The sequence below is a fragment of the Pipistrellus hanaki genome (assembly GCF_964339955.1).
Source record: "Pipistrellus hanaki genome assembly, chromosome: X".
Classification (NCBI taxonomy): Eukaryota; Metazoa; Chordata; class Mammalia; order Chiroptera; family Vespertilionidae; genus Pipistrellus; species Pipistrellus hanaki.
Window position 1 is genome coordinate 89434713 of NC_140524.1, and position 72089 is coordinate 89506801.

Here is a 72089-nt window from a genome sequence, read left to right on the forward strand (position 1 = left end):
TGTGTTCAGAGATAATAAAATCTGACCACTTAGTCTATATTCCTTTTCTTCTACTTGTTTAATATAGTGCTGTTTATCTTTGGCATATAATTTATTTCAAACTTCATTACCTAGAGTGATGGCAAGTTAGGTTAAAACCTTCAACATGAAAAATATGAAACATATATATCATGTTGGTTCATATTTACTTTCAGAATGAAATATGTCATATTGAGTTTATGGGCTGGGCAAAAAATAGTTTTCATAAAGTTAACAGGATGCAAGAATAAATTATATCTATGTTAATTGCCTTAATGGTGTAGAATCAGGAGATATTTAAAAAATAAGTTAATGCTGTTAGAAAGCAAACTACCTATCTGTGTGAGTTTAGGTAAGAAGAGCACATTTTTTTGATAGTAGAATATATATTAAGCAACTTTAGATTGCTTTTAATCAAACGGCCAGTATTTATTTATCATCTCTTATGCACTGGGGGCAAGAATAGAAAAAAGTAAGACAGAATTCACAGTCTAAAAAAGATTTTCACATCCTAAAAACTCTCCACCCATCAGAGATATTGTATGTTCATTCCAACTTATGATCAAGCACTTTCTTAGTGTCTACTAATGTCCATAGCACTATGAAAATCTCTTGAGGAAAAGACACAAGTCAAATTAATCTAAGGATAATTAAATATAGATATATATTAGAAGAGACAGCTTATGCTGGTCACTGCAAACAACTCAGAAGTGAAGTCTAACAAATCAGATTTTGATTTATACCACTGGAGTCTAACAGATCAGATTTAGGCAACAATCAAGTGCTGAGTTAATGGTAGATAAACACTGAGATTTATTTATCCACCTACTCGTTAAACAAATATTTATTGGCATCTCTATGTCAGGCAGTCTCTATGTAGAGATATAACAGCAGCCATAAAACATACATGAGCCCTGACTTTATGGAGTTAATAATGCTAAATGGGTCTGCCTAGAAAGGATTTTTGTTGGTCAACTGTTTTTTGTGATAACATGATTTTTTTAAAGATTGATATCTATAAATATCTCAAGCTTTGTACAGTTTTGGGGAAAATTCTGAGTGCTCTTTACATTTTCACAATTTAGTGGAATGTGATTGCCACATTTTTAAACAAGTGGAAAAAATAAAGTGAACTTGGTAAACAGGAGTGAAAGTTGTCTGCAAACGTTGAGCTTTAAAATTAGCTCTGGGAAAGATGTGCAATGATTAGTGATTCCCTTGGACCTGCTTGCCTTAGGTGGCTGAAATAAGGGCTTGTGAGATACTGTACCCCGTACTGAAAATTTGTAAAGCCCCTTATTAAGGTCAAAACTGGCCACAGCTATCAGCCTGACACTTCAAATGTAACAGACCGAGTTGGTTTATAACATCATGTTGATAAGTGTTCAAGCTTAACATACAAATTGGAAGTAACAGAATAGTCACAGAGATGTAGATTACAACATGGAGAATATAGTCAATAGTGTCATAATCACTATGTGTGAGGCCAGGTGGGAGCCTAGGGCAATGGGGAGACCACTGTGTAAGGTGAATGATTTTCTGACCACTCTGCTGTACATCTGAAACTGGTGCCGAATAATATAAAATGCAAACTGTGATTAAAAAAAAATAAACACAGTCATGCTGTTTTGGTGTGTCTAAATATGTTTCTGAGTTTGGATGCTAATATCATGGATAGAGAAAGAAAGCATCCCCTCTGGAAGAAGGGCATAGTGGGCATAAGTATAGACATTTGATTATCAAAAAGGAATGATAAGATCTTGGTTATCCCTCTAACTGTACATAGGTGTTTATTGGTAGAATGAAAGATGGTTTCAACACTTGTCATAATTGTCCTGACTTATGTGCTAAGTTTATCCTGTCCCAATGGCCAGCATATCCCTATTTTGGACATGCGTACATATGATACATTATATTGGGTCTGATAGTTTCTCTTTAGTGGAGTATCATTTTATATCTTCATTTTAAAAAAGGAAACCTTAAAGCTCAATAATTGCATAAATAAAAGTGAAATAATCAAGAAGAGTTTGGTGAACTTTGCATTCACAATAGAAATATCAGTCTGCTGAAATATGTAAATTCTTAATCATTTTCACAGTTTACCAATACAACTATTATGGCTATGGTTAATCCTTTATTTTGAACTTTTTGAACAATTATTTTATTATTTATATGCACTATTGTAGGTATATACTCATATCACTTTTTGTTTAATATTGTTTTTGTTAATTTTGTTTTATTGTTTTTATTTTCCTAATGTTTAATTTGCTAAATGAGTCTTGGCCCTGAATATAATAGAGTGTACTAGTTTCTTTAAAACCAGGAAGTGCTAAATTCAATACTATATTTCTAGTTTAGAAAGCGATACCCCTATTAGAATAGTCTTTAAATAAATTTCCCAGTGATCCTGACCAATATCTTTTTTTACTTTTCCATTTAATTTTCTGCCTGGTTTCGCATGAAGGTCTTTTTCAATGCTTGCCTAACCCCAGTTTATTTCTCCCACCAATAAGCATAAAGCCAATAATTTTCTCTAAGGTATTATTTTGCATTTGTCTGAGTCACATATCTGGTACAAGTCTAAATTCTGTTTTATTGGCACCATTACCCTGCATTTGACTGAAAACATATAAATGTTCCTAGTTTGTGTTTGCTTCTTTTTCCTAATCACTGGTGATACTAAATGAGTTGTTCATGGACAATTCTTCTAAATTAGAGACTGCTTATTGTTTGTTACATCTTGGTTTCTTTTTCTTCAGAATAAATTTTTAGTCATGGTATCAAAGCTTTCTCAAAATATTTTTTAAAATATATTTTTATTATTTATTTTATAGAGGAAGAGAGAGGGAGAGAAAGATAAATAGATCAATGATGAGAGAGAATCATTGATTAGCTGGCTCCCACATGTCCCACAATGGGGAATGAGCCCATAACTTGGCATGTACACTGGTTGGGAATCCAATCATGACCTCCTGGGTGGATGTTCAACCACTGAGCTACACCAGCCAGGGAAAAGTTTATTTTAATGAGGAAACTGTTCTTCCAAAATCCTAATCATCCCAGATTTATAAAGACAGATAGATATTACCATGTTACAGTGTACTAGAAGCCCGATGCATGAAATTCGTGCATGGGGGGTCTCCCTCATCCCAACCTGCACCCTCTCCAACCTGGGACCCCTTGAGGGATGTCCGACTGCCCATTTAAATGAATAGTCAGACACCCCTCTCACATCCAGGACTGCTGGCTGACAACCGCTCGCCTGTCTGCCTGCCTGATTGATCCTAACTGCTTCTGCCTGCCAGTCTGATCACCCCCTAATTACTCCCCTGCCAGCCTGATGGATGCTTAACTGCTCCCCTGCCAGCCCAGTTGCCCCTAACTGCCCTCTCCTGCTGACCTGGTCACTCCCAACTGCCCTCTCCTGCTAGCCTGGTCATTCCCAACAGCCCTCCCCTGCTAGCCTGGCCACTCCCAACAGCCTTCCCCTGCAGGCCTAGTTACCACTACCTGTCCTCCCCTGCAGGTCTGGTTGCCCCCAACTGACCTCCCCGGCTGGCCCACTCCTAACTGCCCTCCCTTGCCAGCTTAGTTGCCTCCAACTGTCCTCCCTTGCAAGCCTGGTTGCCCCCAACTGCCCTCCTCTACCAGCCCCATCACTCATAACTGCCCTCCCCTGCTGGCCTGGTTCTCCCCAGCTGCCCTAATCTGCAGGCCTGGGTCCCCCCCCAACTACCCTCCCCTGCAGGCCTGGGTCCCCCCGAACTGCCCTCCCCTACAGGCATGGTCACCCCTAACTGCCCTCCCCTGTTGGCCTGGTCCCCCCAACTGCCCTCCCCTACAGGCCTGGGTCCCCCCAAACTGCTCTCCCCTATAGGCCTGATCACCCACAGCTGCATCATGTGTCCACCTGGGGCAGCCATCTTTTATCACTTGGGGGCAGCCATCTTATGTTGGAGTGAAGGTCAATTTGCATATTACTCTTTTATTAGGTAGGATTTTTATACTTAATTGTTACTAATTTGTAAATTCCCAATGGCCAACAATATGTTTTTACATTTCCCAAGAAATTCTATATAGTAACTGTAATTTTATGCTTATCTTTTTTCTTCCCATCTCTCCACACTCACCAAATAAATATTCCACTTAATTTCAAGTGGGCCTATTGAAGAAATATGGTTAGACAATGTCTTAGTCACATGCTTTCTTCTATTGGGAGCACCCCTTTTGTTTTCTGGATGTCAAAAGATAGCATAGCCTTCATAATACTATTTGGTGAGTAGTACTTAATTAAAATGTTTCACTAAAATTAGAATAAATTTATCTCATTAACTTTTAGATATATATATTTTTTTCTGCAAATACAACCTCCAAATTAACCCCTTCCCTATCTATGACCAATGTTGAGCCAAGAGCCACGAAGAGGTTCTCACTCATATTTGTTGTAAGAACAGTATCAATCAGAAAAACTGCCCATATCAAGCCTCTCTTGTTATGCTCTGAGAGATTCAATGTGTCCAGGAAAATATCCTATGACTAAATGTGAGTCTTAAGATCTGCCTCCACTTATGAAAGCCAATGAGATAAGATATTGCATATTCCAGTTCTGTCAGTTAATGTGCTTTCACCCACAAATGGCAGAATCTCTACCTTAAATTGGATTTAAAAAAATAAATAAATGTATTATCTGAGTGGCCAGATTATTATGATTTCAAACGCATAATAATCTGGCCACACAGTGCATATCCTATATAATAAAAGGCTAGTATGCAAATTGTCCCCTTGACCAGGAGTTTGACCAGCAGGCAGGCTGGCCAACCATCCATATCCCCTCCCCCTGGTCAGGCTTGCTGGACCCCACCCATGCACGAATTCATGCACCGGGCCTCTAATACACACACACACACACACACTATACACACACATACATATGTATATATGTATGTGTGTGCATATATATGTATGTATACACACACTATACACACATACATATGCATGTATATGCGTGTATATATGTATGTGTACACACACACACACACCACACTGAGTGGCCAGATTATTATGCATTCAGAGATCATAATAATCTGGCCACTCAGTGTATGTCACAAAGCTCAGAGATACTGGAGGGCTTCAGGATTAGGCATTTAAAGAGCTCAGTCATATCATTAGGGACATAGTTTCTTTCCAACTTTTTATCTTCATTCAACAAAGTTGGCTACCTTTTGAGATTGGTAGCTGCAAAAAATAGCCAGCGTATCTAATTAGCATGCCCAGAAGAAGATGGGATGGTTTCTGTGCCCTGTTAGGAGTAAGGAAACATTTCCATGGGCTCATCAGCAACATCCCTCTATGTCTTACTGGATATATTAAGACGTGAGTATTCTTGAACCAATCAGACTCAGTTTTCCATGAGTCACGTGGCTGTGGTAGATGGGAATATCTAAACAAAACTCTGGTTCCTTTTTGAAAGATTATGACTTTAATGAGCTCTAGGTAAACAGATTGTTCGCTATACTCTGCCCTCTGCCAGCTATGACATAGTCACTACTTGGAGACCTAAATTCATTTATCACCAACACTAAATAAATTTGAGGTTCCAATAATTCATGAATTCAAATATTTCAGATGATGTGAACACTGATATTTTCAACATACATGGTTCATTTACCCACACAATATTTGTGCTCCCTTCCCAAGATAGCCAGCAATATAATTCCCTTTATAAAGACTTTAACAACTATATTTTCAAAGATTATAATCACTGTAAGTTTTGAAAAATGCTTTGGTGGATGTTTTATTTAATTTTGATTACGTGTTAGATATTCCTAAATTGAAAGGACTCTATTTTCATAGAGATGAGAGATTTCTTGGTCAATGAGAAAAGAGCCCAAATAGTAAGTAAAGTGGCATACTTATATAAGTAACACTATTAGTAGTGTTATTTCAAAATATCAGGAATACAGTGTTCCTTGACAGTAGTTAATTCGTCATAGAATCCTTAGAGCCAAAAGAGATGAATAGCCCACTGAAGTCCTATTTTATTTGTTTAAATATAAAACCACAGCTTTGGTGAATGGACTTTAATCAGTTACCTATCAGAATTCTTTGCAGTTCTAATGACCCTTTAATTGAGAGAATATTGAGTATCTCCTGTAGACTTTGAAGTGCTCCCATTGGATGCCACTGGAACTCAATTTCTGTTTCTGTGTGGATTCCCTCCAACATCGTGTGCCTTTACTTCTGTTTCTTCTTTGGAAAGCTGCCTTGGGGACTGCTATGTTCACATGAGCAAGGAGCTAGAAGTGCCTGAGTGTTTATGTCTCCTCAAATAACCTTTAGACAATGACTAATGTTTGAGAGAGAATATGAAACCCCAGCCCCATTGTCCATTGTCAGAACATTTTGAGATATAATTTATAACCCAAAGATTTCCTTTTGGAATAAGCTAAAGCTACCTAAAATTTGCCCATTTGTTTGATTTCTTCCTCTTTCCTGTCCTGCTTTCTCCAGTTATTTAATAGTTTCTCCTGGGAATACTTACTTAATAAATCATTTGTAAAGTACTCCTTGTCACTGGATCTGCTTCTGAGGAACCCAACTCTTAAAGAAGCACCTATAATAACATAACAAGTACTTTGCCAATTTCCCTGAGTCTTCCACTAATAGAACCTATAGTCTCTTTGTTTGTTTGTTAATAAACTGAAATATTGTATTCAACCTGAATATTTTCTACAAATGTGTCTTGCATTCAACAATGAAAATTCTTTTTACTATAGTCCTTAACATTAGTGAAGTCTTTAATATACCAAAATATTTAACAATTATTTCTATTGAATTTTCTTGATTTGTTAATATAAAATTTATGAAGTTTCTGTATTAGCTTCTTTTTAAACCTTTTGACTCCCTTCATCCATTTTTACCAACCCCCCCCACCTCTGGCAACCACCAATCTGTTCTCTGTATCTATGAGCTTGCTTTGTTTGTTTGTGGGGGGTTTAGAGCACCATTTCTTTATATATATTATTGATTTTTTAGAGAGAGGAAGGGAGATGGATAGAGAGAAAGAAACATCGATCAGCTGCCTCCTGCACACTCCCTACTGGGTATGTGCCCACAACCAAGATACATGCCCCAGACCTGAATCAAACCTGGGCCCCCTCAATCCAAGGCTCCATCCACTGAGCCAAACCGTTTAGGGCAGGCACCATTTCTTATGGGACTTTTTTGAACTGACTCTGAGTAAATTCCAATTCACTCTGTTAGTGAGGTTGCCGGTTTAGAAGGGTCTGGTTACAGCATGAATTGTTTTCTATGTTTGTGTCATGGTAGGACTGCGGTGATCTCAAAATACATCCTGTATTCCATCCACCAGCAGCTAATTGCATGGTTTACAGTAGTCTCCACAAATGACAGGGTCCCACATTGGCTCACTGAGATATGAAATATTGGCTTTTCTGTTGTATAGAAGCATGTGGATATCTCTGAAATAATTTCCACAAACTATAGAAATATATAAAAGGGAATCCAACATCCTTAGAAGAATCACAAAGATTAATTTGAATATTAGAAAAATGCAAAAATTGAGATGCCTATCATATCTGCATTCAAGATCACAGAATGACTAATGAAGAAGTGGATGTGTCTCAGAGTGACAGTGAATAATCATAAAAGCACTTAAGTCACTGTTTCTTATAGAATTTCTTTTCTGGCATTAACCTATGTAAGTCCTGACATCTTGTCACAGCTATCAATCTGTAAACAAAAAACAAACCAGCAGGAAAAACTCGGCAGTGAGCTGAAAAGACAAAAAAAAAAAAAAAAAAAAAAAAAAGGAAAAAAAAAAGGAAGAGAAGTAGATGTTATTTGCCCTCACCTGAAATTTAAACTCAAATTTAATCTTGCATATTTCATTTTCACAGTTCAGCTACATTATGCCATCACACTGATAGGACCCAAGGAGTCGGATGAATCTGTACACATCCTTGTAGGATGCATGCTAGCCAGAGTGAGAGAAAGAGAGTGGTGAACCCCAATGAATAAATACCCTAACATTTCTAAGAGTCTGGTATTCTGGACCATGTTAAAATCGTTTCTCCAAAGTAGAGGAAAGATCATACCTGTTACTAACAAGATGGAAACACAATACTTTGGAATCTTCCTTTCATTTTTAATTCAACAACATGTGGAGGTAGTACTCAATCTGTACTGAGTTAATACAAACGGTACTTTGAGTTAAATCCAGAAAATGCTCTCCAACTGGTTCAGGATGCATTGCAAGCAGATCTTTAATTTGGGCATTATGTCCAAGCAGATTCAATATTATCTAAAATATCCATGTTAGATACATAGAAGCTATGTCAAGGCTTCATAAACAAACCAGAGGAAAAAAAATCACTATTGTTTTCTAGAAGGCCCATCCCTATTCATGACATAAACATAAATAGATATATAACATACAAACATACATATACATACATACATACATGCATGCATATGTGTGTGTAAGTGTTGTCATAAACAGGCCTTTTTATATATAAAATCTTGGTGGAGTCTATGCTCTTGACCATGGGACAATAGGTGGACATGCAAATTGATCTGCCAAATATAAACTGAATATCTGCCCAATATAAATGTTTATTTCACATTCACCAAAATAAGTTATGGGACCAGGAGTGCTCCAACATTTAGTAATACGACAGGCTGATTAAAATTCTGGGAATGTCTACTGTGACTTCATTGCCACCTCTTCTAAGCCTATACTTATGATTTCATGGGGAGTTTTTCTACAATGAACTGAGGAAAATACTTGAGCCTAGATTATTGATGCTTCTGCATGATATGCCCATGCCAGAAATTGATGATCATGTTATATTTGATAGAGGTGGCCCAAGAGGAAGAATCCTCCCAGGGGCCACATTTTTAAATGTAATAATTCACCTTGCTTGAAAGTAAAGATGGCCTGATCTAAATCTAAACAGCAATTCACTTTCAGACGCTACATTTAGTTCCTCTATCTGTGGTTTTGCTTTCCATGATTTCAGTTATTTAAGGTCAACGGCAGTCCAGAAATATTAAATGGAAAATTCCAAAATAAACAATCTGTAAGTGAAAAATGACATGCTGTGCTGAGTAACATAATGAAATGTTACTCCATCCATCTCTGTTCCACCCAGCACCCAGGTTGTGAATCATCCCTTTGTCCAGCATTCCCTTCTGTATACGTTCCTCTCCTGTTAGTCACTTAGTAGCTGTCTTGGTTATCAGATCTATTATCAGAGAGGGGGGTGGGGAGAGAGAGAGAGAGAGAGAGAGAGAGAGAGAGAGAGAGAGAGAGAGAGAGAGAGACTGAGAGACTGCATTCACATAGTTTTTATTACAATATATTTTTATAACTTTTCTATTTTATTATTAGTTATTGATGTTAATGTCTTACTGTACCTAAAATGCATGCTTCCAATGTGAAATATAATATTTCTTTTAAATTTTAAATGACTGACACCTGGCAATTTCAGCCTTTTAATGCCATTTGGGTAAACAGGAAACACACACACACACACACACACACACAACCAAAGATGGGCAAGCAGGCATTGGTTTGAGTGACTCATCTTAATTATTAAGGGGAAATAAGGTTACTGATACACAACTGAGGGAAAGAGCAGAATTTGTGAAGCTCAAATGACCCCCTGGAGTCATACTTTATATTACATTGTCTGGAAGTAAGTGATAATGGAACACTGCAACTTTATGAAAGAAAGCCACTGTAGGCTCAGACCACTCTGAAGTAAACAATAAGCCTCATGAGCTATGGGCCTGGGAACATGGAATGGCTAGAAGCAATGTCAAAACCTACAACCTGGAGAAAAACTACAAAAATAGAGAATGCACTCTCCTACCCAGATGTCCTAACCTACTTGCTGTGTCATGTATAGGTAAACATGTTTAGTACTTGGCTTTTCTTCTCTACTATAAGTGGGATGCATAGTGGTGGTACACTTCAGAAGACTGATAGAAAATCTTGACTGAATACTGAGGCATCACCTAGAGATTGTGACTTTGTTACTGTTCACCAAAACAGCATGGCCCATTGGTTTTGGAAATTTAAAGAAAGAAGGATGGATTTGGATGTTGGAAAGTCTGTGGTGGGCACTTGTTATTTATTTATTTATTTTGCAACCTGACATTTGAACAATTATTTTTGTTAGAGGAGAGGGATGACTGTTCCTACTTGTATTGATCCTTCTGGGAGGGGGGCCCTGTTTTCCACTACAGAAGCCATCATGGCCCATATTCCCTCTTTCCCTCGAGTAGCCATGACAAAAGTGCATGAAAAGCAACTTGGCAATTAGGGCGTCCTGACCTGAGATTCTTAAATTGGAAGGTGTAGCAACAAGAAGGCCAGAGGAAATTGAGAAACTATTCAGTGTGGATGCAGCAGTTAAGTATCAGGGTTTCAGGAACATTTATCCTGTAACAGAGGTGCTCGCAGGGACATCCTGAGCAGACTTTTCATGTTCCTGAACTTGACTGAATACCTACCTGCCTGTCTGACTACATGTCTGTTATTTTACAAGGCTGATTCTGCAGGCTTCACAGCACTGTGAGCCTCCTGCTATATTTCAAAACATGATTTTTCTCTTTTTGATTCTTAGCTTGCCTAGGTTTCTTACAGCATCAATCCTCACTGGTACAGCAGTTAACTTATCTTCTGCAGGCTGCTTTTTGTTTCTAAAATGAAGAGCAGAAAGCAGGCATTTCAAGATCCCTCCAATTAATAAGTTCTTTTGTAACAAATTACTTAATGGGTAAAACTATGTCATTTGGAACTTTCTTTAATAAATGAATTCAAACTGTCATTAATTTATCTCCATAGAGAATGACTTGACAAATTTTAAAAGTTAATGTCATAGTTAAAAAGAATACTGTACTTTATTCTAATTATACAATTTTAAAATTATTCAGTTAATCATGAAATAAAAATAATTCCCATATGCCTCTGTACAAGCCAACATTTGCATACCTATGTATTAACTTATCAAATTCATTTTATCATCATTAATATTTCAATTGAGAAATATTATCTATAAAAATGTTATAAGGAAAGTTGTCTTTAACACTCTCTTCCAAAACAAGGTCACATGTAAGTATTTCTCTTTTTTGTTTTGTTCTGTTAATCCTCACCTGAGGTTAATTTTCCATTGATTTTTAGGGAGACTGGAGGAAAGAGGGAAAGACAGAGAGAAACATCAATGTGAGAGAAACACATCTATTGGTTGCCTCCTGCACAAGCCCTGACCAGGGCCCGGGCCAGGGAGGAGCCTGCAACTAAGGTTCATGCTTTTGAACAGAATCAAACCCTGGAGTCCATAGGCCAGTGACAATCTATCCACTGAGCAAAACCAGCTATAGCTCACATGTAAATATTTCTATTCTTAATAGTTTATTTTGTTAGCTTGTAAATACATTACCAAGATTTGCAGATGTCCTCTCAGAAGATGGTAGCAAGTGATTTGTGTTTTTTGAGAAATAATGAAAATATCCAGAAACCTCTATGCTACAAAGTATTTGGTAAGCACATTCCTGTTTTAATCAGGGTAAGCAAGCTAAACAACAACAAAAAGGAGTCACTTGCATTATCCTAATGTAGAAATTTCTCCTCTTTGAAGTTCAAGTTATAAATGCAAAACAAACATAAAAACAAATGTTCTGCATGAATGGCAACACTAATTGCTTCTGATCTTATTTTTTTCTGTGAATTGCCTTGGGTATCTTTTAAATTGCCACTTAATTTTTAATGAATGAATAAAATGATCTATAACAGTAGTTAAATAGCAGGTATTTTTCAAATTTGATTTTATAAGTGTTGAATGCTGTAAGATCTTTTTTCTTTTTATAAGCATGATTAAGCATGATGATAATAAGTTGACTGAATAAAGATATCAGTAAGTAGAACATTTTTGTTAAATCCGAACAGATTTATTTAGACGTATCAATGAGAAAAGATTTCACTTTATGTATTTTGAAAATGCAAAGTAAAACTATTCAACAAATATAAAAACAAAACAAAGAAAACAGAAACAACAAAATGTCTCCATTAGATAATTTTCTGTTAAAGAAATGTAACATGTATATATTTATATTTTTTAAGCTAACAAAAATATGTTTTTTAAAGCTCAATATACTGGTAAGTTTGAATGTAAAACACACAAACAAAAGGGGAAAGTCTTATTAATGTGTTAGCCATACAAACTAGACTTTAAAGATGGATTAAGCCATTTTTTTGAATAAAATTTGCCTTGAATATATTTATATGATGTGCATATATATATATATATATATAAAAGAGTAAGTAAATAGCTAGTTTTAAAAATCAGTTACACAGCCAGAAATTCATAGATTTTTGACATATTATTTTGAGAAATGAAAATACCATTATACTTTAAGATAAAGATTTTATTTAATCAACTTTTTTTTATTGATGTGAGATTAAAAAAATAGCTTTGAACTGTTATCCATTTTAAAGATGTAATTATTTCTTCTTTCACAGAAGACATCTGTGTATTCTCACAATGATTTGGGGGTCAATCTGTTATTAAATAAATATTGTTCATAGGAGCAAACCGAAAATGAAAACTTTTAACTAAAGAGTACAAATTTTTATTGATTTCAAATAATTCAATTTTCCCTCAAATTTTATAGATTTCATATTAACTTATATGGAAACAGAGCCAATATTTTCCAAGGTAATAGCATTAAAGATATATGTGTATAAAGATGTAATATTTTATAAATATATGCAAATAATGCTGTACTTTATTTTAACTGTACATTTTTAAAATTATTCACTTAATTATGAAATAAAAATACATTTATAAAATTAATTTTCTTCTCCAATTTTTTAATTCACAAGAAAGTTCCTACAAGCACTGTCTTTTTAAAAATATATTTTTATTGACTTCAGAGAGGAAAGGAAGAGAGAGATGGAACATCAATGATGAGAATCCAAGACCTCTTGGTTCCTAGGTAAATGCTCAGCCACTGAGCAACACTGGATGGGCATATTCTTGCCATTTCTTATTCCACATTATGTGTACTGGTACATGTAACAACATGGATAAACCTCCTAAACACAACATTGATTGAGCAAAGGAAGCTAAACAGCCCTAGCCAGTTTTGCTCAGTGATTGAGTGTTGGCCCTTGTACTGAAGGGTCTCAGGTTTGATTCTGGTCAAGGGCACATACCTGGGTTGCAGGTTTGATCCTGGGGCTCTTGTAGGAGGTAAGCAATCAGTGTGTCTCTCTCACACTGGTGCTTCTCCCTCTGTTTCTCCCATAGCATCTACTCTTTCTAAAAAAAAATCAATGAGAAGAAAAAAATTCCTCAGGTGAGGATTAACAAAACAAAACAAAACAAAACAAAAAAACAAAAAGAAGAAGGAGAAGGAGAAGCAGCAGCAGCTAAGCACAAATGCTGTGATTCCATTTATAAAAGTTAAAAAAAGAAGCAAAACCAAGCCATGGTGATAGAATTGAGAGTCCTGGCTACCTTTGGGGGCATAGTGGTATCATAGGCACCTGAGGTATTATTATTTTGGCATGACTATTATTAGGGTGTTTTTATTTTTAAAAATTCATCAAGTTGTATAAATGGTGATTTATGCACTTTTATGTATAGATAATACTTTAAATGTTTACATTTAAAAATCAGATCATTCTGTTCTTTAAAAACTCCTATGGCTTCCCATTGGACTTCTAAACAAATTCCAGATCTCTGCTCCCCAATCTGTAGCCACACTGGCCTTTTTTCTCTTCCTTGAACAAAGAATGAATCAAGTTCATTCCTATCCCTTTTCCTTGCAGTTTCCTCTACCTGGAACACTGTTTTTCAAAATTTTTTTTTATTGAAATTCAGGTATCTGCCTTTCCTGAAATCTAAAAGTAGTTCCTCTGTCACTTTGTATAGAACCCTACATTTTTTTCCAGCGTAATTTTTATATCTGATATTATCTATTTCAGACAGTTTATTTTTCTCCTCATTAGAATACAATACCCATAGTCTCAGGAACTTTGGATGTCTGGCTGTCTGCTGTGTCCTCAGTGACTAGAATTCTCCCAGATAGGTAAATAGATGTTCAGTAAATTTATTAGAACATGAACAAATTTATAGATAAATGAGTGAATAAATTTATAGATAAATGAGTGAAAAATTCCTAACCTCTTCTGCCTGCCAGCCTGATCATCCTCTCCCCTGACAGCCTGATTGATGCCTAACTGCTCCCCTACCAGGCCTGGTCACCTCTAACTGCCCTCCCTTGCAGGTCTGGATCCTCCCAACTGCCCTCCCCTCCTGGCCATCTTGTGGTGGTCATCTTTTGTCCACATGGGGGCAGCCATCTTTGAACACATAGGGCAGCCATCTTGTGTGTCGGAAACACTACAAGTGGCAAAGTTTGCATATTTGCATATTACTCTTTTATTAGATAGGATATAGGGCTGGTGCACAGGTGGGGGCTGACTAGTTTGCCCTGAAGGGTGCCCTGGATTAGGTTGGAGATTTCCTTGGGGTGTGGGGCAGCCTGGGCAAGGGGCCTGTGTTGATTTGCAGGCAGGCCACACCCCCCGTGACCCAAGTGGAGGCCCTGGTATCTGGGATTTATTTATTTTCTATAATTGAAACTTTGTAGCCTTGAGCAGAAGCGAGGGCAGGCTAGGGTGGGCAGGGAGCTTGGCTTCCTTCATTTCCAGGGGAAACCTAAGCCTCCACCTGGCTCCAGCTCCATGGCTGCCACCATTTCTCTTAGAATTTATTTGTCTTCTATAATTGAGACTTTATAGCCTTGAGCAGACCCCAGGGCTGGCCAGGGTGTGGCGGGAAACTTGGCTTCCTCCATCGCAGGGGGAAACCCAAGCCTCCTGTTCTCTACAGCTTTGTTGCTGCCTCCATTTTTGTTATGTTAATTTGCATACTCACTCCTGATTGCTTGGTGGGTGTATTGGAGGTACTGCCAATTTGCAACTTTCTCTTTTATTATATAGGATAACCCATGGAAAGGGTCTTGAGAAAGATGATTTCAACAGCCTGCACAGAACTCTTTCTATTTCAAATAATATAACATTAAATTATTGTTTCTGATAAATGTATTTCCAATAAATTATTGGTTTTGATAATGATGATAATGATCAAGTTTCTGTTATCTCTCACTTTTATTGCTGAAGCTTCAAAGGTGAATAATTTTGCATAATGATTATATGCTACATTAAAAACTGGAAAAGTATCAACATGTATTTTTTCCAACATACTAAATATAGATTCTAAACAAGTTATTCATAAAACATATGAGAATATAATATTTCTATACTGAAAGTAGCTTATTATCTAATTTGTATTGTTCACTTTCTAAAGAATTTCAGGTCCAGGTGGGCACTTAAGTGCTTTTTGATGGTGATGATAATTTACTGAAATTTCTTATACATAACATTTTCCTTGCAATGTTTTAGCATCTATAGCCTGTTTTATTCTTGCTAAACTTTGCCACTTGTAGTGTTTCATTTTCCCAGCTTGAGCTGTTCTATGGTTTATAATTTATAACAATTTTTCATCTTTTAGCCTTTCAATGAAGTGGTCTAATACTTATGTTCCCTCAATACCTTGTATTGTAGTCAATAAATGGTGAATAACAGAAAATGTACATAGAATTTAGCAAATGTTCATGAAAAGTCATATTATGAAGGCTAAATGAATAAAAGTAATTTTATTATGATTAAAATTAGGTATCTTTGCAAACCATACTCAAAATAACTTATTATATTGCTAGTTAAGGCAAAAGTTCAATCATAGAAACCAAGGTACTTAGGAAGATATATTTAGAGTATAATTAATGTGGAAAAAAAGTATAATTGTCTTAAACTATTGTAATCTATGAGTTTGATATAATTGCTTCTAAGATTGATGTTCTTCATACCATCAACAAATCAGTAGTTACTAAGAATTTACAGTGTTTATCTAACAATGTCTAAGTGGAAAGAAAACCTTTAAATATTAAGTATTTGTGCATACACATAGTTTCACTTGATTCTTACCACAATACTAGGTAGTAAATGTTTAGCTTACTAGTTATGGTTATTTAAAAGGTTTTGTCTGCCAGCTCAAATATCATTTCTGAGGTTGATTTTGTTAGCACTTTTTCTTTATTGATTAAGGTATTACATATGTGCCCTTATTCCCCCATTGCCCTCCCACTCCCCCACTCATGCCCCCATCCCCCTGTTGTCTGTCTCCATTAGTTAGGCTTATATGCATGCATACAAGTTCTTTGGTTGATCTCTTCCCTTTACCCTCACCCTCCCCTATCTTCCCCCTGAGGTTTTGTCAGTCTGATCGATGCTTCTGTGTCTGTGGATCTGTTTTTGTTCATCATATTCCACAAATGAATGAGATCATATGATATTTATCTTTCTCTGACTGGCTTATTTTGCTTAGCATAATGCTCTCCAGATCCATCCATGTTGTTGCAAATGGTAAGAATTCCTTCTTTGTTACTTTAACTTAGTATTCCATTGCGTAGAAGTACCATAGTTTTCTAATCAACTCATCTGCTGATGGACACCTAGGCTGTTTCCAGATTCTAGCTATTGTATATTGTGCTGCTATGAACATAGGGGTGCATGTATCCTTTCTGATTGGTGTTTCTAATTTCTTGGGATATATTACTGGAAGTGGAATCACTGGGTCAAATGGGAGTTGCATTTTTAGTTTTTTGAGGAAACTCCATACTGTTTTCCACAGTGGATGTACCAGTCTGCATTCCCACCAGCAGTTCAGAAGGATTCCTTTTTCTCCGAATCCTCGCCAGCACTTGTCATTTATTGATTTGTTGATGATAGCCATTCTGGCAGGTGTGAGATGGTACCAGATTGTTGTTTTGATTTACATCTCAATGTTATGGTTAGTGACTGAGCATGTTTTCATATGTATCTTGGCCTTCCTTATGTCCTCTTTTAAAAAGTATCCATTTAGGTCTGTTGCCCATTTTTTGATTGGGCTATTTACCTTCCTTTTGTTAAGTTGTATGAGTTCTGCATAAATTTTGGAGATTAAACCCTTATCTGAAATCGCATTGGCAAATATCTTCTCCCATGCAGTAGGCTTTTTTGTTTTGTTGATGGTTTCTTTTGCTGAGAAGAAGCTTTTTATTTTTATGTAGTCCCATTTGTTTATTTTCTCTTTAGTTTCCATTGCCCTAGTACCATGGTTGGCAAACTGCAGCTCTCGAGCCACATGTAGCTCTTTGGCCTCTTGAGTGTGGCTCTTCCACAAAATACCATGTGCAGGTGTGCACATACAGTGCGATTGAAACTTCGTGGCCCATGTGCCGAAGTTGGTTTTTGGCTCTCAAAAGAAATTTCAATCGTTGTATTGTTGATATTTGGCTCTGTTGACTAATGAGTTTGCCAACCACTGCCTAGGAGCTGTAATCGGTGAAGATAATTGCTTCAGCATATGTCTGAGATTTTGCTGCCTGTGGATTCCTCTAATATTTTTTGGTTTCCCATCTTATTATGTTTAAGTACTTTATCCATTTTGAGTTTATTTTTATGTATGGTGTAGTAAGTTGGTGGTCTTTGCATGTATCTGTACAATTTTCCCAAAACCATTTATTGAAGATACTGTCTTGATTCCATTGTATGTTATTGCCTCCTTTGTCAAATATTAATTGAACATAGTGGTTTAGGTCAATTTCTGAATTCTCTATTCTATTCCATTGGTCTATATGTCTGTTCTTGTGCCAATATTAGGGAGTTTTGAGAACAGTGGCTTGATATTTGGTTTGAAATCCCTCCTAGGTTTTTCCCCCTTGGGATTGCTGCAGCTATTCAGGGTCTTTTTTATTTATTGATATTTTTTTTATTCCAGATGAATTTTTGAAGAGTTTGTTCTAAGTCTGTGAAATGTGCTGTTGGTATCTTAATGGGGATTGAATTGAATCTATAGATTTCTCTGGGTAGTATGGACATTTTAATGATGTTGATTATACCAATCCATGAACATGGTATGTTCTTCCATCTGTTTACATCTACCTCTATCTCTTTTTTCAGTGTCCTGCAGTTTTCTAAGTACAGGTATTTAGGTTACTTTTTTCTTCTTTGTATCTGTCACTTATTTTACATTTAGTAGAATACCAAGTTTTGTTCTCTCTTTAGAAAGCTAAGTGTTATTTGTATTACAAAGCCACTGTTCTCAAAACTCCCTAGTACTGGCACAAGATCAGGCATATAGACCAATGGAATAGAATAGAGAATTCAGAAATTGACCTAAACCACTATGCTTAAATCTATCATTGCGCCTATGGTTAACAAAATGTATTATACAATTGAAATTTTCTCAAGAAGGTCGTTTTCATATTACGTGTTCCTATCTTGATAAAACCAAATAAGTTTTAAGCTTTGTTACAGTAGGTCTATTTCTGTTTGCTTGTATTTTTTAGGACATCTTTGTAAGTTCTCAGGCATAGCATTTCTGGAGCGTCAACTAAAATTCTAGTTTGGCTCAGTGGTAGAGAGTCGGTCTGCGGACTGAAGGGTCCCAGGTTCGATTCCGGTCAAGGGCAGGTACATTGGTTGTGGGCACATCCCTGGTAGGGGGTGTGCAGGAGGCGGCTGGTCAATGTTTCTCTCTCATTGACGTTTCTGGCACTCTATCTCTCTCCCTTCCTCTCTGTAAAAAATCAATAAAAAATATATATATTTTTAAAAAATCTAGTGTGTTCAGGAATATCTCCCCTTTAGATGAGCCCAGGCTCCAATGTCTCCTCAATATCATGTGACCTCTGAAATTTCTGTCTGTCTCTCTAGCCTCTTGAGGTTGTTTTGTTTGGCCTTCTACTAGAATCTTACCCTGCTATGCTCAAATTAGGAGCTGGCCAAAGACCCAAGGGAGGATTTATACATACATTTTTATAACTCTTTTTCTACAATTCTTTCTTCTCCAGTTGCTGTCTGTCAAATTCCAGCTGCCTTCATTACTCTGAAGTTTTTTCCATTGTCTCCTCCATCCAATGAGTCCACTGCTCTCCTTGGACTCTATTAATATGTTCTATGATATGGAAAACACCTTCAGACCCATGACTGGCCAACCAACCACCTCCTCTTCCAATTTATATCTGCTCTCACATTGTTTTACAACCATTAATCTCCCATGATGTTTTCTATAATCTAAAGAGGCAAACTTTGTCTAACTCTATCCTCAGTTATAGATCTATTTTACATGAATTCTGTCAATGAGCTCAACCCTATACCCGCAAACTATACCATATCAACCTTTCCTTCCTAAGGTCTTAACATTTGCATCACAGGCTTCAGTATTGCTACAGATTATAATCTGATTACTAAACCAATTTTCTAGTAGAATACCTATGCTAAAGAGATGGTGCTCATTCATGCAGATTTCTTTACCTTGTGTGTTATGTATGGTTCAAGCTTCTGAAATATCAGCATTACTCATTTTGACAGAAGCGAGTTGGGCTAAGATAAAACCTAACTTCTGCTAGTACTATATCAAGATATTTTCAACGTTAGTGCTTCTCCCTTAGCAGGCCAGAGTATTTTTCCGTTGAGAATCAATTAACTTGAACACTACATCTGAAACTATCTAACAAAAGATTTAAGAGATTTAAGAGCTCTTCACTGAAGACAGGAGTGTTATCTTCCTTTATCCTGTTTCTAAAATGGTCACTTTCATAAATAGTTGTATTAATCTCAAATTTGTCCAATATATTGTGTAAAATGGAATGAAAAGAGAAAAGAATTGGTACAAAGTAAAATCTGAAGACCTCCAGCAACTTCGTTCTCTAAAATAAGTGAGAAACTGTTCTTTTTTTTTTTAATGTCTGAAAGATCTTCCTTTATAGGTCTGCTGAGTTGTATTTTGTCGGCTCCTATTAAATTGTATTGTCATAGACACCTATGAATACTGCAGAAATACTTTATTTCAGCTTTTATAAGCCTATGAAAACAAGAAAACATTTAGAATCTCTGATTTTAGTGAGACTATTTAATTTCTTGTTTGTTTGAAGTTCCATGTACTTAACAAGTTACACTCTTGGTATCTCAGCATATTAAAGAAGTCTCAAGGGACACTGGGAATTTCTAAATAATCTATTTTTTCTAATATATGTGAACAAAAAATTTAATACTTTGTGAATATTTGATATGGTTTCAATGACTACACAATGCCATGTCCTTCCAGTTAAAAATACACATCTGGTCCTAGCCATCGGCCTGTAGACCAAAGGGTTCCAGGTTCGATTTTGGTTGAGGGCATGTACCTTAGTTGCAGGCTTCTCCCCTACCTGGGCTCTGATCAGTCCTATGCAGGAGGCAATCAGTACATGTGTTTCTCTCACATCAATGTTTCTCTCTGTCTTTCCCTTCCTCTTCCACTCTTCCTAAAAATCAATGGAAAAATACCCTTGGGTGATGATTAACAACAACAACAAAATACACATCTGGTATGTGTGTGTTTGTATGTATGTTTATGTGTTGATTCCCCCCTCCCCATTCTGTTGAAATATACCCAAATGATGATTTAATGTATTATGGTCCTAGCTTCAGGGCTTCTGGGACTTCATTGGTAGATTCTAAATATAGAAAAATAAGTGGAGACTGGGACTAGGGAGACCAATTCAGTGGTACTCACTAGAAGTAGCAATAGTTCATATCAGTGTCCAAGGGTTGGCGGTAGATATGTAAGCCTTTATAAGTGAAATCAGTGTTGGGAAGAGCTTGCTTCCAGAAATGTCTAAGCAGTTGCAGCGTTCATTCAAGTGGACAAGAGTATTTGAAAAAGACCCATCCATTTTAGAGCTAAACTTGAATAAGTTGTTGGGATTTAGGAAAAGAAGGTTGGAAAGGCTATACTTGTTATGAGAGTCCAAGTTCCTTGAGTTTGTATTTAAGGCACGTTTCTAGGGTCATAGGGAAAACAGCATGTTATTTAGGAAGAAGAAGTCAAGATCTACTAAAAAGTAGAAACTAGAAAGATTAGGGAGAATAGACAATTTGGTGAGATTCAGATATCTAGTACATCATGTGAGATGTACAATAGGAAAGCTGTTTTCAGGAGCTCCTGGTCATTACCCTGATTTTCTAATATATTGACAAGTTTGGTCTGGATTTACACATGAGAATTCTTTCTAGTATATCCACTTACAGAAGAAGTCAACTATATCTTGTTTTACTAGTTCCACAGACACTTATGATAGTCAAAAAAAAAGGAACTCTTACCATTTGCAATAGCATGGATGGACCTGGAGAGCATCATGCTAACTTAAATAAGCTAGTAGGAGAAAGATAAATATCACATGATCTCACTCATTTGTGAAATATAATGAACAACATAAACTGATGGACTAAAATATATCCAGAGACATAGAAGCATCGAACAGACCATCCAACCTCAGAGGGAGGATAGGGATGGGTGGGTGGGGGGAAGAGATCAACCAGTGGACTTGTATGCATGCATATAAGCATAACCCATGGACACAGACACTAGGGGGATGAGGACATGTTCTAGGGTGGGGACAACCAGGGAGAAGTCAATGGGAGAAAAAAGAGACATAGGCAATACTTTAAACAATAAAGAATTTTCAAAAAGTTTTTAAAAGGGATGAGATACAACTTTCATTTTTAGGAGGCCTGACTCTCTGAGGGAAACACTGATAACACTTAGACCAATTTGGTGCCACCCCAACAACAAAAATCCAAACAAACGAAAAAGCAGTGAGTGACTTTTTGGAGCACATTAGAGAAGTGAGGTCACAGAGAAAACCACCACCCTTAAATCTGAAGAGACAGGTAGGTTGAGAGAAGAGCAGTCAAGATCTGCTTACTTACAGCTGAAGCTGCCTGAGACATAAACTGGTAGAACACATACATGAACATTGATTGTGGACTAGCCCGAGAGTGAGAAACTAATGGGGGCCACCCTTTTATGGAGGCCCCCACACTTTAAGGGGTTTTATCTGTAGGAACCCCACCAGGTTCTCATGGTGAAGAGTCAAAGATCCCTTGGCAGCTCTAGCTGGGGGACACACAGGGTAACCATAGTGAACCAGGGACCAGAGAATTCCCTATAACAAAGGCCTACTCTACAGGAGAAAACACTTGATCAGAGCCTTGTCCCAGCTGGAGGTGAACATTTTTCCATTCTAGCTCCCTCTAGCCTTCTTTTTCACCTAATGAAGGTATAACTAAGAAACACTTTTCAAAGTAATAGGCAATGGACATGGGGCTACTAAAAGACTAAGAGTTAATCATAAAATTATAAAACATTCTCCTCTCCATACCTTACCAGCACAGTTGGAAAGCAGCAAAATGCCAACTCCCTCAAAGAGCATTGTAGAATTCCAAAGTGAAGAGGGGAGACAAAATAAGGGCATGGGAGGAAACTGAAGCCTCTGACACATACACCCATAACCAAACTAACGTAAAGCACACAATCAGGCCTTTTTACCTCAGTTCCTATTACATATAATAATACTTCATATCTACTTTCAACAACAAAAATTACAAGGCATGTTAAACGGCAAGTAAGGACAAAGGAAACATCAAGACTGGGCTCAAATATGACATACATATTGAGATATTTCAATAGAGACTTTTAAATAGTTATGATTAATTTCACAAGAGTTTTGATGCGCCCAAACCGGTTTGGCTCAGTGGTAGAGCGTCGGTCTGTGGACTGAAAGGTCCCAGGTTTGATTCCGGTCAAGGGCATGTACCTTGGTTGCGGGTATATCCCCAGTAGGGGGTGTGCAAGTGGCAGCTGGTCGATGTTTCTCTCTCATTGACGTTTCTACGTTTCTAGCTCTCTATCTCTCTCCCTTCTTCTCTGTAAAAAGAATCAATAAAATATATTTTTTAAAAAAGTTTTGATGCAAAAAAGATACACAATGCAAGCACAGAAGGGTAGTCTGAACAAAATTTGATTGCAACTCTTAAAGAATAAAAGGCTAATATGCAAATAGACCAAATGACAGAGTGACCAGTTGCTATGATGTGCACTGCCCACCAGAGGGCAGATGCTCAACGCAGGAGCTTCCTCCTGGTGGTCAGTGTGCTCCACAGCAGCGTTGAAGACCCCTTGGGGGTCCCAGACTGCAAGAAAGCACAGGCCGGACTGAGGGATCAACCCCAGTGCACGAATGCCATGCACCAGGCCTCTAGTATATGTTGATATTATATATTTATATAGATATGTTTATGAATGAGATAGAACAATTATTTTTACAAAGGATTATATACTTATATATTACATTCATTAAGGATACAAAATCTCTATGATAGTTATTACCATGGCTACAAAGCCTTTTATTTAAACCATGCTCAGTGACTAATATTCCTTATGTCATTTACCCTTGCTTTTTGATGCAAGATCAACCAGATACTAGAATACCATTTCTCTTTCTATCTGATCAACATTAAAGTTTATTAAAATAAATGCAAAAAAGGAACATTTTGTTAGTAATACATTATTAAAATTGTGTAATACTTGTTTAAAACTGCTCAAAACCAATTACTTGTTACGGCTTCATTGCTAAAGGCATCGCAAGCAAGAATGTAATTTTGTTTTCAGACAATGAAAGTTTTGCTTTATATAGAATTACTATTTTCTGGTTTAAGGGAAAGGACTTTAAGATTACCTTTCTTTAATGCAAATCACCTTTTTAAGTAAATGCCTCTCAGGTTGATAACTCTTAAATCACCATTATTAATTGATCGCGGTAAGGGATATTTTACGTGGCAAAAAGTAAGTGAAATTATAGCTTCCTGCAAGGACATTTAGAGAATGGTTTCCTTTTTTTTATTGTTCTTTTTTTTTAATTTAATTTAATTTTATTTTTTTAAACCATTTATTTATTTATTTTTACATATTTTATTGATTTTTTTCTTTTTTGCCCCCCTCCCTCTCTCCCACACATCCCCTCCCTCCCCAGAGTTTTATGTCCATTGGTTCTACTTATATGCATGTATACAAGTCCTTCGGTTGATGTATTATCTCCCCCAGATCCTCCTCCCCTCCCCACTGAAATCTGACAATCTGCTTGTTGCTTTACTGTCTCTATATCTATCTTTTGGTTCATCAGTTTATAATGATCTTTATTATCCACAAATGAGTGAGGTCATGTGGTGTTTCTCTTTCATTGATTGGCTTATTTCACTCAGCATGATGTTCTCCAATTCCATCCAGGTTGCTGCAAATGATGAGAATGGTTTCCTTAAGTAAACAAAAGACATGTGCTGGCGATTATCTATATACACCGAGTGGCCAGATTATTATGATTTCTGAATACATAATAATCTCACCACTCAGTATATATTAGAGGCCTGGTGCATGAATTCGCTCATGGGTGGGGCCTAGCCAGCCTGGCCAGGTGGAAGGGACATGGGTGGTTGGCCACCTGCCTCCTGGTCAAACACCTGGTCGAGGGGAGAATTTGCATATTACCCTTCTATTATATAGGATATACACTGAGTGGACAGATTATTATGCATTCAGAGATCACAATAATCTTGCCACTCAGTATATATATAAAAGGCTAATATACGAAGTGTCCCCTCAGTTGTTCAATGGGGAGACCAGGAATTTGATGGCTTTTTATAATGTGCACTGACCACCAGGGGATGGTGTGGAACAAAGGAAGGCCCAGTTGGCAGCTGGCAGCAAAGGAAAGGCCCAGCCAGCAACCCGAAGGCCCTGTCTGGTCCTGATCATCAGCCAGGCATGAAGTTTGTACACTGGGCTTCTAGTCTTAATTTTAATGATTAAAGGAACCTGAAAACTATTTGAAAGCATAAAAGAGTAGGATGACTTCTCATCCCCAAGTCTTCTTTTTTGGAAGAAAATAAGTATTCCTATTTATTTTCATAAAAATAATAGCAGATGATGTAAATTTATTCTAGACTTAGAAAACTGGTGGAAGTAGCAAATCAATATACATTGATGAAAAGAAGCAGGATTACTTGGCACTTAAATGAAACTTCTCAGTTGGAATGGTGAATATGTTTAATATATGTGTATACATGTAAAACATTTTACTGAATCAAATATTTTCTCACTGCTTTGCCAAGTAGTGCAGTATAAATATATCCTTCTTAGCTGGTGCTTTGCTTTTCTAAGAGTAAAGCATTGCCAGGTATGTTTGTTTGCATATATATGCTTATTTCTTACCTTAACCTACATCATCTTCCACAAGATGTTCCATCATCTCTTTCTCACAGGCCTTACAGTAATATTTCATAAATAAGTTGAATTTAGTTCTTCTTTTATTTCTTCCTTTCTTCTTTTTTTGAGGAGGACTATTTCCTCTTCAGACCATATCAATAACCATTCATCTTGGAGCTTAAGTTTCTTATTTTTCCACGACTACATTGCTGCCACTCCATGTTGCATCTCCTGTTTTCCTATACCCTTCTCTTCTTTTACTCTACCTTTTTTTTCTAGGAACATGCTTCATGAAGTTCCAAATAAAAGGTCTCTGGAAATTAAAACAAAGTAGGGTATTTGCATTCTATCACATATTTATTCTACTATTATCAATCAATCATTTGACTTATTAACACCTCTCCCCCAAATTAAATGTTTTTTTTTTCCCCTTCCTTTGCCATTGAGCTTTCATTCTGGCTTTAGAAAAATTCCATGGCCCAAACCAGTTTGTCTCAGTAGATAGGGTCCCAGATTCAATTCTGGTCAAGGGCATGCACCTTGGTTACGTGCACATTCCCATTAGGGGGTGTGCAGAAGGCAGCTGATCGATGTTTCTCTCTCATCAATGTTTCTAACTCTCTATCTCTCTTCCTTTCTTTCTGTAAAAGATCAATAATATATATATATATTTAAATCCATGTTTTTGTGCTGCCTGAAGAATTAATAGGCCAGATTTTTCAGACATTCATGTCAGGGAGGTTCTTTGGGCCCTGCTGAAATAGGCATTTTCAGAAGCCCCCACTGGAGGATGGGATGTGGAAGAAGGCTTTATTTGCATGGAGTTAGACATTTCTCAGATTTCAAAGTCCCTTGCCCTTTAAGCCAGTCCTGGAAAAGGTGCAGCTGGGGTTCCAGTAGAGTCAGAAGCAAGGCCAGTGGCCAGAGCTTCCTTCCATGTTGCAGCCAGGTGCGGTTCAGCATTTGGGCTAATTAAAGACCATTAGTCCATGTGTGGAGTCCCACATGGCCATGTGCCACGTGGGCAGAGGGGAGTGCATTAGCCTGCAGCAGGAATCCCAAGAGGGCGAGAGAGAGAGAGAGAGAGAGAGAGAGAGAGAGAGAGAGAGAGAGAGAGAGAGAGAGAGAGAGAGAATATGAGTAAACTTACTTTGTTTGGAAGTTAATATATTCAAGTTTCTCGAGCTTGCAGTGGCCATGTCTATTTTAGCCAATTACTCATTTCAGGTGTGATCGATGGGCAAGCATCTTCCCAGGTCATTCAGACCTTACTGGGCATGACTCTAAACTACCTTTGTCTAATCCCTTCCTCCATCAACCAGTGGGGAGCAGACTTAGAGAATGTTACCTGGAGCTTTTTTGGCAAAACTATAAATGGCATGTCTATATTATCTGGCCTCCCCTTTCACTCCTTTCATGTTAAGTAATAGCCAGTCTATTACAGTGGTATTAACTGTATTATCCATTCTCCTTTATCACTATGTGGCATTGTTGTGTTCTTTCTAAAAGTTTTAATGATTTCCTGCTTGTCATTCATGTTATGAAATTTCACTATTTTATGACATAGTTATTAGGGATTTAAAAAATTCAATTTTGACAATTATTTTTATATATTTTAAAATATATTTCTTTATTGACTTTAGAGAGGAAGGGAGAGAGTTAGAAAGATAGAAACATCAATGATGAGAGAGAATCATTGATTGGTTGCCCCCTGCACACTCCCCACTGGGGATCAAGCCCACAACCTGGGCATGTGCCCTTGGCCAGAATCGAACCTGGGACCCTTCAGTCTGCAGGTGGACGCTCTATCCACTGAGCCAAACTGGCTAGGGCTAGGGCTCTTTTATTGTCTTACATAATTGTTTAGATAATTTTCTCTACTCTCTTTTATTTAAAAAGTTAATAGATTTATTTAAAAGAGGAAGGAGAAGAAGGGAAAGGAGAGAGAGAGAGAGAGAGAGAGAGAGAGAGAGAGAGAGAGAGAGAGAGAGAGAGAGAGAACTTGTTGTTCTACTTATTTAAGCATGCATTGGTTGCTCCTTGTGTGTACCCTGACTGGTGATCAAACGCACAACCTTGGCATATCAGGGATGAACCTCTAACCAACAGAGATACCCAGTCAGAGCTTTACTCTCTTTTAATGATTGTGTTTATTGAAATGAATATAATGTACTTGGATATTTGACCTAAATTAATTCTCTAGTTTCTTATTTTGTTCTTTTTAGTATTGAGTCTTTTCACTCTGCTTTCCAGAAAACTACCCACAGTGGTGCCTCACACAACGAACTTAATTCGTTCCAGGAGCAAGTTTGTTATGCGAAAAGTTCGTTATGTGAAACGCGTGTTCCCATAACAATACATGTTAAAAAAAATAATTCGTTCTGTAGCATAAAATATGCTAAGATGACATAAAAAAAGATAAATTTTTTGTTATTATTTTTATTTATATACATCTAAAAACATAATTTAAAAAAAAACAACACATTTTTTTAATTTTAAGACAGACTAAGTAGAGTCTACCGAATCTTGCACATCTTCATCCATTTTCTGCTTTTTGGCCGATGGTTTCATGAAAAACCTGTCCAAAGTTCGCTGTGCGAGGCGTTCTTTATGCGAGGCACCACTGCATTATGTAGGTTTTTATCATCTTTATTATTTATTTCAGCTATCATATTCTTATTTTTCTCTGACTATTCATCCTTTCATATTATTATTTTCTTGGTTAGTAGACATAGTACCTTTCCTTACCCTTCTGACTACATTAATTATTGTTTTATTTTTATGTTTTCTTCTGACAGTTCCCCATTCTTCCTATGTTTCTTTCAGTTTTTACTTCTTTGTTTTAAAAGTAAAAATTATTTTAATATTTTATATTGTTTTCTTTTATATTTTCATTTACTTGCATGTATGTGAAACAACATTCATCACATCTTTCATATGCTTCAGCTCTTTGTTCACATTTCAACTTTTAATACTAAAAATTTATTGACATTTTGTGGGTATGAAGGTAATTTTCTCATAGAGTTATCTGGCAGTGGGGGTGGTAATTTTAGTAAGAATAACCCTCAAAAGAGTATCTGTAGCAATTTTTCCTGGGAACTGATCAGTGTATGCAGTGAAAACAAAAATCAGTTTATGCAGCTCCCATGCTTAAAGTACTTCAATAATGCTCCCATGATGCACAGAATGGAAGTCAGACTTCATCTTAGGACCCTTAAAGTAGCTTCTGCCCATCTTTCAAATTACATATCATATCACACATTGTTCTGCACTGTAGTCCTGCTAGCTTCCTTTGGCCTTAAGACAAACCATGTTTTTTCCACAGGGACTTTGATTTCATATCCAAATTACTGTTGTAGATATTTAAGGCAAATGAGGTGAACAGTAGTCAAATATACAATAGTATTCTGAGTATTTTTTAGTATATTTGTATTGATTTCAGAGAGGAGGGGATGGGGGGAGAGAGGGGGGGGGAGAGAGAGAGTGATCAGGAATCGAACCATGACCTCCTGGTTCATAGGTCGACGCTCAACCACTGAACTACTCTAGCTGGACTGTTTTTGTTTTTAGTTTACTTTAAAGAGGGAACTTATTAGCAGAATACAAAGGTTCTTGCAGGAGTTCCAACAGCTATAAGGGTTTAATAGAATCACGCTTTTCTGAAAGGGCAGATGATGTTATAATAAAAAATATTTCTGGGTTTTGCAAGATCATGAAGAGAATATCCTGGAGGACATTCCTCCCTGTATAGTGCACAAGGGACTAGAATGTGGATTCGTTTCTGCTTGCTTTTTGTTCCTTATATTCCTTTATGCTAGCCTCAAACTTGCCAAGCACATGTTGGCAGGCATTCAGGCATCTCTGAAATGGCTCAACAGCTGGAAGAGCACCTCTAGTCTGCATAAATTAATTTTACTCTCTGAAGGATGGGTTGCAGTACAACCACAAATTCCACTTATGGGTTCTTCATGATCATGTAACAAAGAAAATTTCCTACAGTATGGTCCTCCTCATGCAAAACAAATACCACACAGTCTCTAACTGCTCCAACTGCCTGAAGCATTTCCAGGGCTGTCTTCCTCTCCCCTTCAGCCATTGAGGTCTTCAATCCAGATTTTCCCCCCCTGCAGCTTCTGGTCCTCTTCCATCCCGGGGGCAGCTTCTGGGAGTCTCAGGTGGTGCTGGTGGATTGGATGCTCTGCCTCTTATCACGGAAACATGTCAATGAAGCAGGAAGCCTGAGTGAGTTTAATGATACTACAGTATGATATTAATTGCTTCATAAATAGAAACCTCTTATTCTTCAAGCATATCCCACCTTGTGAAGGGAGGAGGATAACTATGAGAACATGGAATCACGGAAGTCAAAAAGTGAAGTTTTTTAGGAATGTCAAATGCAATCAAACGATAAAGAAAATGAGAACCCAAAATTGGCCATTGGATTTAGCAAAGTATAAATCACTGGTAATCTTACCAAAAGAAGTTTCTGAAAAGAATTAAAGATTAATGCATGACTGAATGAGTTCCAGGAAGGAAGTGGGGAGAGAAAATAGAGATACTATACTTAGCCCTTCACCTTAGTACAACACATTTTGAACAAATAATTTCTTCATATCTTGAAATACTTTTAGGTCTCTTACCAGCCGTATATTTAGAATTGGTACAGTTAAACTTTATTTTCAAATGAAGAAATTGAAGTCCAGAATAAATGTGTTTTTGTTTTTTAGTTCTAGTTTAGATCATATTCCTTAAAGCAGACTTAGTCCTTCATCTGTGCTACCTAACTGCTTTCTACAGACCTTATCTGTGAATTTGCCTCTTGTTTGCATTCATGTTTAATTACAATTTCTGCACTATGTCTCAAACATAGTACTTTCATAAGAAATACTTGTTTCATTAGAATATAACCAAGGGGTTTAACCAGTTAGATATTATAGGAGAAATGCAGTAACAAAGACCTTCAAAAATAATATCAGAACACTTTTCTTTGCACCTTGGTGCACGTATGGCCAGGAGTTCCATTTTTGGTGCCCCACACAGGATTTGGAACCTATATACTCAAACCCCAATCTTACTAACATAGCAAACCCTTCCTAACCCCATCCACATAGCTGTCAACTCATAGGTATGCCTTTGTTCATGTGGAAATTTACCATAATCCCAAACAGATTCAAACATGGCTTAAGTGTGTAGATATTCTAGATGAGATGAATTATATCAACTGACTCATTTTTTTGTTCATTATTTTTGCTGATGTAATTGTGAGAGGAAGATTTGTGCTATTGTTACATGGAAAGAGAATGGGACAGTGTTAGGGAAGAATAGTATGTGTTTTCTATTGAGATCCATGGAGAGATCTGATTATGACCCACTTGGAGTTAAAATAAGCTTCAGGCAGAAGCTGAAGGAGGCACCTTCATAAAGGACAATGTACAATAAAGGGCGCAAGGTGGTGACAAAGTGACCCAGAATGCAGACAGGAAGGGTTTTTTTGTTTTGTTTTGTTTTTTTAAGTTTCTATGTCATAGAGTTCCACTGGAGCACCCTGGGTACTCAAGTGCAATGGAGGTGATGCTAAGTAGAAGAGTGGTGAAGCAGCAATGAAAGTTTGATTATTGTGATGTAAGAAATAACTAGTAGCCACATTAGTACTTAACATGTTTGGGAATTTGTGAATGCATGTACTAAAATATTTAATTACTCTCTTAAATAATTGAATTGCCTTTTACTTTAACATATGTAGGTAGGGACAAGATATATAAAAACTTAAATCATCATTCTTAAGGTTGTTGTATTCACATCATGGCATCACGGGAAAGTGAAAGAATTTGATTATGTTTCTGTGTATGCATACGTATGTATGTGTCCGTCTATAATTCTACTTTTACCAAATTACTCTAATTTACCTGAAAGAGTTGACACCTTCCTCAAAAGACTCACTTAGCCTTTTCCCAAGCACAAAACACGGCTTAGTCACTAACAAAACTGCGTGAGAGAAAGTCTATGAACATCTAGAGAACAATGAAATCATGCAAAATAAACACAGTGGAATCATTTATAGTAAATCATGCTGGGAAAATTTGATGTGTTTGTGGGTGTGTTTTTTTTTTTTTGACAGATTATGAAATTAGCGTATCGAGCGAGAACTATGGATAATAAATGTCTAAGCTTCAATAAGGTGGTTGATAGAGTGGTGCAAGTAAATGTATACAAATTATCAAATAAGTTTTGATAAGAACACAGTAAAATGGATTAAAAACAAACTAAGAGATCATAAATGTAGAGAATGATAAATGAAAGTAGGACCTTTGAAGTACCAGAAAATGAGTCTTGTCTCTATTAAGTGGATTTCTGATCATAAATACAGGGCAAATAGGGTCTGAATTAGATTGGCAGATCATATCAATTTGGAAGGAGCTATAAAATACAGTTTGGAAAGAGAATGATATAACTGGTTGTAAATAAGTTAAGTCTGTAGGCAGAAAAGAACAAACGAGATTCAATTTGTACAAGAGCAAGCAGGAAAAATATTACTAAGCAACCGAATAACAGTACCATTTCTTGCTAAGAAAAAAAAAAGTGATGGCATTGCATTTTACAATATATAGCTATATATTGCTTATTTTTATGAGATTATTGCATAGCAAGCCAAGAGAACAGACTACTTTCGGGAATAAGGTTGATTATCCAAGGGAAGTCATTGAGTTCTTTTCGGACTGCATGCTAGAGTCAGTGTGTTTGGCAGATGGGCCAGCTGCATTTCTTGTTTCTATCTCCATCTGGCTCCTTCTGATTCTTGGAGTCTTTTCTGCATGTTAGGAAACAGACAGCAAATATTTCTTATTAGTATAGCAACATGTCCATAATACTCTTTGATGTTCAGTCACAGGCTACATTTAAGTTGAGATGCGGAATATTTGGACTGGAACCCAGGCTCTTTGTCCGCCTGAGTCAAAGAATGAATCCACGGACCGAGGGTGGTATAGCAAAGGTGGATATTTTTTGAAGAACAAGTACAGACTCCCACATGGGGAGAGGGAAAGAATCCCACAGAATGGACTCCCATGTAGGGAGGGGGAAAGGGTCCCACCGACTTCCTGTTTCCATGGTTTATAAAGGCTGCAGTTCCTGTGTTCTGATATCCCCTCTGATTAGTCAGTATTCCATTTTGAATTGGTCACTATAGTGATTCCTGAAGCCTTCCTCCTTTATTGTCCTCCTATTCTCTCTGGCCTTCTTTCCTCCTTTTTCATTTTGTAAATATAGACCATTTTTTTTGGCTACTTCCAGTTCCCTTGCCTTATGGAAATGTAAAGGTGCCTCGCTTCCTTGTGCTATGGAAGTGTATCTTCTCCCAGTCTGTAGCCCTGTGTTTTTCCATGGACCCAAATTCTAAAAATTCCCTAAGCCTGCCTTTATTCCCCTAAAATTCCTGTTTCAGTTGTATCCCAGTACATATTCCACATATTATCTCCTCAAGAATATTATTTATTATCTGTCAAATAGAAGTGCATAACTTATATCCACCCTGTATGGTATAAAAGAAAATACAAATAGCAGGGGTCCTCAAACTTTTTAAAGTGGGGGCCAGATCACGGTCCCTCAGAGAGCTGGAGGGCCGGACTTTATGAACTACTAATTCCTACTGTAACACCTCGGCTGCGCTCACTGCCCAAAAAACCTGGCGGGCCGGATCAGACTCCTCTGCGGGCCGCATGTGGCCCGCGGGCCGTAGTTTGAAGACCCCTGAAATAGAGAAACAGAACTGTTTGTGGATTGGTGGCCCACAGGTGTTGTGGGTAAGAGAATGCTGGTGGGGGCAGATGCAAGATTTCCTCAAAGTAAAACCAAGTAATTTGTCTCCAGTTTAAAAAAACAAAACAAAAAAAAAACAACAAACTTGAATTCAAATAAGAAACTTATTATGTGTCAAAAAAAGGGAAGTAATGAGTTGGGTTGGAAGTTAGATTGCTAGCCTCTCAAGATGTGAGTACACGACTCTATACACAGAAAACATGAGTGGAAATAAACAAGGAAACTTTCATTTTATAATGAAAGTTAAAATATGGTTTGGTCTTTATCCCAAAACACTGCTGTTAACTTCTTTTTATAGCTTTGGTAATTGTTCTAGAACAGCAATTAGGACTCAGCACACTTCCTTACACCTGATATGAATGCAATGAAACCATTATCCAAACAATTCATTTTAAAAATCTCTTAATTTCTTTTTTTCTCTTTGAAAGTACCTGATTTTCAGGTCTTAGAATACAAACTGAAGTCAAAGAACAAAGGAGACAGAAATCCTCTGAAGGATAGTAGATGCATTAAAAGCTCCAATAGAATTGGGTGATAAAGGAAAAGAGTTAGGTCAGAGGTATTTACACTGAGAAAACCAAGTCACCTCATAAACATACAAGGATGGTGAATACTCCCAGATTAAAAAAAAAAAAACAAAACTTGTGAACTAAAAACTTGCTTCAAATGCGAGCCTATTGTGACTTTTATAAAAGGGTCATTGTGATGATAAAATTAAATGCATTTACATTTGGTTTGCTAAATAGGGAGTATTCCAGGGTCTTCAGATTTATGGGATGCTTGAGTAGTCACAGTTATCTTTGATTAACTAGGTCAATAGAAAAATCTTGAGGCCTCATAACTGGGTAGTGTTGGAGATGAATTTGGGTCAAGGTCAGGAATGTCAATGTCATTTAAGCAAAAAAAAAAAAAAAAAAAAAAAGATTGGATTCTTAGTAGGGGTATAGTATATTTTAATAAAGCCATATTTGTCAAGAAGAAATGAGGTTAAAAATCACCTGGAATCTGCATTCAGATTCTTAGTGATAAAATTATGAAGAATTAAGGGGCATTGAGGATGAGATTTCACAGATTTGCTCGGAAATTATCAGGACTTTGACAAAAAAAAAAAAAAAAAGAATGCCTGGAAGATATAACTGCTGCCTTGACCACTCAGACTTTATGTCACTACCAAAAGCTCAACCCCATCTCAAAAACTTTCCTTTATATGACATCATATATTTTCCCTAAATGACTCAGAAAATGAGTTATATTTTACATATATTTTCTTTCTTGTTGAACTAAAGACAGGTTGATGTTTGAAAAGAACCAGGGTTGCAGCTGATATTAAATAAAATTTAAGAATTGTATTAAAATAAAAGAAAAAGTTTTAAGTGCCTTATAATTGTAGCTAAATGGCTATTGATGATTCCTTATTATGTGAAAATCAGTGTGAAGCATTCTGTGAAGGATGCAAAGATGAGTAACTATTATCCCCAACTCTCAGGAGGTATGTGATATATTGGAAGACATGCATAACTACTTCAAAACAAAGCAAAGACAATTAAATAGCAACAAAATACAGCAGGAACACACTAACACAATTGGTTTGGTGGATTAAACATTTCCAAAATAATTCCAGCCTTGTATATAAAATATGGCCTTTAAATTAACTGATAAAAGTTAAGAGATGAAATAAGCCATCCCATCCACGATAGATTCCCATACAGGAGAGCTCCTTGATGAAGGCCAGCTGGTCGAAGGGGGTCTTCTCGTACTGCACCTGGAAGCCACCGTCCGCGCTGCCTCCCCGGAGGTTCTCAGGAACATCTTGTTGTCTCGTCCAGGGCCGCAGAGCCGTGGAAGCCCAGCCGCTGTGCCGTCTTCTCGGGGTAGTCTTAGTCCTCCTCCCAGTCATCGAACTCCTCGGCCTCGAAGTCGGCGCCTGCGAACAAGGCCGGCAGCTCCTCGGGGCCAGGCCGGCCAGCTAGGCCGCGGCCCCCGCCCCTTTCCCCCCACCGCCATGGCCTGCGCCCCCTCCTCCTCCATCGGGCCTTCCTCCTCCGGCTGCAGTGGGCCCCAGCCGCCTACCTCCATCGGCGGCAGGTTCCCCTCGCCGCCCAGCACGTCCATCTGCAGGTCGTTGCTCTCCTCGTACAGCATGGACAGTCTTCTTCCTCTTCTTAAAGAATACTCTTCAATATTTCATGTAATACTGGTTTGGTGGTGATGAACTCCTTTAGCTTATTCTTGTCTGTGAAGCTCTTTATCTGCCCTTCTAAATGATAGCTTTGCTGGGTAGAGTAATCTTGACTGTAGGTCCTTGCTACTCATCACCTTGAATATTTCTTGCCACTCCCTTCTGGCCTGCAGAGTTTCTGTTGAAAAATCAGCTGACAGTCATATGACTGCTCCCTTATAGGTAACTAATTGCTTTTCTCTTGATGCTTGTAAGATTCTCTCATTGTCTTTAACCCTTGACATTTTCATTATGATGTGTCTTGATTTACTTTCTTCTTTAATTCTTTAGTTGTAGGACTCCCATATAGCCATATTTCAGGTGGTTATGAATGATGGTGGTTCTGTATTTTAGTTGTAATTTTGATGTGGTTGTGGAAGGCAGTTACCTATACCACCATTTTGTTTCCAGGCTGGCAAACTCTTTCTCAAAGGACCAGATGGTTGAAACGTTATGCTTTGCTGGCCACATGGCCTGTTGTAACTATTTAAGACTACCGTTGTAGTGGAAAATCAGTCATAGAGAATACATAAAGGAATGAAAGTGGCTGTGTTACAAAAATATTTTATTACAGAAATTGGTGGTAGTGTAGTGGGTTAGCTTGCAGACCCCTTAATTAGTGGGGCAAAATATGTCCTGTATATAATACGTATACACATGCCTTGATGTACACATGTTTTTATTTACAAAATGGAATTGAGTGTCTCAAAAAAAATGAGCCATGTGAAGTAAATCTGCTAGAACTATTAGTGAATTATGTATATATTTAAATATCATCACATCTTTTATTTTTAAGCAACATGTAACAGAATACATACTAGAGAAACTATTTCCATGCCTCCTATACTTAAGTAAACTCTTCTCTGAAAGTATGTAGTATAGCTTTTCCTGAAGGGAGTCAATCAGTGGAAAAGTTAAGTTGTTTATTAACTCAGCACAGTTTAAATAAGGAAATGCTCTCATAATTGTTTGGCTGGGTTCTTAGATGTGAAATACTTACTTCCTTCTGTCCTGACACAGAGCTTATCATCTCAATGAAAGCTCAGTGGTCAGGTATCAAGTGACGTTGCAGGTGTTACCCATGGTTAAGACAGAACTCTATCACCAAATATAATTGTACTTAATTTAGGGAAAGAGACAATTGGTTAAATGTCTTATATCAAAGTAACAAATAAATAGTGAATTGAAGAGGCGGACTGTTTCTAAAGTGGTCTAGAAAAATAGACTCTGAAATCAATCTCATCATTTTAAAGATTGCAACCTCAAGGACTTCTGGTGATTTTTCTTCATGACATCCCCTAATACCTAATCATAGACATAGACACATAGGGGAATAAAAAGAACCAGCAATGTTAGGCTGATGTAACCCTGACTCCTTCTGTTCTATTTAAACTACCACACATGGTGACCTCTTATATAGTCATTTGTTAACCCTTTTCCTCTTGTATTGTGAAATTTGTACTGCACATATCCAAAAGTGACAGTTACAATAAGAGTAGCCCACATAACCTCTGAGATTAAGACAGAAAAATTCATATAACACTCAAATCTGGTAGTACAGAAGAGAAATACAGCTGCACAGTGATTATCTCACTCATGCCCAGTTCACAGAAGCAGAACAGCATCTCATCCATTATTGAGATACTGCAGAATTTGTGCTGTAATATATGTGCCTACAGAATAAAGTAACTGGGCTTACATTTTTTATGCATTTGCCCATATAGTCCATATAGGTCTGGTGTCAGCTCATGACATACTTATACATTTTAAAGTAACTGAATCATACATATCTTTTAAAATAAACATATTCTTGATGAAAAGTGTTTCTTCTAAGAGCATTGGGGTATATCTTATATAGTAACTACATGTAGAGATCGTACTACATATAGAGTCATATTTCTATCACTATTACTTTTAAGAAATAATATGTAACTATTACTTTTAAATAATGTATGTTATGCAATAGTTTTCCCAAGAAAAGAAGATACTATTAGTGAAAATAGAGATTAATAATCCTGAGAAAATTAATCTTTCTACAATGAATAAATTTTGTGGTGCACACTGGATGAAACCTTGAATTTTTAAGAACATTACAAATTATTTGCATGTGCAGATTCATTTGGTGTTTTATTATATATTTTGCATATTGGCTCCATGAAGGAAAGTAAAAGCAATTGCATTAGCTTTTGTAAAAAGCTTTTAAATGGTTTCACTTAAAAATAAGAATAAGTAATATTTGAGTCTGTTATATCACTGAGGCTATTTTAAAAGTCTCTTGGATGTACTTATGATTTATTTATTATTATAAAATGCTTTGTATAAAACACTTATATTCTGTGTCCCAAATAATTCAATAATATATTCATTTTTTGCAAACCAAACAATATTTCCAAAACCAATATTTATGTGCAACCTTATGAAACAAACAAAAATACAGAGTGAATATAAATGAAAAACATTTATAATCAATTAATAGAGTTAGCATTTCAGATTCTCCTTGAAATAAACACTAATGAATACTTCAACAAAAAGAAAAAAAAAGAACATAGAAAGGAATTGGATGGGGGGAAAAAAGCAATGACAAAATGATAAATCCTAAGATATTGTGTGAGCTTTAAAAGGATTATAATAAAAACTAGTGGCCCTGTGCATGAATATGTGCACATTGAAAGGAATTTAATTAGAACTATTTTAATATCTCTATTCGCCATTTCTCTGCAAAAGAAGTGTCAACCAAATGCATGATTGACAATAGAGATCAAAATATACGCATGCAATTGGCACAAGCGAGAGTTTTTTATGTATTGCATATGTGCCAGTTAACTTAGCCTTTTATATACATATACTGAATGGCCAGATTATTATGATCTCTGAACGCATAATAATTTGGCCACTCAGTATATACCGTATTTTTCGGACCATAAGACGCACCGGACCATAAGACGCACCAGTTTTTAGAGAAGGGAAATGAAGAAAAAAAGATTCTGAAACAAATAGTGTCCTAAAATATTTTATGTGCATTAAAACCCAACATCACAGTCATAAACACATGTAATCAACCCTGTAAAGTAAACAGCAGCATTTAGAACCATTTTAGAGCCGGGCAAGCACACAGAGACCACACAGAGCCAGGCAAGTAAAAAAACTTTTTTTTTACAGTATATGTGTAGGCTATATTTGGACCATAAGACGCAGGGACTTTTCCCCCCCACTTCTGGGGGAAAAAAAGTGCGTCTTATGGTCCGAAAAATACGGTGTGTGTGTGTGTGTGTGTGTGTGTGTGTACACACACACACACACACACACACATATGTATATATATGTATGTATATGTATATGAATGTGTGTGTGTGTGTATATATATACACACACACACACACACACACACACACACACACACACACACATTGTATATTAGAGGCCCGGTGCATGAATTTGTGCATAGGTGGGGTCTGGCCAGCCTGGACAGGGAGACAGGGGGAGGGGACATGGGCAGTTGGCCAGCCTGCCTACTGGCCAACTCCTGGTCCAGGGAACAATTTGAATATTAACGTTTTATTATACAGGATATACTTTGAGTAGTCAGATTATTATGTGTTCAGAGATCATAATAATCTGTCCTCTCAGTATAGAATAAACTTGCTTAATTAGACCTGCTTTCTGATTTAGTTAAACTTTTTCCAGCCCAGTGAAGCACCCCAACTTCTCTTTCAGGTAATTGTCAGAAACACAGCAGTAAATATCAATATGAAGCAGATTATTATTGTAGATCACACAGGGAGAACAAAGGGTAAAATGTTTAACTGCAGCAGTGTTTGACTATATTCTGTGCAGTGAGTAAACCTGAAGTCATTTTTAAGGTCCATCATTTATTACTATTTTTCAGTCAGGTCAAGGTTCTAAGCTTTCAAAATCTCTGTTTTCCACCTAATGAAAAGAAAATAGGATTCCACCAAGTCTCCTATCTACCTACTCCAGGGCTTCTGTGAAGATCAAATGAGATGATGCATGGTAAAATGCTTCACAAACATTTAGTTAAAGTGTAAAATGTTTCCACCTGGCTAGAAAGCAAGTCATGTTCCTGGGCTGAAGAAACAGCAAGGAGCCTAATCAGTAGGGAGAGAAAGCAGGGCATTGCTATGTGAACTTCATTACTCGGCAATCACAGCGAATATTTTTGAACTGGGCTAGGCTGTGGCCCACATGTTTTGCCTTGGGGTCTTGGCAACGTCAGCTGAAATTTGATAGGGTGTTGCTCCCGGGTGGTGGCAGGGCCTGTTTCCCACTTGGGAGAAGCCAAATGTTGCTTTGTGGATGCCAGGCTCGTGGTACCATTTATTTTTAAAAGGCCAGTGCATGTCATGGGAGCTCCTGTGTTGAGGGTTTGCCCCCTGGTGATCAGTGCACATCATAGTGACCAGTCGGACAAACACTTAGCATATTAGCCACATAGATAGATAGATAGATAGATAGATAGATAGATTTGGGAATGTTTAAAAGAAAAGTTTAATGAAAAGACTAAAAAACAATAGATGATAAAAATATTTGAATAGTATTTGTCTTGTAAAGTAAGGAATAAAATATGGATCAACTCTCAATTTTGTGAGTTAAATATAAAATTAATATGGATATTAATCCACTAAAACAGAGTAATTGAAGGCAAGAAGAGAATATATGTAAGACAAAGTATGACAATTTTAAATATTGTAAGTTACATGCATGTATTATTACAAATAATAAATATAAATGGGTTAAACTCATTCAGTAGACAATAGTAAGAGACTATATTCTGGAAAATGATATGTACCTGACGTAAAGATAAATGATATATACAATTTGAATGATCATAGTTTAAAGGCAATATATACCTGACAAGCTAAAGAAAGAAAAGATGATGAGGTAATATGTAATATTAGGTAAAATAGTATTTCACTGGCCAAGAATTCATAGTAGCTAATAATTAAAGTAAAAATTCATGATGAGAAGTGACATAGCAAACATAAATTGTATAAACATAAGATCTTATCTTTAAAATGTATTTTATTCCTTGGGAAAAATTTTCTTAAAATTAAAATTTAGATGTCTCAACCTAGAAATAAAACTTAAAACCTGAAGGTTTTTAAATTTTTTCTTAGAGTATAATACATTTAGCATAAATATAAATTATTTGCAATGCCATTAACTTTTCTTATCTATGTAGCCATTGGAAGAGAACTATACACCAATAAAGAGACAATAAGTAGTCTAGTTATATGTATATACACAATGAAATATGCATGAGTTCAGAAAAGAAAGCTTTTAACAGATTCCAATAGTTAGTTGTGGCATTTTATCAGTTGAAAAGAAGATAAAGGGATATATAAAACATAAACATGTAAGTTCTATTTATAGCATAGAATGTTATCAGCAGTTAAAATTATTGATTCAATAAATTTACATTATTATAAAGAAATCTCAGAAATGTAATATTGAGAGGTAAAAGCAAGTTGTAGAATGTTTGTACATTATAATTCTATTATTTTGAGCACACTCATTCTAAACATACACAAATGTATAAGATACAGAATGTAAAGAAACATACTAAATATATAGTAGTTATTGTCCTTACTAGAGTCCCGGTTTACAAAATTTGTGCCCTGGGGAGGGGGGTGTCCCTCAGCCCAGCCTGCACCCTCTCCAACCTGGGACCCCTTGAGGGATGTCCTGATCCCCACAGGGATCGGGCCTAAACTGACAATCGGGCATTCCTCTCACAATTTGGGACTGCTGGCTCCTAACTGCTCACCTGCCTGCCTGCCTGATTGTCCCCTAACTGCTCCCCTGCTGGCCTGATTGCCCCCAATTGACCTCCCCTGCCAGTCCAATTGCCCCCAGTTACCCTCCCCTGCTGGCCTGATAGTCCCAAACTGCCTTCCCCTGCAGGTTTGTTAACCACCACCCCCAATTGCCCTCCCCTGCTGGCCTGATCGCCCACAATTGCCCTTCCCTGCCAGCCATCTTGTGGTGACCATCTTGTGACAGCATGGTGCGATGCTACCTTGGCTTTTATTATATAGGATGTTTAGAGGGAATGGAATCAGAGACAGTAGGACCACTCCTTCCTCTATAAATAATGTCTTTTGTAACTTAAACCCCTCTCCAATTAAGATGGGTTGAGGAGAGGCAGGAAGAGAGGAAGAGGGTGACAGTAAGAGAGCAAGAAAAAAGGGAAGGAGGGGCGAAAGAGAGGGAGAAGAGGAGGGAGTGAAGGAATGACAACAAGGCTTTAAAATAAATTCTGTGTGGTGAATCCTTGACTATTACTTATATGATTAGTGGATACTGTTCTGTATTTTTAACTTTTATCAAAACATTTAAATCAATGAACAAATCTAAATATGTTCAATGCATGTTTTAGTTTTATCATTCATAACATTTTTACAAGTCAAAGGACAGTGGAACTGAAGGCAAGATACTTGATTTTCAATGAGGTCTCTGACACACGAGCTTGTGCAAGTCAAGATTGCTGGACCCTAGACTCTTCATCTATAAAATGTTAACAAGAGTGTTTATTCTGCTTAGTTCATGAGAGTCTGTGTAAGAGCATTTTATAGCAGAGAAAACACTTTGCAAATATAAAGGTTATGATTTTAGTACTAATTATTATAGTTACCATGTATTTAATGCCTACTCTGTCCCAGCCATATTTAAATATTATTAATACTCAATATAATAAAAAAGAAAATTAGTTATTATTAGCCCCACTTTCAAGAGGAGAAAATTGAGGCCCAGTGAGGAGCTTATCTAAAAGCTTAAAAGGTACTGGCAAGATGCTGACCTTTTCTCTCTAACCATAAATTATACGTTTCCTTTGGGTAAAAACATCATCTGCAACATAGAATGTTTTGGGAGGCAGGGGAAAAACAAATTAATGGGTTTTTCTCATATCTATAGCTCGTTAAATGCATTAGTGACTGTGGAATAAATTGTTTTTCTGGGTGAAATTCTTGAATCACATTTTCTAATGGAAAATATGTATCATTTGAATGAAAAGATTACCAGATGCCTTCATCTGGCTCTCCTGGAAGGGACCCTCCTGACTATAGAGCTGCGTGTTTTGGTACAGTAATTTTTATATTTCCACGTCCTTAATAATATGTAGCCTTCTGCTAGTAACTGAAGTGGCGGTCTGTCACCCTGCTGCTTCTGCTCACTGTCTGCCTGACAGCGAGGATGAAAAAGAGCTATGGGCTCCGCCACTCTTTCTCCCAGGAGGCCACAGCGATGCCACCTAATCTGAATGTTGTGCTTCAGTAACTCCGTAAGAGAGTTCTCCTGCCCACTCAGCTTATGTTCCCTAACCACACAGCAGTTGCTTGAGAAGCCAGCTGTTATCAGTTCTCAACACAGAGTTGCTCTGCAGCAAATAAGGATTTAGCAGTGGTAAGCTTCTACCTGACTGATGCTTTGGCCATCGCGACATTCAAAGATAAATGAGTGACTGATACCACTGATCAAGTTCTTCACAAAACCATCCATGTTTCATTAGCCTTCTAGAGTTTTTCATTCCATCAGAAGACAACTCTGTAGGCTCAGGATAAAGCAACCCGCTAGGGAAGTGGTCGGCAAACTCATTAGTCAACAGAGCCAAATAAAAATAGTACAATGATTGAAATTTCTTTTGAGAGCCAAATTTTTTAAACTTAGACTTCTTTTAATGCCACTTCTTCAAAATAGAGGCGCCCAGGTTGTGGTATTTTGTGGAAGGGCCACACTCAAGGGTCCAAGGAGCCACATGTGCCTCTTTTTTTTTTTTTTTAATTTATTGATTTTTCAAAGAGAGGAAGGGAGAGAGATAGCTAGAAACGTCAATGAGAGAGAAACATCGACCAGCTGCCTCTTGCACAGCCCCTACCGGGGATGTGCCCACAACCAATGTACATGCCCCTGACCGGAATCAAACCTGGGACCTTTCAGTCCGCAGACCGATGCTCTACCGCTGAGCCAAACCGGTTTCGGCCACATGTGCCTCTTAAGCCACAGTTTGCCAGCCACTGTGCTCGTGAGCATATGGGAAATCCCAGATTCAGAAGAACTTTGTTTCAGTGTTAATTTTAAAATGCCATTGCCCTCCTCATTCATTTTAGTGACTCTCCAAATATTTGTTCATAACAGTATCTGTCAATCTAATCATAATTTGCTTTGGAACTCGATGATCTTCAGCCTATTAGTCTTGATTCTGTGATTGTTAGTAGCAAAATAAATAAATAAACAAACAAACAAACAAATAAATAAAATGTAGTAAGCTTAACACACTATGCTTTCTTTTAAAGTTTTGGTTCAGTCCTAGCTGGGTTGACTCCTTGGATAGAGCATCAGCCTGAAGACTGAAGGGTTCCATTACAGTCAAGAGTCATGCCTGGGCAGTAGGCTCAATCCCCAGTAGGGGGCATGCAGGAGGCTGAAGATCATTGATTCTCTCTCATCATTGATGTTTCTTTTTCTCCCTCTCCCTTCCTCTCTGAAATAAATAAATAAATAAATAAATAAATAAATAAATAAATAAATAAATAAATAAATAAAGTAAGTAAGTAAGTAAGTAAGCAAGCAAGTTTTGGTTCAATTGACGTTTCTGGCAGTTACGCTTATGGAAAAGCTGAAACTCCCAATGACGTGTTTATGTTTTGTAAACTTGTGTGCTTGATGAATAAGTACATGTATGTTTTATTGCTACTTTAAATATCTTAATGTTTAAAATCTATATGATGAGATTTTTGGAGCATGCACCCACATTCACATTTGGCTTTGAATTATACTAATTTTAGATCCTTTCAACATTTCAGAATGATTGAGTATATATTCTGGGGCTGACCAGCAGACCCTTAGCGATGGGTAAATGATTAGTCTGACACACTTTTCTGTGAAAGAGAGGGCTAAGTGACTGCCTGGATAAAGGACCCAGATAGCCCCATTCATCTGCCTGCTTAGGCTTTTATTATAGCAACAGCTTGAACTAAAATTAACTATTAGATACTATCAGCAAAGTAAATATCCTTGAGAAAACACATGTACCTGTAGTGTCTTTTTAACAAGGACATTTTGAAGTCTAAACATAAAGATTCCAGTAAAACACCTGGGGCTCAGACTTGTTTGGAAAAGTCAAGGCGGGGTCTACTGCCTTCAGCAAGAATCCCCAGGCAGTGGTCGGCAAACTCATTTGTCAACAGAGCCAAATAAAAATAGTACAATGATTGAAATTTCTTTTGAGAGCCAAATTTTTTAAACTTAAACTTCTTCTAACGCCACTTCTTCAAAATAGATTCACCCAGGCCATGGTATTTTGTGGAAGAGTCACACTCAAGGGGCCAAAGAGCCGATGGCTTTTGAGCCGCAGTTTGCCGACCATGAGGCCTCCAACCTTTCAGTGAATCCTCCTCACAGACCTTCCAACCAAGTCCCATACTTCCCCATGTATACATACTAGTAGAAAAGGCTAGCTGTAGTGGGATACTGATATTTTATAAATTTGTTCTTGTGTATCTCTAAGATGTACTTACATGGTTACTTTAAATAGTTCTTCTTTGAATTATACTTTGAAATGGAAATTTTATAGTCTCTAACAATGTGTGTGACTGTATCATCAGATTATATATTCTAACTATATGTGGAATTTGAAATGAAGACCTCTCTTTTATTCAAGGTAAAATAGCAGAATTCTTTATTTTCAAGCTTATTTTAATAATGTCTAATTCTAGGTAATTTTCAGGTGAGGTAAATGTTAATATGTTAAGATTTAATATAGTTAAAAAGAATTGAAATATGTGTGGGTAGTGATGCATTCTCAAAATCTCAGGAATGAAAAGTTGTAAAAAAAAAAAAAATAGGGAACAGGAAATTGATTTAGAGTAGAGTAAACCTTCCTACTCCTTTGTATCCATGTCAATTTGGAATGTTTTTTTTCTCTCTAAGAGTCATACTGGAAGATGATATGTGAATAACTCCACCAGAAGCAAAAAAGGGACATTCACAAAGTCCCAGGCACTTCCAGAACCATCTATCATTCTGACTCTGACATGCTCAATTGGAGTCTGAACTCTGGGTTCCCTGGTAAGAAATTCTTTTCCATATGCTTCCCCACTTAGCCTGATGACTGCAACTTATAAAGAAACCATTAGTTTTGTTAATTCATACAAAGTCCCTTTTGTCTCAGTCAGTGAAGAGATCTGAGACCCCAGTTCATCGCCTAGATGCTTATCCTTGTCCTCAGAGCTGATTCAAACCTCCTCCAATCCTTGTTACACTGAGCCATGTCATTCTTTATTCTGGAATTCCCTATGTCCTTGCTATTCCAAGTGCTGGTATCACCTGGGAATTTGTTAAGAAAGCAGAGTCCTAGTCAAAACCTCAAAATCTATATCTCGGGGTAATTTGCATGTACATTTAAGTTTGAAAAATACTGGAAAATTTTTATTTTTTCCTCACCATTTTCTCTAAGTGAAACCTGGCTACCTTCCTAAGCCACTGCTTCTTGTGTAGTGGCTTTTTCTCAAAAGCTAGAATTCTCTGTCCTGTATTCCTCAGATAATTCTGAAAGGTGGAAGAATTCCCTGTTTGGTCCTCATTGCTGTTTCTAAATTGTTCTCTCTCTTCTCCCTAAAAAAGCATTTTTACCCTGAAGCTTTTGTTTTTTAGGTTTCACCACTCTCCTTTGCTTCTTTAAAACCTCTACAGATCTGTGTCACTCCCCTAATTTCTTGAAGATAGTCGACCTGGTTGACAGTGTCTCCTTTGCACACTATTGCTGATCTGCTGCATGGTAATTTAAAAACAGAGAATCCCGCCAATGATGGGCTTACCAGGTTCTTGATCTTGCTTGTAATTATCTTCTCCTACCATTCATCTTGGTCATGCCAAACAGTATAATTTCCATTATGTATATCTCCTCTACAATAGATATAACCCATTGTGGGTACCCCTTAAACTAGTCAGTATAGCCAAAACCGGTTTGGCTCAGTGGTAGAGCGTCGGTCTGCGGACTGGGAGGTCCCAGGTTCGATTCCGGTTAGGGGCATGTACGTTGGTTGTGGGCACATCCCTGGTGGGGGATGTGCAGGAGGCGGCTGGTCTATGTTTCTCTCTCATCGACGTTTCTGGCTCTCCATCTCTCTCCCTTCCTCTCTGTGAAAAATCAATAAAATATATTTAAAAAAATAAACTAGTCAGTATACCCCAAGAAGTACTAATGAATTGGAAATGCCAGAAAATTCAGCCCACCCTTAGGCAGAAGTTTCCACTAATGAGAGGAAGATATACATGCTCAACAGGACTCAAGGGAACACAGAAATTATAATGGAGGTGATTGAGAATTTGCCTGAAATCCAGCTCACTACCACTAATGCTGAGAAGTTCCTCTGGCAAAATATGTACTTATTTAAATGCTAGAGGCCCGTTGCAGGAAGATTCCTGCAATAGGGCTTCTTGCTGTGGTCTCTGCTGCCCTACCTGCTTCCCTCCCTTCTCTGCTGCCCCACCGGCTTCCCTCCTTTCCTCCCCGCCTGCTTGCTTGCTTCTCCTCAGCTTCGCTCCCTTCTGCAACACTTGGCATCTTTCTATACTGTCTTGATATGCAAATTAACCAACACCTTGGTTGGGTTAATTTGCATACTCTTCCTGATTGGCTGGTGGATGTGGTATGGTCAATTTGCTTGTTTCTCTTTTATTATATAGGATGGGAGCTAAGGTTCCAGGGGAAAAATTCCCAGAACAAAATTCTTGCACACCACCTGTAAGATTGCTGCCTCTACCTTCAGAGAATGATCATTAGATGGCTGTGGGTTTAGAGCCACTGAGTCCAGCCTCATAATTTGTGCATTCCCTATGGTGCCATATCAAAGGAAGAGGGACATTCGCATAATACATGCCATGGATTTGAATGTTTTTCGCAGAATGTCTTGATAGATAGAAGCAATGTGTTTTGTTCTAAAAAGTCCATTTAGTATGACAAATTTCAAATAGACGCAACACAGTATCTTGCGATTGGGTCACTTTTCTAATTTGCACAATGGCAATACATAGCTCTGAGTGCTTCTCCTTTTCAAAGGACTGCAAAAAATATACCAGGTATATAAATAGTGTGTCCCTGAAGAAGGGAAAGCAAACATGTTTGTGTTCTATCTTTGTGAGAGATTGTGTCTATGTGACACAAGTTATCTCTTTTTCTTTCAACTAGTTTTCTCTCCTGCCTTGATATTGGCAATGTGTCTTGGGACCATGGTAGTAAATTAGGTGGAAATTGAAATATGTTCACGAAGCCTAAAAATTTATCATAGATAAAGAAAAACAACCACACACACATATGGCAGATCTACATCCCACTATAAAGTTCCAGAATAATTTTTGAAATGTAGACTGCTTGGCTGTTGGGTGTTGCTGCTTTATATGTGCAGAGTATCCATAACAAAGTTAAAATACACTTCTTTTTGAACAGAGGCTATATTAAATATATATATAGAGAGAGAGCATAGAACCTGAAGCCAGATAATCAGGATTCAAATCCCATCTTATTTTATTACTAGTTGTATACTCTTGGGAAAATCATTGAACCTTTTTATGCCTCAGTTTGTTCAAATATAAAATGGGGTTGGAATTATTGTAAAGACTAAATGAGTTAATATATAGAGAAAGATAAGTATCACATGATCTCACTCATCTGTGGAATCTAAGGAGCAAAATAAACTGATGAACAAAATAGAACCAGAGACAGAAGCATGGAACAGACTAATGAATCTTGGCGGGATAGGGAGTGGGTGGGTGGGTGGTAGGGGAGAATTTAACCAAAGAACTTGTATGCATATATGCATAACCTATGGACACAGACAATAGTGTGTTGAAGGCTTGGGGTGGGGGATTGGTGCAGGATGGAAGGGTCAATGGGGAGAAAAGGGGGGACATCTGTAATACTTTCAAAAATAAAGATACATTTTAAAAATTAAAAGCATTTTAACTAGACCCATAGTCGGCAAACTGAGGCTCAAGAGTGTGGCCCCTTGAGTGTGGCTCATCTACAAAATACGGCCTGGGCAAGTCTATTTTGAAGAAGTTGCATTAGAAGAAATTTAAGTTTAAAAAATTTGGCTCTCAAAGGAAATTTCAAGCATTGTACTGTTGATACTTGTCTCTGTTGACTAATGAGTTTGCCAACCACTAAACTAGATCAACTTACTATGTAATTCTTTGCTGCTGCTTTAAATACTGCTACTACTATAAAATAATAGTAGTTAAATAGTGGTTCTTTTCTCAAGAAATCAATATGGACTTTTTTCTAGAGAGGAAATACTTGTGCTTAAGTGGCATTTTGGCATTCCTCAAATAACTATATTACTACCGTGTTTCCCTGAAAATAAGACATCCTCTGAAAATAAGACCTAGCGTATTGAAAGATAAGACATCCCCTGAAAATAAGACCTAGCGCATTTTTGGGAGCAAAAATTAATATAAGACACTGTCTTATTTTCCGGGAAACAGGGTAGCATAGTTATTAATGTTTAAATTACATCATGCAAACGTATCTTTAAAATGTAATAGGTAGATACCTATCTGTGCTAACGTTTTGGGCACCGCTTTGCATCTATGTCCATAAAACTTTCTATATATACAGAAAGGATTTCTTATCCTGTCTGATACAATTATAACAATGTTCAATATGAGTGTCAATATGTAAATCTGATAGAAACAAAGATTTAATACAGAGTGTCCATCTCTTATTTTTTAACTACATAAAAATTGTGGCATAAAAACTAATATTTAAATCTACAATATAATTGTAGTCTTTAAAATGAGCAGACTTAGATAATGAAAACTTGAGACATATTGAACAATATCCATTTGCATTGTGTGGGTCCAGTTAGATGTGGGTTTTTAAGATTTTTTTAAATTTTATTTCAGAGAGGGACAGAGAGAGAGAGACATCAATGATGAGAAAGAATCATTGATTAACTACCTTCTGCATGCCCCTTTCTGGGATCTAGTCTACAACCCGGGCATGTACCATGACAGAATTGAACCATGACCTTCTGATACGTAGGTCGATGCTCAACCGCTGAACCACACCAGCTGGACTGCATGGATTTGTTTTCCACTAAATACTTGTACTGTTTTTAATCTGCCATTGGGTGCCGTGGATGTGCAGGGCTGACTGTATTAATTGATCTATGCCACTCTATATTGGGACTTGAGCATCCTTGGATTTTTTTTTAATCTATGGGTGAGTTCTGAAGGTAATCCCCAGTGATTTCCAGGGGCCAACTTAAGTTTTGGGGCAGTAAAAAGTTATACATGGATTTTTGACTCTGCAGGGGTTGGTGCCCCTAACCTATGCATTGTTTAAGGACTAACTGCCTATGTCCTTAGTTGTATTTAATGGAAGTAACATACAACATACTTTTTTATAAGAACAGTTTGATTTCCTTTTCTTTTTTTAAAACTTGTCTCAGACATGCCTCAGATTTTAAAAAGATACTCTAGGTTCAATTCCGGTCAAGGGCATGTGCCTTGGTTGAGGGCACATCCCTGGTTGGGGGTGTGCAGGGGGCAGCTGATCTATGATTCTCTCTCATCTATGTTTCTATCGTGCTTCCCCGAAAATAAGACCTACTTACAGGTTTCCTTCTGAGTGAAATATAAGGCATCCCCCCGAAAATAAGGCTCCCCTAGGCTAAACATGAGAGATTTGGTCCACTGATTCTGAAAGAAATGGAGTCACAAGAAATTCACCAGGAAATTCAGGAATTGGATTGTTATGATGATGTTCCAGAAGATGATGACATGATTGTCATTGAATAAATGAGTCAATTCTTGATACTGTAGGATTCACAGTTTGTCTGGTTTGTGTTGACAACTACCGTACTACCGTACCGTATACAGGTAATAAATTTCCTTTATTTTCGTTTAACAATAAATGTGTACCATACTCTTCTTCATGGAAAAATAAGACATCCCCTGAAAATAAGACCTAGCGTACGTTTGGGAGCAAAAATTAATATAAGACACTGTCTTATTTTCGGGGAAACAGGGTAGCTCTCTATCCCTCTCTCTTCCTCTCTGTAAAAAATATATTTTAAAAAAAGATACCCTATACACACATTTGCTACTAAAAATTGAAATAATACATCAAAAAACTGTTACAACTCAAATGAGTACAGGAATAAGGTATATGCCTAAAAGGACTCCATGTCTCTTTTAAGACTTGCCATTGCCCTCACTCCACATCTCCTCCTGTAGACCAGGTCATAACTCAGCCCCAGTACATACCCTTTTAATTCTTTTTCTCTGTCCTGCTGTTGGGGTGAATGTTTTCATGGAAGGGAAGGAAATCTGTTACTAGGGTTGAGAATCAAGTTACTAAGGTTCTTTACTAATGCTTCTGAGATAGCTTGAGTATCAGCTGAGTTTTCTTCATCAGATACCTGAGAAAATGACCCAGTGGAGGGGGTGTTGGTGAATCCATTGCAACTCTAGTCACAGGCTGAAGTTCCCTCTAGAACCCGTAGGCAGAGTTTAAGCAGACAGTGATGCTCAAAAATCTCAAGTTGCTACAAAGTAGCCTGGAAACAATAGGAATCAGTTTGACTTTCAGTACTGAGGGCTGTAGTAGAGTGCTGGTGGGAGAGGTTGGAGGAGTAAATCTCCATTTTTTGGTAGTTTATACTCATACTCATTTTAGTTTTCTTGTGGAACAGGCAAGTTATTTGAATTTTTATCCAAACCATGAGAATGTATATTGCTATATAAAAGCAGCACTCTTTGATTATTTATTGATATTAAAATTTTATCTAAAACTGCAAATTTCAGGAAATTGTAAACTGAATCATTCTTAAGGTTGGTGATATTGACTGTAAGTGCATAGTGAAATGGTAAAAATCTATAATAATAAAAGTGTAAAGTGCTAATTAGACCAGGAGTCTTTCTGGATGTCCTTCTGGATGACCTTTTGGATGAAGCCAACAGCCTGAGGGAAGCCTAGGTCCCAGATGCCACAGGGAAGCCTGTGCTGGCAGCCGGAGGAAGGAAGGCCTACTCCTGCATGAATTTCATGTATTGGGCCTCTAATATGCGATAAAGCCATGGCCAGTGGGCTCAAGAATGTGGGTTTGATCCTCAGTTGGGGCATTTAGGGGATGCAACGGATCGCCGTTTCTCCCTCTATCTCCATTTCTCTCTTTCTCTCCCATTCACTACCTTCCTTCCTCTCTCTACAAAATTAATAAAAACATATCCATGGGGAGAGAAACCAATATGGCAACATAGGTAAACAGCTATACTGCTGCCTCGCACAACAATTTCAAAACTGCAACAGGAAGACAGAGTGGATATTGTCCAGAACCACCAGAAAGTTGGCTGAGTGGATATTCTACAACTAGAAGGAAAGCTAAAAGGACACTGAGACTCAGGAGCTGTGGAGGACAGAGGTTTGGAGACCTGTGCACGCTGAAAGGGCAGGCAGCTGAATACGTGGCTGGCTTACTCGCGGTGCGTGCTGAGAGGGCAGGCAGCAAGCGTGCAGCTAGCATTTTCATTTGGGAGGGAAACAAAACCTCCTGACTGCAATGAAATCCAGTTCCTGGTGAGACTTTGGGTACCCCGACTCATTCAGGGAGAAAATGGACTGTATGGTAGCAGGCAAAATTGGAGAGCAGCCTTTTCTCAGAGGTATGTGCAACCATTGCCGTGGGACACTGAGACACAAGGGTCTCTTAGGAAGGGGCTGACGGGAATCCAAGGCTGTCTGCTCTACCCTGAGACTTCACCCCAACCAAGCTGAGCACAGAAGCTCTCCTAGTGGAGACACTGCTGATCCTCACAGCCAATTGGCCTGGAGGTCAACTTCCCCCAGTAATACCAGCAACAATCAAGGCTTAACTACAACAAGACTGCATACACAGCCCACAAAGGGGTGCACCAAAAGTGTCCAACTCAGGTAACTGGGGAGGCTGAGCCACTGGGCCCTGCTAGGACACCTAGCACACAAAGCCACTCCCATCAACTCAGGGAAGCAGCTAAAATGCGGAGATGAAGAGGCAGGCCACAAATGAAGGAAATGGAGGGAAGCAAAAGACTGGATACAGAGTTCAAAACCACGGTTATAAGGTTTTTCAAGAATTTCCTAGAAAAGGCCAATACATTTAATGAGACTCTCAAGGATATGAAAAAGGATCAACTAGAAATTAAGCATACACTGACTGAAATAAAAATATTATACAGAGACCTAAAAGCAGACTACAGGATCACAAGAATCAAGTCAAAGATTTGGAATACAAAGAAGCAAAAAACACTCCTCCAGAAAAGCAAAAAGAAAAAAGAATCCAAAAAGGTGAAGATAGTATAAGAAGTCTCTGTGATAACTTTAAGTGTACCAACATCAGAATTATGGGGGTCTCTGAAGAAGAAAGAGAGCAAAATACTGAAAATCTATTTGAAGAAATAGTGACAGAAAATTTCCCCCACTTGGAGAAAGAATAGACTTACAAATTCAGGCAGCACACAGAACCCCCAAAAAAAGAATCCAAAGAGGACCACACCAAGACACATCATAATTAAAATGCCAAGAGCAAAAGACAGAGAATATTAAGAGCAGCAAGAGAAAAACAGTTGCCTACAAGGGAGCACCCATACGATTGTCATCTGATTTCTCAACAGAAACTATGCAGGCCAGACAGGAATGGCAAGAAATATTTAAAGTGATGAATAGCAAGAACCTACAACCAAGATTACCCAGCAAAGCTACCATTCAGAATTGAAAGTCAGATAAAGAGTTTCACAGATAAGAAAAAGCTAAAGGAGTTCATCACCACCAAACCAGAATTATATGAAATGCTGAAAGGTATTCTTTAAGAAGAAGAGAAAGAAGAAAAAGATAAAAATTATGAACAACAAATACATATCTATCAACAAGTGAATCTAAAAATCAAGTGAATAAAAATCTGATGAACAGAATAAACTGGTGAATATAATAGAATCAGGGGCATAGAAAGCGAGTGAACTGACAATTCTCTGGGGAAAAGGGGGTGGGGTGCGGGAAGAGACTGATAAAAATCGTACACCTATGGATGAGGACAGTGGGGGGGGGGGAGAGTAAGGGCAGAGGGTGATGTAGGACCCTGGTGCAGGGGAGCTATGGGGGAAAAAAGAGGAACAATTGTAATAATCTGAACAAAAAAGATTTAATAAATTAAAAATATATAAAATTTTAAAGACAGTAAAAAAAATGAAAAACATACCCATGGGTAAGTATTTTTAAATATGTGAGAAACTTAAGTCAGCCTACAGGATTGCTTTTTAATTCCCATTTGAAGGTCCTCTTTACCTTTTAGAATTATATGGACTGACACACATGGAAACTGGAGCTCCCTGGCTTCTTTCTTACTTTTACCATTATTATTGCCATATACAAATAGGTGATACAGATGTTTGCCATCTGTGTGGCTTTAAACTGCTATGGTCCTGATTCAGCTACTATGTTCCTTATTTTTTGAACAAATTCCTTTAATCCATTATGCCCTTCTTTTCTGGGTTGCAATTATAGATTCAAGGTCATTATGGTTTTTATATTTTTCCCAGTAGTACTCCAGTTAAAGGCTCTGGCTTTAATTGATTTTGACTTATCTTTCTGATTTGTCAATAGCTTCTCTACTGATTTTCAATTTGTGTTTTAGAAGAGCATAAAATATTTTTAATGATTGACAAAAAGGCACTAATGTAATATGTGTGGTATTTTTAAATAGAAACCAATTATTTGAAATCTGAAAGGCACAAAAAATAGTATTAAATTGTTGAAATGACCTTTATTCTGCATTATGGACATGACCCACAGTATATCATGACTATTCTAATGCTCCAAATTTTAGTATGAGTAGGTTTAGCATATGAACAACTATATTATTGTATGTACTAAAGTTTCACATATCACATGAAGAAATTTAAGCTGTCATGTAAAGTTACAACTTGTAAACACATTTTTATTTTGCAGGTCCTGTTATGGTGGCATAGTAAGAAGCTTTTATTCTGTCATTAAAATTTCAAACTGTTTCAATGAATTAAGTTTAGTACATCTGTTAATATCCCAGTTAATACTATTTTCTTTGTAACATTTTTATTTCAGAACATTTTAAACAAAGTTAAATGACATGAAAGGTAGTTCTTTCGAATAACATGTGAGCATGTTCTTTAGTCATTTAAAGGGAAATAAAAATGACAGTACCTTTAATGAGATTATGAAAATCCTACAAGAAAACATAAGCAGTAAATTCTTTGACATAGGTCTCAGCATTTTGTTTCAATGTCTTCTAAGGCAAAGGGAACAAAAGCAAAAATAAGCAAATGGGACTACATCAAATTAAAAGCTTTTGCACAGGAAAGGACACCATGAACAAAAACAAAAAAGCAATCTACTGAGAGAAAAAAATATGCAAATGTTATATTTGATTATGTATGAATATCCTAAATATGTAAAGAACACATACAACTCAACATTTAAAAAGCAAACAATTTAGGGAACCTAAATAGAGATTTCTCCAAAGAAAATATACAAATGGCTAAGAGATATGAAAAGATGCTCATCACTAATCATCAGGGAAATGCAAATCATAACTATGATGAGATATTGCCTCACATCTGTTGGAATGGCTATTTTCAAGAAGACAACAAAGAACAAGTGCTGGTGAGGATGTGGAGAAAAGAGAACCCAACATGCACCATTGGAGAAACTCAGATTGGTGCAGCCACTATGGAAAATAGTATGGAAGTTCCTCAAAAAATTAAAAACAGAATTACCATATAACTCAGCATTTAATTCCACATGTGTGTATTTGTCAAAAGAAAATAAAAACACTAATTTGAATACATGTATACACCCCTCTGTTCATTGCAGCATTATTTACAACTAGAGGCCTGGTGCATGAATTTGTGCACTGGTGGGGTCCCTCAACCTGGCCTGTGATCTCTTGAAATCCGGCAGTTGACATCCCTTAGGGATGTAATAGTGCACGAAATGGCAGGTGGCTGGGGAGGAGATCGAGTTGGCCCAGGTGCTGTGTTGTTCCTGCTCATCCCAGTCCCACTGACTGCACCTGCCACCACCACCACTTGGTAGTGCTGCCACAGAGGTGGGAGAGTCTTCACTTCCCAGCTTTGAGCCCAGTGTCTGGTACCAGTCAGTCATTTGAGCAGTGCTCCTGTTGTGGGAGTATACTGACCACCAGGGGGCAGTTCCTGTATTGAGCACCTGCCTCCTGGTGGTCAGTGTGCATCATAGTGCTGAGGGCTGGGATAAGCAGGAACGGTTTGGTGCCCAGCCCGGCTTGGTCTCCTCCCCAGCTGCCTGTCGCCTGTGGCTTCACTCACATCCCTCCGGGGATGTTGCAGATGGAGTGAAACCAGCAGTCAAACATCCCCCAAGGTATCCTGAATTGCAAGAGGGCACAGGCCAGGCTGAGGGACCTCACTGGTGCAGGAATCCGTGCACCAGGCCTCTAGTGTTTATATAATTGCAGAAATTTATATTGGATAATGGTGACATCATTCCTATTTGGGTAATTTTTATTTAAATGAAATAAATATAATCTATTAAAATGTGTTTATTGGTTATTTTACATCAAGTACAAACCTGACAAAATTATTTCATATCCCCATGTTATTCCAAGCCCATAGATGACATAAATATATGTCCAAAAGAAATTAAAAGATTCAACTTCAGGACAAAGCTGTAGCCTTATCGTCTTGCCTTCTACTGCCCATTCAACCCCAATCCTAACTTTATGGTTCGGGAATTTAAGTAATTTATCATCACCTTTTTTTTTTTTTTACTCATTTCTGATATTATACCCCAGCTAGAATAAATGTGTGTAAATTTTTCTCAAGTCTTCAGCCATACCTTTAAAACTTCATACCGGTAAAGAAATCATGGAAGCTTTGGTTTTCTATTTTCTTAATCAGCAAGTTAAGAAAATATGTTGCAGGAAAAGAGCTCAGATTTTTTTTTAGCTAACCAGTTGGGTTTGTTTCAACTTTGTCACAAGAAGTCATTTGAATCTTCTGATGTTTAGTTTCCATGTTTATTGAATTCAATTAAAAATTCCACCTTTTAAGTACAAAGTGAGAAATTACATTAAAAGTAACGCTATTGCCCAAACCGGTTTGGCTCAGTGGACAGAGCGTTGGCTTGCAGACTGAAAGGTCCCGGGTTCGAATCTGGTCAAGGGCATGTACCTTGGTTGTGGGCACATCCCTGGTGGGGGATGTGCAAGAGGCAGCTGGTCGATGTTTCTCTCATCAATGTTTCTAACTCTCTATCCCTCTCCCTTCCTCTGTGTAAAAAATCAATAAAATATATATTTTTTTTAAAAAGTAAAGCTATCAAATGATCATAATCATCACTATAGGAATTCCAAACATATGTCGTGCTGCCTTTGTATAAACTTGTGTCTACAAATGTGTTGACTATGTTTTTACAATCCCTCAAAGCAGGTTCTCAATCAACATCTTTTCTTTTATTAAGGTATTATTGACTCGGTGATTAAGAGAACTGCAGTAGTATATGTTAAGATAGATGTCATAACTGATAAGCCCCAAAACTCAATGATTAATAAAATAAATTTTTCTCATAGTATGATGAAATATGAATAATCTGGCCTTTTGCATCAACCTGCTGATGCAAAAGGCCAGATTTCTTCCACCTGGTAGCTATATTGTAGATTAGGGCCTCAGGTATTTGCTTATAATCAGAAAGTGGAAAATAAGAAAGAAGAGAAACAGATCACTTTCACCTGCATGCCACTTAGCTAGATACAATAATGCTGGAAAATGTAGCCTCTAGCAAGGCAGTCATTTCTCAATAATCAGCTCTTCACTATGGAAGAGGAGTGAGAATCTAATATTTCCTTATTATGTAACTGTAGCTTAATTTAAATTTTATTTTCCTACTTTCGGTAAAGAATTAAATAACCCTATTTCAAGCATTAAATGAATTTAAAATATTAAGTTCAGGGCTCAAATATAATAAGCACTCAATGAATAGTAGCTCATTAATTCATTGCCATCCTCTTTAATAAGCTATAAAATATTCTGATCTTTGCAATATTGGGGCTTCATTTGATTCTGGCAATTTGTTTATGTACTCCAACAACCAACCTAATTAGGAGGACTCTATCCTGGCTGCTAGACTTCCATAATGCTGAACACCTGCCTGCTCATGGTCCCTGAGTATTACTTTGCTTTTAATTACACACTATTGTGCTATGCTTATTTATTGGAATTTCCTGGCTTTTATTTGTTTATTTCTTTTTATCTTGGATTTCTGATGCCAACTGCACATGTTTTTTTTACGTATTGAAAATTGTGTTTTTCCCTTAAGTGGATGCTTTCTCTGTGGCTGAAATAGAGGATATGTCTCTATCTGCAGCCTCATCCAAATTGCAGGTTTAATTTCAGGCTTTTGTGAGATTGGTTCATGCTGTATGTGTACCATAAAAATCAGGCAGTTGGGTAGTGAACAACGAAATAGGCTAAAAGAAACCAGACAAGCCCAGCCAATATGGCTTAGTGGTTGAGCCTCTCTCATGAACCAGGATGTTATGGTTTGATTCCTGGTCAGAGCATATGCCTGGCTTGGGGGCTCAATCCCCACTGTGGGACACGCAGGAGGCAGCTAATCAATGATTCTCTCTCATCATTGATGTTTCGATCTCTCTCTCTTCTTCCCCCTTCCTCTCTGAAATCAATCAATTATATATATACACACACACACACACACACACACACACACATATACACATACACACACATACACACACTAGAGGCCCATTGCAGAAAGGTTCCTGCAAGAATAGGGCTTCCTGTGGCCTAAGCAAAGCAGAGAAGGGACCAAAGCCCAGCCGAGGTAGGCTTCCCTCCTGCCGCTGCCGCCCCACACTTTCCCTCCCACCACCACCGCCACCCCAGACGTACTTTCTGCTTTCCCTCCCTCTTCCTTTTATGTTGCCTTCAATCTTCACTCTATGTCTGTGTATGCAAATTAACGATCATCTTTGTTGGGTTAATTTGCATACTTGCTCTGATTATGCAATTGTGTGTAGCGGAGTGATGGTTAATTTGCATATTTCTCTTTTATTAGTGTAGATATATGAAAATAAAAGAAACCAGACAATATGTGCAGAAGAAATGCTGTACATTGAAATCTATCTCTTTAAATTTCTTTTTAGTTTATATTCCTTGGACATGAATATGTGTGTGTATGTGTATATATGTTGTGTCAGGAGTGTGTGTGTATGTGTGGAAATGTTGTTTAAAGTGTAAGTGTGTGTGCTTAGTTTTGGGTTAGATGTTGAGAAGGAAGAAATTTATATAATGTAAACACATTTTTGCCTTCAGGACATCTGTAATAAGGAGGAGCAGTTAGTGAGGAGGGCTTCAGTGGCAGTGGTCAAGATGAAGATTACTTTTATTGATCCAGTGATTGTTGCAAAAAAAAAAAAAAAGCAGGAGTTGTACTTATCTTCTAGTCTTAAATATTGTATGCATTCAATAGTATAATAATATTTCAAAATGGAAGTGTCATTTCAAACACATTACAAAATTATGTATTAGACCAAGATGTGAAACTGTTAAAGTTACCCAGAAGCATCAGATGAATTTTAGTCTTCTTAACCTTACAATTAATATTAAATGGTGGGTTTTTGTTAGAGAAGGATTAGGAGGAGTATATTCTTTATTTCCCTCCCTCCCTCCCTCCCTCCCTTCCTTCCTTCCTTCCTTCCTTCCTTCCTTCCTTCCTTCCTTCCTTCCTTCCTTCCTTCCTTCCTTCCTTTATTTCTTTCTTTTTTTTAAAAGAGCATTCTCTTCAGTGATAACTGGTACCTTACGGACCACCTTATCCCCAAAGTGTGAAGAACGGAATACTTTCTAACCTTAAATAGAATCATAGTAGCTCCATAGAGTTTATCTGGTAATATTTTTAGGAGGTTAATTTGGAAGAAATGGTGTTGTGAATTCCTTCCCTCCCAAAGGAGAAGGGTATGGTATTGCTTCCAAATCCTAAGTCAAGACGGGAGCTTTAATGAGATGCCACAATTAGCTTACTATGTGTCCCGATAAATTTAATGGACTCTGGGAACTGGTATTTAACTCATACCAACAGCAGGAGAGAGCTGTCTGTGTAGCAATTAGATTTTATTCCAAGTGCTTATTTGGGTAAAAATTGTTTGACAATGTCCTATGGCCCAGAGGTGAACCATAAACAAGAGAAAGTAAAAAATATGTTTTCTTGGATTTTGAACAGTGAAGCCTCTGGAAATGTTGGTTAGGTCATAGAATAAATAATCGGGAAGGGTTTCCAGATGTCTAGGGTTTGGCGAATGAAAGGGCAAATCATATGCCTACGATTTTCTTCATTGATGAATATATGAGATATATTCCCATAATTAGGGAACCCCAAAGGAAAGCATGAGGATGCTTCTATCAGATACCTATTGGCACAATAATACTGAATATCAATAAAAAACCCTCATCCACATACAATAATAACTTTATGGTTCATGTATCTAGGGCAGTGGTAGCAAACTCATTAGTCAACAGAGCCCAAATATCAACAGTGCAACTATTGAAATTTCTTTTGAGAGCCAAATTTTTTAAATTTAAACTTCTTCTAATGCCTCTTCTTCAAAATAGACTTGCCCAGGCCATGGTATTTTGTAGAAGAGTCACAATCTCTCCACTCTTTGCAAGTCTTTTTCTTCCCACATAATCTATCTGAATATTGGTTCAATCTTATAATCCTTACACAGGAATATGGATTCTCATGCTATGAATGTAGATCATGTGGTTCCACATTTATTTTCAACTTTGATCTAATACATTTTTATAAAATACTTCATGCTCTTGGGAAAAATAAAACAAAAAACTTTCCCATGCTATCCTGTGATTTCAAATCAGAGGCATTTAATTAGGATGCCTAAGCACCACACCAGTATATAAATATGATAAAAACAGACCATAACAAGAGAGACAAAGTGCAATGAATTTTCACAAACAACAGGCTTACACTGTCACCACATCCAGATACATGTGTCTTCCTTCATCCTCTCCAACTCTTCTTCAACTCTGAGCCCATGAAAGGTCCCTGGATAACTTTCTAGGCATGAGAGTCCAATGCTACACACCTCTCCTAAATTTTCTCTCTCCCTTCTCTATACTTCACTTTCTTTGTTACACCTTCTGAGAAATCCCCCTATTTATTGGAGTTTAGGAGATACTAATGGATCATCAAAACAACCTTCTCCCTACCCACCCCCAAAGAATATTTTTATGTTTTAATAAGAGTCTTATGGATATAAATGGCCTCAATATAAAATTGATATTTTCAGATAGCCTCCAGGGAAATGAAATATTAATGTAAATGAGATATTTAGTTTTCCTTAAAATTACACCACATGTACAGTTGCTTCTTGCCTATACAGATGAGTAGTTCTGAAGAGGGGGGCAAAAAAGAAATAAAAAGGCAGAATAAAACCAGATGGTGATGTTTGCTGATTTCTGTCATTTTAACATTTGAAACTTATAAGTATAATGAAAATGGAGATAAACATGTTTACTGCCAGCAACATAATTATCTACCTCAGATTATAATTATTTGAAATTAGATTGTTTTTCCCTTTCAATAGTATAAGTTCTAAATGATAAAGGCCATGCCACTTTTAACTCCCATAGTACCTATCATGGTATAATCATCATTAATAAAAAATATTATTGCTCTTGTCATTTGTTGACTTGTTGATGGTAGCCATTCTGACAGGTGTGAGGTGATACCTCATTGTGGTTTTAATTTGCATCTCTCTGATGATTAGTGACGTTGAGCAATTTTTCATATGTCTGTTGGCCATGACAAGTGTTGGCAGGAATGTGGAGAAAAGGGAACCCTAGTGCACTGCTGGTGAGAATGCAGACTGGTGCAGCCACCCTGGAAAACAGTATGGAGGTTCCTCAAAAAATTAAAAAGGTAACTGTCATTTGACCTAGTGATCCCACTTCTAGAAGTATATCCTAAAAATCCTGAATCACCAATCAGTAAGAATGTATGCACCCCTATGTTAATAGTAGCATTATTTAAAACTAGAAACCTGGTGTGTGAATTTGTGCACAGGTGGAGTCCAGCCAGCCCACCCCTGGTCGAATTCCTGGTCAAGGGGATAATTTGCATATTAGCCTTATATAGAATAGCTAAAATCTGGAAGCAGCCCAAGTGCCCATCAGTAGATGAGTAGATTAAAAAGCTGTGGTACATTTATAACATGGAACACTATGCAGCTGTAAAAAATAAGGATCTCTTACCCTTTGAGACAGTATGGAGGGATCTGGAGAGTATTATACTGAGCAAAATAAGCAGGTCAGTCAGAGAAAGACACGTAGCACGTGATACCGCTTATATATGGAATCTAAGGAACAAAATTGGTGAACAAGATAGGGCCACCGACACGGAAGCATTAAACAGACTGACTGCTCTCAGAAGGAGGGTGGGAAGGAGGGTGGAAAGAGATTACGTAAAGAATTTATAAGTATATATGCATAGCCCATAGACACAGACAATAGAAAGGTGAAGGCCTGGGATATGGGCTATATATGCATAGCCCATAGACACAGACAATAGAAAGGTGAAGGCCTGGGTGAAGGGGAAGCAGGGGGAGGGAAATGGGGGACATCTGTAATACTCTCAACAATAAAAGAAATTGAAAAATAACAATACAACAATAATAATAACTACCATAGCTGTTGAAAAGAAAAATCACAAAATAAAATACAAATAACCATAAGAAAGATAAGTTAAGGCAAATAAATATCCATTACAAAGAGAAAGCATTTTGAGAACAGGTTGATGATTCTCAAGATTATCCTTGTCATCCCCAAATATCCTATGCCATATTTCAAGGAAAATGCAGTTTTCAAGGTGGAAACTAGAAAGAGTGCTGTTTATATGACTTTGTGAGATGTATAAAAGACACCTGGACATGTCTGAAAACAGTGTGACAAAGGGATGGCTAGTAATGACCATTGGAGATAGGATATTTTTTAGAGTCTGAAGGACAGCCACACTCCATGGTGGTCAGGCATGATGAGACTGCCAGGAACCTCTTCAGGGGGAGGAGGCAAAGGAAGCCATAGCAATGGCCTCTCCCTCTTGACACATTGTCTCTATTTCCAGAAGGAGACAGAAAAGTGAGGGAAAAGAAAAGATAGCACAAAGTATTTGATAATACTTTGAGCACCATAATTGAGAACTTCTGAGGATGCCAGAATAAATTAGAAATATATATGGTTGGAGAATGGATGCCTCAAAACTGTGATGGGATTGAGTGGACAAAACACACAAACATGACCATAATTTATCAAGTAGCAATTAAAAAGTGCCAATGTGGCTTAACTATTTCATATACATACATTCACACCCAATAATATGGTTATTTAGCAATTGAAATATGGCTACTGTGACTGAAAAACTTGATTTAAAATTTAATGAAATTTAAGGAATTTACATTAAATTTAAGTGGCTATATGTATCTAGTGGCCACTGTATTGGACAGCACAAATTCTAATCCTCAAGAGAAGTCAGAGATTATGTTTTTAATACCCTGTAGTTTAGAAATGTTGAAACTGAGTAAAGAAGGTTAAGTAACTTGATGAAGATCACATCTAGAATATAATCTACAACATAAATCCAGGGGGTTATGACTAAAAAACACATATTCTTTTCCCAATATTACATCTCTATGTCCAGTTTTCTAGAATGACTGATGATTTTATTTCTCTTAATTTAAAACTAAATATCATGCACACTAAAAATATATATATATATATATATATATATATATATATATATATATATATATATATATATAAGAACTAGAGGCCTGGTGCATGACATTCATGCACTGAAGGGGGTGTCCCTCAGTCCAGCCTACATCCTCTTACAGTCGGAACCCCTCGGGGGATGTCCAAGGGAGCAGGCCTAAGCTGTCAGGCAGACATCCCCCAAGGGGCCCTTAGTGCTGCTGCGGAGGCAAGAAAAGTTCCCACCAATGCCGCTGCCCTTGCCAGCCATGAGCCTGGCTTCTGGCTGAACCGTGCTCCCTTGTGGGAGCACACTGACCACCAGGGGGTAGCTTCTGTGTTGAGCTTCTACTCCTGATGGTCAGTGTACATCATAGCGACTAGTCGTTATGCCGTTTGGTCGATTTTCATATTAGGGTTTTATTGTATATTATAGGATGTTTCACTGTTGGGCTGTAATGAAAACTACCCATATGACCAACAAGTCAAATGAATAAGTGAATTACGGTCTATTCACACAATAGAATATTATACACCAATGAAGTACTATTAAACCTGAGTTCTCAAATGTCTCCCATCTCAAACATTCTGGTTCTTGATCAAGTTCATAGAAAAAAAAAATGTCTCGGTTGTTGAACAAAACTGAGGTTTTGACCTGACAACTCTTCCATACTGATATCTCAGTATGATAAAAAATAAAAATAAAAAAATAAAATAAAAAAGCATATCTCAGGCAACATAGGAGAGAATGCTTTTGTTGCTGGCGAAATCAATGATTAGCACAATTTTAAAACATAAAGGATATGAAAGTGCTCACAAAACAACCATCACAGGCAAGTGAAGAGATTGAAAAATTGTTGTTGATTTGGATAAAGTAAAAGCAACTGGCATTTCAGAGGCGATAGTATATGAAAAAGCAAAGATATTACATACTGACCTCCTGAAATACATCCCTGGAACCAGTGCTGAAAGTGATTTGTTTAAGGCTACTTGGGGGTGGTTTGATAAATTTAAGAAAAGAAGCATTTGTTTGTAGACTAAACAGTACATTAGACATGCACTATATATAAGAAAGGTTAAAATAAGGAATCAATTGTGGGCCTGAAATGGATTAATTCAATTTACATTATTTCTAATGGGAAAAATGATTAGGTTTTTTGGGCAAATTGCATCTCAAACAGCCTTCCAGAACAAATTAAGTTTGAAAACTGTTGTTCCACTGTATCTACAACTCTATGTAACACTTCAGATAAAACTTAACAATATCGAGTTAAACCAAAGCCAAAAGAGCATATAATGTATGATTCTATTTGTCTATCAGTACTTAGATTAAAATAACCTAAACTATTAAAAGTCAGGGCAACTCTGGCCAGCACACTCAGTGTTTAGAGTTGGCCTACACATTGGAAGGTCGTGGAAGGCCCTGGTCGGGACACATGCGGGAGGCAGCCAATCAATGTGTCTCTCTCACTTTGATATTATTCTCTCTCTCCTCTTCCCTCCTCCCTGACACTCTCTCGAAAATCAATGGGAAAATGTCCTCAGATGAAGATTAACAGCAGCAAGAAAAGTCAGGGCAATTGCTACTCCTGCGGGCAAAGGTGGGGGGATGGTGAATGGTGGCTGGACAGTCACTGGGAAGGAGCATAGAGTGATTTGGGGGCTGTTGTGCTATTTCTTGTTCTAGATACTGGTTATACTTGGTGAAAATTCATTCAGTTGTACACGTATGGTACATACATTGTATTAGTTTTATATTGCTGCATGACACATTACCACAAAATTAGTGGCTTAAAACATAAAGTTATTCTCTCACAGCTTCTGTAGAGGACTCTGTGCATAGCATGATGGGTTCTCTACTAACAGACTCATCAGGTTGGCATCAAAATGCTGTCTGGGGCCCTGACCAGTTTGGCTCAGTGGATAGAACGTTGGCCTGCAGACTGAAAGGTCCCCAGTTCTATTCTGGTCAAGGGCATGTACCTGGGATTCAGGCACATCCCCAGTGGAAGGTGTGCAGGAAGCAGCTGATCGGTATTTCTCTCTCATCAATGTTTCTAACTCTCTATCCCTCCCCCTTCCTCTCTGTAAAAAATCAATAAGATATATATATATATATTTTTTTTTTTTTAAAAAGATGTCTGGGGCTGTAGTGCTTATGTGGAGGTTGTGGTCTTCTTTCAAATTCATTGGTGGCAGTTACAATTGTTTGCCTTCCTGTTGTAGTACTGAGTTCCCCCTTTCACTGCCAGCTATAGACTGCTCTTATAATCTAGAACAGCGATTTCCAACCATTTTCATCTCATGGCACACATAAACTAATTACTCAAATTCTGTGGCATACCAAAAACATAATTTTTGCTAATCTGACAAAAAAATAGGTAAAATTTTGATTTACAAAAATAATTAATAGTAGTTACATACCCTTTTTGTTCCAAAGTGACTTTTTTTAAAAAATCAGGTGCCTCTAATTGTATATAAGGATTTCTGGTCATAAAAATTAACCAATCAGAGGCAACCTTATTATGCGATGTGACCAATAAGATGGAACTCTATTATAAGACCCCTATATTTATGGTTCAAGACAGGGCATTCACACTTGATAACTATTGTTGTGTTGGCCATTGTCATTTTTTTTCTTTGACAGTTTAAAGGAAAAGAGGTGAGTGCTCCTGAATTAAAGAGTCAATTATTGGCCTTAGCCAGTTTGGCTCAGTGGATAGAGTGTTGGCCTGCAGACTAAAGGGTTCCAGGTTTGATTTTGATCAAAGGCAAGTACCTTGGTTGCAGGCTCCTCCCTGGCCCAGACCCTGGTCGGGGCACTTGCAGGAGGCAACCAATTAATGTGTTTCTCTCACATCCATGTTTCCCTCTCTCTTCCACTCTATTAAAAAATCAATGGGAAAATATCATTGGGTTAGGATTAACCAATATAATAATAATAATAATAATAATAATAATAATAGTAGTAGTCAAGTATTGCATGTTGCAAAAATTCTTGCGGCACACAGATTAAAAATTGCTGATCTAGAAATAGTCCATAGGTCACCGTAACAATTCACAACATGTACCTATATTTACTTTTTAGGCCAAATGTAGCATGCCTCTGACTTCCTCTTTGATCAGATGGAGAAACTGTCAACTTGTAAACAGATTTAGCCCACTCACTAATTACCAAATCTAAAGATCAACCAATTTGGCAACTTAATTATATTAGCAAAATCCCTTCTCAGCAGTACCTAGATTAATATTTGAGTAAATATCTGGGAGAAAAGTATGCATACAGCAGGGGTTGGGAATCTTACAGAGTCATCTATGAATTCTGCCTATTGCAAGTACCATTTTTTATGTTTACACCATAATTGAATAAAAGGTTTAGGTAATTCTTAATATGTTACTTAATATGAAGTAACAGGGATAAGCTTCTCCATGGAGATACTCCTGTCCTTCACTAGCACTGCTTTAAAGCAAAAATTAGCATGAGAAAGGAAGTCCTGCAGATATCATTATGGTAACAAGTGATGGGAAGTGATACAGTTAATCATTATTTTCACTTTGTATTCTCAGTCTTTTCCTTTGCCCAAATATTGATGAGAGAGAACATACCAAATATACCATACTCCTAAATACAAATTCAGGTATCCTAGTCAAGACAAGTTATCTCTGAGCCTAGTGAGAATTTATGGCAATGGTCATTGACCTTGACAGTTTTTGGAAATACTATGTTGGTATAGCAGGGATAGTTCTATATATTAAAAAGAGTTTGAACTGAGGTGCACATGAGACTGCACAGTCTGTTTGGATGGAGGGATCTGTGTTTTATAGCAAAACATGTTCCCTTGACATCCTCAGGTCATGCAGGACTTGATAGATTGGAAAGTCTCCAGCTTTAGATTATTCCAGTGAATGCAACATTTAAAAAAAATCCAGTTCCAAAGGAAGCCTTTATTAAGAGTGATCAGAGTTCGCAAGAGCAAGACATGCCAAGCTAGTCTACCTTCACATCATGACAGCTCATTAGGATAGTCAAGTAGGGAAATGTGCATATCTGGACATCAGCAAAGCATGTGACATTTTCTCCTATAATATTTCCATGAAAAGCTATAGACACAAGCTCTGGATAGATTCATTAGGCAGAATTATATGTGGCTGACTAGACAGAAGAGAAGGCTATGTCTTGCCTAATATTGTCAATCACTGCAGCCAAGTTCTGGAAAACACAATTATCAAAATTATAGATGGCACAAAAGTAGCAAGGAAAAATTTGCTAGATAACAATCTGTTTTCAAAAATATGTCAATAGAATAGTGAGCCAGATCTAAAGGTGGGAGGGATTTTATGGGAAACATTTAAGAGCTTTGCATATGTGCTCTGAAATTAAAATGCCTGTAGCTGTCTAATTTAAAATACCATAATTAATTGTGCATAATTTATTCATTTGATATGTGCTAGGCATAATACTGAGATTTCATTTGTATTACCTATCAATAATTTTTTTTCTTAACCACAATGTTAGGGTGGGTATATTTTCTAATCATGCAACAGTGGAGGTTCAGAGAAGTTAACTTATTCTGAGCAGATCTGTCACAATGGGAGTATACACATAAAGTGTTGAGGGAGCTTATAGTTTAGGGATTGTACTTTTAGAGTGGATTTGAATTTTAGACTTATTAAACTCAATATGTGAATGGTCAGGCATGGGCAAAAAAATAGTATATAAATCGAAATTTCTTATTAATACAGTGTCTAGAATGTCAAAGATGATAATTTGGTTTTGTCTTACCTACTGAGTCCCAGAGCATTGGGACATGGAAAATGAAACAGACTGAAAAATCTCAGAGGGAAGTGGGGAATGGGGATGGGTAGAGATTAGCCAAAGATCTTATATGCATACTAGAGGGCCAGTGTCCGAAATTCGTGCACTCAGGGAGGGGTCCCTCAGCCAGGCCTATGCCCTCTCACAGTCTGGAAGCCTTCAGGGGATGTCTGACTGACAACTTACAGTCAGACTTCCTTAGTGCTGCCGTGGAGGCAGTAGAGGCTCCTGCCATCATCACATCACCTGGCTTATGGCCCAGTGGTGCTTCCCCTGTAGGAGCACACTGACCACCAGGAGGAAGCTCCTGCATTGAGCGTCTGCCTCCTGGTGGTCAGTGCTTGTCATAATGACTGGTCATTCTGCTGTTTGGTCAATTTGCATATTAGTTTTTTATTATATAGGATATGCATTACTTATGGACACAGACAATAGGGTGCTGAAGGCCTGAGGTGGAGCAGGAACCAGGTGGAGGGAGCTAACAGGAGGAATATGGCGGGGGGGGGGCGGGGGGAGGAATCTATAATGCTCTCAATAAGATTTTTTTTTTAAAAAACCACAAAATAAATTTTTTGAAAATACAGCAATCATTGTGAGAATGCTCAATATTATGTATTCAAAGTCGAAAAAAGGAAATTGGATTTATTTTCTATTCTGAAGAAAAGATTTATTAACTTTCCTTATATTTACAAATATTGGAGGGCTTTTTCTAATAAAAATCTTAGTGAAACATGAATCAGGTTTGCAAAGGGGAAAATAGGACACTAGGTAGAATTTATTCTAAGAAAGTTTGTGTAAAATAAAATATATTTAGTAATATTTATAATATAATTTAATATTTTATAGCATTATGATTATTATCTTAACAAAATAAATTATAGTTATAAATGGATTGATTAATAGTAAAAACACACATGTAGAAACAAAATCCACTTTCTTCCATGTCACATTGAACTTGAGCCCTTTTGTAAAGGTCAACCGTTTTCCTTATTAGTGAGAGAGAGAGCCTAATTTTCTAGCATTCAAGTGATTTTAAAAGTCTGTCTAGCTATCTCTCTCTACTATGATTTGATTTCAAGAGCTATTTAAATTTTCTTAAATATTAAGTATGTTATCAGTTAACTGGATTGACCTCTAAATGAGTTTTATTTTTTATGTTTTATTCTTAAAATTCAAAGACTAAATACATATATAGTATCAAAATAAAGTTTTAAAGAGGGTGCAAATTAACTTCATTTTTACCATAAAAATTTCATTCAATATTTCATGGATTACTCTCAATATTTATAAAACTAATTTTCTTTCCCATAGAATTATACTTCTGAATTTCTTTTTCTTTATCATGAGGAAAACTTTCATTTATCCTCTTTATAAAGATGTTCTACAGGACAAGGTTTTATGTTGTTTCCTTCTCTTAGAAAGACATTGTAATTGTGGCTGTTAGTAAAAGGGGGAAAAAAGATGTAAAGTGAATTCAATTTCTATAGTTTCCAATTAGAGAGTTTTTCATGACAACCCATATTCTTAGCTCATTTATTTTCTCACACTGTTTTCTGGAATACTTTAGAAGCTACCTTAAGATAACAGTAATATTATAGGTCAGTATGCTCATTAAGTGGAAGTACTTGTGTTCTTTGTAGAATAATTGTAAGACAATTAAGCTTGATCTGTTTGCATTTAGATTTTGTGCTCTAGGCGCAAAAGAATAGAGAATGAAAGATAAACAATTCAGTCTTAATACTCCTTTTTCTTTAGGATGGTATGACTAGTAATCAGTATCATCATTTATATGTTGGTTTATGTAGTAAGGTTACTAGCAGTACTGAAACTAAAAGACTAGGATCAGAACCAAGAAAATTACAAAATACTGTCTTAATTAAGCAAAATAGAAAGGGTTTAAATGCTATGGAAATGAAAATCATATAATAATTTTTCAAATTAAAAGATATAGGATTATAGGTTATTTTTATAATCCATAGATAGTGATATATTGATAAAATGAAAAAGAATGAAATTCAGTAGGAATTAATGTAAAATATGTCAGCAAATTCTAAAATATATACATATATGTAATCTTTCAGATATCTAGTTTAACATGAATTCATATCAAAATATACTTCAATGAGATATTAAATTGGATAGTTTTAATGCCCCTTTTCAATTGTGCAAGTCTAAGATTTTTGTGATTAATGGCTTCTACTTAAATTAAAGGTTAATACAACAGGCTTATTTCACAAAATGTCATGTCAAATCAAATGAGGCAATCTTGTATGACTGAAACTCTATATCCATAAACAGCAAGATGAAAAACTTCGAGAGATCTGCTGCAAAACATTTTGTTCATAATTAATTATGCTGTATGAACACTTAAAAATTTGCTGAGGATAGTCCTAGCCAGTTTTGCTCAATGGATAGAGCATTGCCCCTCGGACTGAAGGGTCCCAGGTTTAATTCTGGTCAAGGGCACATACCTTGGTTGCAGGCTCAATCCCTGGCCCAGGTCGTGCATGTGCAGAAGGCAACCAAATGATGTGTCTCTCGCACATCAATGTTTCTCTCTCTGTGTGTCTCTCCCCCTCTTTTTCACTATGTCACAAAAAAAAAAAAATTGTTGAGGATATATCTTATATGTATTTTTACATTCCTTCCAGGGAGGAAGAAGAAAACAATAAAGGCAATATTTTGTTTTTAACATGTATCTACCCTGTTTCCCCGAAAATAAGACAGTGTCTTATATTAATTTTTGCTCCCAAAGATGCGCTAGGTCTTATTTTCAGGGGATGTCTTATTTTTCCATGAAGAATACAGTACACATTTATTGTTAAATGAAAATAAAGGAAATGTATTACCTGTATACGGTACGGTAGTACGGTAGTTGTCAACACAAACCAGACAAACTGTGAATCCTACAGCATCAAGAATTGACTCATTTATTCAATGACAATCATGTCATCATCTTCTGGAACATCATCATAACAATCCAATTCCTGAATTTCCTGGTGAATTTCTTGTGACTCCATTTCCTTCAGAATCAGTGGACCAAATCTCTCATGTTTAGCCTAGAGGGGGCCTTATTTTTGGGGGGATGCCTTATATTTCACTCAGAAGGAAACATATAAGTAGGTCTTATTTTCGGAGGATGTCTTATTTTTGGGGAAACACGGTATATTGTTGAAAATATTACATATGTCCCCCCTTTTTTCCCATTGACCCTGTCAAGGCACATGCCAGGGTTGTGGACTCCATTCCCAGTGGGGGGGGGGGGCAGGAGGCAGCCAATCAGTGATTCTCTCTCATCATTGATGTTTTTCTCTCTCCCTCTCCCTTCCTCTCTAAAATCAATAAAAATATATATTAAAAAAAGAATTCACTGAGCACACAGTGAAATTAAGAAACTCAGACCTGAAGTACAATTTGGCCAAAGACAGATGGTTTGAAGAGAATATGTCTTATACTAGTGACTGCCAAGTAAGGAATCATAACAAATGTTGCCAGAAATGTAGTAACAAAGGGAAGTCATACATAATAATCAACAAGTGCCTTGATCATAGTTGTAATGATCAATCTGATTGAGTGTAAGAAATAAGATTTTAAGTAGCAAGTTCAATTCTTACATCAGAGTATAAATATAGGAAGCTAAACTGAAAATAGATATGCAGGACTACACTGTTAGATAATTACAAAGAAGAAATTATTACAATTGTTAAATTAGACATGGGCTTAAGGAAGAAGTCCAGAGTTGTTTGGCATTGCCAGGTGAAATATTTAATATAAAAAGAAAAATGTTGTGGCAAGAAGATGACACTTTTTAGCTAGTTGATTCTGAAATTTGTATGGCATATTAGATGCTGTCCAATAGGTATTTAAAAACCCGGTGTAATGCTGGGAGAGATTGTAGCAGATCTTATATATTTGTCACGTTTGAAGATAAGGTTGTAATTGTCAAGTAAAGTATAGAAAATAAAAAGTAGGTTTGAAGTGAGAATGCTGGTAAAAAGAATATTTTCTGTAAACCTAAGAGCACTGTGTAGAGTTTATCAGGCATCAGTTATGATGAGAAGTGTTCACTGTAAAAGAATCTCCCTCAGGCTGATGAAATATCCAAAGATAAAATGTCCACAATGCCCTGTATTTATAACACAAATAATAG

At 37.1% G+C, this 72089-nt stretch overlaps 2 pseudogenes across 2 annotated transcripts; both read right to left on the reverse strand.

The window, feature by feature from the left end:
* Positions 1–29003: 29003 nt before the first annotated feature.
* LOC311615019 (DNA-directed RNA polymerases I and III subunit RPAC2-like) lies at positions 29004–29389 on the reverse strand (annotated as a pseudogene). Its single transcript has one exon. The product of its transcript is annotated as a DNA-directed RNA polymerases I and III subunit RPAC2-like (transcript).
* Positions 29390–34704: 5315 nt separating this feature from the next.
* LOC311615517 (EP300-interacting inhibitor of differentiation 1-like) lies at positions 34705–42728 on the reverse strand (annotated as a pseudogene). Its single transcript has 2 exons — positions 42709–42728; positions 34705–35217 (listed from the first exon to the last, which is right to left on the reverse strand). The product of its transcript is annotated as an EP300-interacting inhibitor of differentiation 1-like (transcript).
* Between the last annotated feature and the right edge of the window lie 29361 nt (positions 42729–72089).